The sequence below is a fragment of the Erpetoichthys calabaricus genome, chromosome 2, assembly GCF_900747795.2.
Source record: "Erpetoichthys calabaricus chromosome 2, fErpCal1.3, whole genome shotgun sequence".
Classification (NCBI taxonomy): domain Eukaryota; kingdom Metazoa; phylum Chordata; class Cladistia; order Polypteriformes; family Polypteridae; genus Erpetoichthys; species Erpetoichthys calabaricus.
In genome coordinates, this window is record NC_041395.2 from 186,723,411 (window position 1) to 186,784,358 (window position 60,948).

At 40.2% G+C, this 60,948-nt stretch overlaps 1 protein-coding gene across 1 annotated transcript; it reads left to right on the plus strand.

Annotated features, from left to right (window-relative positions):
* Positions 1 to 18,665: 18,665 nt before the first annotated feature.
* On the plus strand, positions 18,666 to 52,717 carry taldo1 (transaldolase 1). Its single transcript, XM_028794900.2, has 8 exons — positions 18,666 to 18,877; positions 25,702 to 25,825; positions 27,904 to 28,011; positions 35,706 to 35,837; positions 42,980 to 43,155; positions 43,254 to 43,451; positions 47,774 to 47,919; positions 52,452 to 52,717. The coding sequence occupies exons 1-8, from the start codon at positions 18,781 to 18,783 to the stop codon at positions 52,482 to 52,484; spliced, it is 1,014 nt and encodes a 337-aa protein (XP_028650733.1). The 5' UTR covers positions 18,666 to 18,780; the 3' UTR covers positions 52,485 to 52,717.
* The last annotated feature ends 8,231 nt before the right edge of the window (positions 52,718 to 60,948 follow it).

Genomic DNA, 60,948 nt, shown 5'->3' on the forward strand with positions numbered 1-60,948 from the left:
ATACTTAATGAGGTTGGAGAACACATCACCAGGGATCTGTGCCTTTTCCCCTATACGGCATTTCTCCAGGTCCTTGACATTTCAAAGTCCAAATTTGAGTTCTTCAGCTCATCCACAGGTTTTCAATGGGGTTTAGGTCTGGAGACTTGGGTAGACATAGGGAAATCTTTATTTTGAGGTCACTGGACAATTTTTGTGTTGATTTTGAGGTGTGCTCTGGATCATTGTCCTGCTGGAAGATCTAACCATGGCTCAATTTAGGCAGAAAAGCAGCCCCACAACATCAAAGATCTGCCGCAATAATTCACAGTGGGGATAAGGTACTTTTTTGAATGGCTGCAATACTCTGTACAAGAAATCTACCTATGGCACTTGTTGCTAAAAACCTGTATTTTTTCTCAACTACCCATAGTACTTGGTCTCATTGCAATTTCCTGTAATGTCTGGCAAACTGCAAGCACTTATTTTGTTATTTTTCCCAAACAACTTGTGATTATGTAAATAGCATCACAGTTTTGAAGATTTTGTGATGTCATGTCCTTGGAGATATTTTGGCCACTCAGACCTTAATAGAGATACATGTCATCTCCAGAATGATTATCAACTTCTCCAGTTGTTTTAAACATATAGATTATTGCCCTGATAGTGGAAATGGGCATTTGTAATTATTTAGCTATTTTCAAAAAGCTATTTTCTGATTTGTGCAGTTCAACAACCTTTTGTCACATATTATTGCTGTCTTCTTGAGTCTTTACTATTGTAGATAGATAGATAGATAGATAGATAGATAGATAGATAGATAGATAGATAGATAGATAGATAGATAGATAGATAGATAGATAGATAGATAGATAGATAGATAGATACTTTATTAATCCCAATGGGAAATTCACATTCTTCAGCAGCAGCATACTGATACAATAAATAATATTAAATTAAAGAATGATAATAATACAGGTGAAAAAAACAGACAATAACTATGTATAATGTTAAATATTAATGTTTACCCCCCCTGGTGGAATTAAAGAGTCGCATAGTTTGGGGGAGGAACGATCTCCTCAATCTGTCTGTGGAGCAGGACAGTGACAGCAGTCTGTCGCTGAAGCTGCTCTTCTGTCTGGAGATGACATTATTTAGTGGATGCAGTGGATTCTCCATAATTGATAGGAGCCTGCTGAGCGCCCTTCGCTCTGCCGAACCAAGCAATTATAGGCCAGTAAGCTTAATGTGCATCACAGGTAAATTAATGGAAGGAATTATTAGGATTGAGCAACACCAGGCAAGAACAGACAGCATGGGTTCAGAAAAGCGAGGTTGTGTTTTACCAACATGCTGTAATTCTATGAGGAAGCAACAAAAGGATATGATCAAAGTGGAGTATATGACATTATTTACCTGAACTTTTAGAAACCATTTAAAAAGTTGCTACATAAGAGGTTGGGCATCAAACTAAAAGAAATAGAAGTTTAAGGTGTTGTTTGTAGATGGATGCAAAATTGGTTCAGACACAGGAGCGGATATGGTGTGAGGAGCCTTACCAGAATTGGCTGACGTTAATGAGTGGTGTTTCACAGGAATCAGTGCTATGATATATATAAATGATTGGGATAGTAATATCAGTAACAAGCTGGCTAAGTTTGCAGATAATACCAAGCTAGGTGGATTGGCAAATAATCTAGAATCTATTGAATTATTACACAGGGACTTTGACAGCATACAGCATACAGGCCTGGGAAGATTTTTGGCAGATGAAATTTAAGGTAAGTAAATGCTAAATTTTACATGTAGGAAGTAAAAATGTTAGGTTTGAATGCACAGTGGGAGGTCTGAAAATCAAAGCTACACCTCCATGCCAAGCTCCATGCCAACAATAGAGCCTGCCTTCCTCACCAGTTTGTCCAGGCGTGAGGCGTCTTTCCTCTTAATGCTGCCTCCCCAGAACACCACTGCGTAGAAGAGGGCGCTCGCCACAACTGTTTGATAGAACATCTGCAGCATCTTATTGCAGATGTTGAAGGAAGCCAGCCTTCTAAGGAAGTATAACCGGCTTTGTCCTTTCTTGCACAGCGCATCAGTATTGGCAGTCCAGTCTAATTTATCATCCAGCTGCACTCCCAGATATTTATAGGTCTGCACCATCTGCACACAGTCACCTTTGATGATCACTGGGTCTATGAGGGGTCTGGGCCTCCTAAAATCCACCACCAGCTCCTTGGTTTTGCTGGTGTTCAGGTGTAGGTGGTTTGAGTCGGACCATTTAACAAAGTCATTGATTAGGTCCCTATACTCCTCCTCCAGCCCATTCCTGATACAGCCCACGATAGCAGTGTCATCAGCGAACTTTTGCACATGGCAGGACTCCGAGTTGTATTGGAAGTCCGATGCATATAGGCTGAACAGGACCAGAGAAAGTACAGTCCCTTGTGGCGCTCCTGTGTTGCTGACCACAATGTCAGACGTGCAGTTCCCAAGATGCACATACTGAGGTCTGTCTTTAAGATAGTCCACGATCCATGCCACTAGGTATGAATCTAATCCCATCTCTGTCAGCTTGTCCCTAAGGAGCAGAGGTTGGATTGTGTTGAAGGCGCTAGAGAAGTCTAGAAACATAATTCTTACAGCACCACTGTCTCTGTCCAAGTGAGAGAGGGATCGGTGTAGCATATAGATGATGGCATCTTCCGCTCCCACCTTCTCCTGATATGCAAACTGCAGAGGGTCAAGGGCGTGTTGAACCTGTGGCCTAAGGTGGTGAAGCAGCAGCCTCTCCATGGTCTTCATCACATGTGATGTCAGAGCAACAGGCCGAAAGTCATTCAGCTCACTAGGACGTGATACCTTTGGGACTGGGGTGATACAAGATGTTTTCCAAAGCCTCGGGACTCTCCCCTGTTCCAGGCTCAGGTTGAAGATGCGCTGTAGAGGACCCCCCAGCTCCGATGCACAGACCTTCAGCAGTCGTGGCGATACTCCATCTGGACCCGCTGCTTTGCTGGCACGAAGTCTCCTCAGCTCTCTGCTCACTTGCGCTGTTGTTATTATGGGTGGGGATGTTTTTCCTATGCTGGTATCAGCAGAAGGATGTGTGGGAGGGTGCAGTACTCCGAGGTGAGAGTGAGAGTGGGTTAGGGTGGTCAAACCTGTTAAAAAAGTTGTTCATTTGGTTTGCTCTCTTCACGTCTCTCTCAATGGTGGTACCCCGCTTCGAGCTGCAGCCAGTGATGATCTTCATCCCATCCCACACTTCCTTCATGCTGTTATTCTGCAACTTCTGCTCCAGCTTTCTCCTGTACTGCTCCTTCGCCGCCCTGAGTTGGACTCGGAGTTCCTTCTGCACGCGCTTGAGCTCATGCTGATCACCGTCTTTAAAAGCCCTTTTCTTCTGATTCAAAAGGCCCTTGATGTCACTTGTAATCCATGGCTTGTTGTTAGCATAGCAGCGTACTGTTCTTACTGGAACTACAATGTCCATACAGAAGTTGATGTAGTCAGTAGTGCAGTCAACAACTTCCTCAATGTTCTCATTATGAGATCCCTGCAGGATATCCCAGTCTGTAGTTCCAAAAAGTTCTCTCAGAGTATTCTCAGCCTCCGGGGTCCACTTCCTGAATGATCGTGTGGTTACAGGTAGGACTCTAACTTTTGGTTTATAGTGAGGCTGAAGCTGAACCAGGTTATGATCTCCTTTCCCAAGCGCAGGCAGCGGGGTGGCGCTGTATGCGTCTTTAACGTTTGCATACAGTAAATCAATAGTCTTATTTCCCCGGGTGTTACAGTCCACATACTGGGAGAATGCAGGCAATGTTTTGTCCAGCGTCACATGGTTAAAGTCTCCAGCGATTAGCACAAGCGCCTCAGGGTGCTGCGTTTGTAACTTAGCAACAGCGGAATGGATGATGTCACTCGCTGACTCCACGTCTGCCCGAGGAGGAATGTATACAATAACAACAATGACATGTCCAAACTCTCTGGGCAAATAGTAGGGGACGTAAACTTACGGCCAACAGTTCGATATCCCTGCAGCAAGTGGAGATTTTGACGTTAACATGTCCAGAGTGACACCACCGTGTATTAACATAGAGAGCGAGTCCTACTCCTTTGTGCTTACCACAGGTACTTGCATCTCTGTCCGCTCTAACTGTGCTAAACCCGGGTAGCTCCACGTTGGCATCTGGGATGGTGTTATTTAGCCACGTTTCGCAGAAACACAACAAACTGCATTCTCTGTAGGTCCTTACATTTTTCACCAGCGCAGCCAGTTCGTCGATCTTATTTGAGATTGAGTTTACATTCCCCAGAATCACAGAAGGCACCGAAGGCTTGAAACGCCACTTTCTCGCAAGCCGCTTCATTTTTAGCTTAGTGCCGGCTCTGCTGCCACGATACCGCCTTCTTACCTCGTCGGGTAAATATGGAACCACACCGGCACTGGCATTTGTTCTCAGCGCTCGAAGTTGAGTACTTGAATAGGCGAGTCTCGGCGTGTTAAAATCCATGCCCACGTTGTAAAAGTAAATGTAATGGATGACAAAGGGAATTTGGCATGTGTGTCAACTTTTATTTATACCCCAGTGAAAAAGTAAGTCATGGTTGACCGCTTAAGTGTACCTACTCAATCAGATGAAATTAAAACATAAAATACAAATGGGAATATATTTCTTTTAGATATCTTTTAGATATCTATGAGTGTTAATAATTGTGGCAAACACATATTTGAGAAAAATATTTGTTTCTTTTTCTTTTCGGATATTTTACTTTAATTAAAGATTATATTTTTGTTAATATTTTGAAAAAAAGATCAAGAGGATAAAGGGTAAATACTTATTCCACAGCCCATTTTGCAATAATTTACCAAGGGTATCAATATTAGTGGAAGGGTTATGTACATAAATAGTTCAACAGGTATGTTTTGAGATTAAGAGTTTAAATAAATGCCTAGGAGTCTTGACCTTATGCCACTTTGGTTTATAGCTTCATGTTAAGTAATCAGTATCAGTGAGCCTGAGTCACACAGTTAATAGGTTAGTTTGCCTGAAAAGCAACAGTACAATCAGTCAATGAACCTTGAAAGTTGTTTTATATAGAAATCTAGCCTAAATATAGTGGCAGACAGCCGACTTGCCTGCCTATTTGAAGGACCAGGTGAGAAAGTGTGCTCAGGGCATTATCTTCCCTGGAGTGCTAGATGGCAGCCCCCCTGGGTTGCAGCTGTGCCTCAGATTTCCACAGGGCTCCATGGGAATAAAAGTTCAGCACTACCCTGTTGGGTTTCAAGGGTCCTGCCACGGGGTGCTCCAGCGACTGCAGAGCCCTACTTTGTTTGGCTTTCACCTCACTCAGAAGTGCTTCCAGACCACACAAATGGGCCACAGGAAGTACTCCTGGATGCAACATAAAAGAAGCCCGCTGCCCTGACTCAGAAAGCCAGAGTCAGGAGGAAGACAGATGAAGCTTTCTGGAGGAGGAGTAGAGGTGTAAGGAGAGAAGAGTAAGAAAAGGAAAAGAAGATAAAGAACTGTGCTTTATTATCTTTGCTTAGTGCTTCATTTTACTGTGCCGTGCGGAGAACAAAGTACAAGCATTTCTCACTTGAAAATAAAGCCTTTGTGTGGCTAGACTTGAGCCTGTGTCTGTCTGTGTCAGGTTTGGGGAGCTGGCAGGTGGCCACAATATATAATATCATATATATGAATAAACACACTAAATTATAATGAACATACCACATTTAGAGGTCACTAAATTAGACAGTTTTTATATCACCTGATGTCAACAGCATAGTTCCACACTGTAGGTATTCAACATTAGTGCTGTATTTGATGAAATTGGAAAATTCTTGCAATAGTTTGCAACCACTGAAGAATAAACAGTTTCTATTCCTCCTGATCTGTGATGTACTTTGGGATGAGACTTATTCCTCTTTCAGCAGTGTCATTCACCACCATCTTGCATTTCAACAGTTCACAAAATTTATTGAAGTCTGGATCATTTGCCTGCTGGTTTTCTGAGAAACAACGAAGACCTTCTTTGTCTTTTTCCATAAGGACATCAAAGAAGAATGTTGTTCTTTCTGTGGCCAGATCCTCCAACTTCAGCTGTTCAGATTCATTTGTCAGCTTAAGACATCGAGGAATGCCTGGTAATAGTGGCCACTGCAGGCATTGCACCATCGTTTCCTTTGTTTCAGCTGAGACTCTTTCATAAAAAATGCTAAGCCTGTCAAACATTCAGACAAAAACCAGGGGTGCCTTGAAAATACTGCAATTGAATTGCCAACAACAGCCTGGTTTGGATAAGTCTTAAGAACTGATAAATATCTGTTTGGAGTGTAGAAGAAGAATGTTCTCCTCAGCACCATGTATTTTGTGTGTTTAGTAAATTAGAATCTTTATAATAACTATTTTGTAACTTGCCAGTGAGAGACGCTTTGGCTTATGAACTAACAAAAATATGTTATTCCAGGGTTCAGGAGAAATAGTGTCCAGATGAATAAAATGTAAGCTGTTTCTTGTTTTTCCCTTTCTCAGAGTGAATGTTTCAGGGACAAGGTCACAAGGCTGCAGAACTGTACATGTAGTTTATGCAAAGGCGTCTCTCCTGTGCTTAGCTTCCAAAACACAGATAATGCTTAGCTCAACAGACATATTGTTTAACTTTACTGTTTTGATAAGGATGTTCTTTCTGTCTTATTAATCATGAGATGCTGAAGTATAAAAAACCCCTCCTGGCTTTTGATCAGGGTTCAATTGAGCTTTGCGGCAATAAGTTATACTCTTTTGAATCTCTACTTACTGTGACTCCAAATTAATAAACAGGAGAATTTAGAAACTATTATCTGTCTGCTTTTCAGTGTGCCTTTTTCGTCCACAGGAGCTCAGATTGCAAATGATCTTTTGTTCCACCATCTGACATGAACAAGGTTGACAAACAGAGCAAAATCTCTGATAATCTTGGATTTACATGTAGTCATCCTGAACTGTGACTTAAAAAGTGATAATTTCAACTCATAAATGCCTGGACTAGTTGCAGTAGGAGTCCATGTGTTAGTCTTACTAACTGAGAGATTAGTGGATTTGCAGATTCCCCTGATGTGTATTTATTTTGGTATGCTTATGTGTTCATTCTGTGATGGGTTGGTACCCTATCTACGTGTTGTTCCTGCCTTGTACCTGATGTTTACTGAGACAGGCTATAGCTGCCCTGTGACCCTACTCTGAATAAGTGGGTTTGGAAAATCAATAGATGGAGTATTGTACTAAAGATATAATTGTTTTCCACTTTTCTGTTTGAGTAATATTCATATGAGAAATATGCCTGAAACTAATCAAAAACATTTACTTATTTTGTGTATTTTATGGCCTCTGTTAAATGTACACAAACAGGAAGAGCCATCCCGCTCTCTCATCTTGGTCTCTCTGATCCCTACATATTTCCCTACATTTAAGACCAGGATGCCAATACAAAAATCCATCACTGTGTGGCCTATTGATGCTGACCTTATGCTTCAGGACTGTTTTGAATGCACTGACTGGCAGATGTTTAAGGAAGCAGCAAAAGTGGGGAGTTGTGGACCTGGAAGAATATGTGCTAACAGTTACAAGCCATATCAGTAAATGTGTTGAGGATGTTACTATCATCAGGACAATCACCACATATCACAGCCTGAAACCTTGGATGAATGCAGAGGTCCATTCACTATTGAAAGCTCGGAATTCCGTTTTCAGGTCTGGAGATGCAGACACACTTGGATCAGCTAGTAGGAAACTGGTGGTGGGAATAGAAAGGGCAAAAAACAATTACACTCTTAAAGTGCAGGGTAATTTTTTTTTACCAATGACCCCAGGTGCATGTGAAAAGTCATTAAGAGCATCATAGATTATAACAGCAAAGAGGCAAAGTGCCCAACGGACTTGTCTCTACCTGATGCTCTAAATACCTTCTACGCTCATTTTGAGAAATTGAACACTTTTCCCACTGCCAGACTGATGCCTCCATCAGATGAGCTGCCCCTTATCATGTCAGCAGTGGATGTAAGGAGGTTCCTGTTGAAGGTTAATCCCTGTAAAGTTGCAGGTCCGAATAATATCCCAGACAGGGTCTTGAAGGACTGCGCACACCAGCTAGCAGAGGTGCTGACAGATATTTTTAACATCTGACTGTCAGTGGCATCTATACCAACATGCCTTCAAAGACTATCATCCGTGGCTCTCACACCTATAATCTCAAAGTGCTTTGAGAGCCTGGTAATGGCGGAGATAAAAATGACAACAGCGGACCACATTAATATGCTTATATGAAGGACTGCTCCACATCTGATGCTATCTTTTCTGTAATTTATCTGCCGCTCATCTACATGGAGAGAAAGGACTTCTTCGTCAGATTACACTTCTTGGATTTTAGCACTGACTTTAACACCATCATCCCCCAAATGCTGGTGAACAAACTGTCCCTACTTGGATTAAACATAATACTTTGCAACTGGAGTTTGGATGTTCCAACAAACAGACCCCAGTCAGTCAGAATCCATGGCATTACATTTACTACCATTCACCATATCAACACCGGCAGCCACCAGGGGTGCGTTTTGAGCCCCCTACTGTATACTCTTCTGACCTATGACTGCAAATCTCATTATCCAAACAATCACATAGTGAAATTTGCAGATGACACAGTGGTGGTAGGACTTGTCACTCATAATGATGAGTCAGCATACACGATAGATGTGGCTAAACTGGAGGCTTGGTGTAAGGGTAACAACCTTAGCATCAAAGTAAAAAAAAAACTAAGGAAATGATTATGGAATTTTTGTGGACTGGTACTCTCCCTCCTCTCCCCTTTTAGATCAATAGAGAAGAGGTTGAAATTGTCACCTGCTTCAAATACCTGGAGATGCATATTACAAATGACCTCTCCTGGAGCTACAATGCAGCCTGTCTGATACACCAAAGCGTCTCCTTTTTGAGGAGGCTGAAGCAGGCTGGTCTGTACCCCTCTATTCTGACCTCCTTTTACAAATGTGTGGTAGAGAGCATCCTCCCCTCCTATATTGCAGTGTGGTATAGCAGCTGCTCGGCCACAGAGAGGAGAGCACTGCATCAAGTGGTTAAGTCTGCAGAGTGAATCATCAGCAGTAGCCTACCCAGTATCGGTGTCATTTACACCAGCAGGTGCAAAAGTAAAGCCTCCTCCATTATGGAAGACATCACTCATCCTGCACATGAATTGTTTACCCCCCTCCCATCAGGCAGTGGATTGCACACTTATAGGCTAGCACTACCAGATTGAGGAACAGCTTCTTCTTGGATGCTATTAGGCTAATGACTACATCATCACTAAATCTAACTGTACCCTCTGTGTGACTTATAACTCAATATGCATTTTGTTTCAGTAGTCTCATGTACTAATCTATTTGCTGCTACCTTTTTACTTGCTGCTAATTACAGTGCATACTGCAATAATATTTCTTTTAGCTATAGTTATCTTACTTTACTTATATACAAATGTTATTTCATTCTAATTTATTGTGTTTATCTCTGACACCTTTAGATAGATAGGGTACGGAAAGTATTCAGACCCCCTTCAATTTTTCACTCTTTGTTATATTGCAGCCATTTGCTAAAATCATTTAAATTAATTTTTTTCCTCATTAATGTACACACAGCACCCCATATTGACAGACAAAAAAAAGAATTTTTGAAATTGTTGCAGATTTATTAAAAAAGAAAAACTGAAATATTACATGGTCCTAAGTATTCAGACCCTTTGTTCAGTATTTAGTAGAAGCACCCTTTTGAGCTAATACAGCCATGAGTCTTCTTGGGAAAGATGCAACAAGTTTTTCACACCTGGATTTGGGGATCCTCTGCCATTCCTCCTTGCAGATCCTCTCCAGTTCTGTCAGGTTGGATGGTAAACGTTGGTGGACAGCCATTGTTAGGTCTCTCCAGAGATGCTCAATTGGGTTTAAGTCAGGGCTCTGGCTGGGCCATTCAAGAACAGTCACAGAGTTGTTGTGAAGCCACTCCTTCGTTATTTTAGCTGTGTGCTTAGGGTCATTGTCTTGTTGAAAGGTAAACCTTCGGCCCAGTCTGAGGTCCTTAGCACTCTGGAGAAGGTTTTTGTCCAGGATATCCCTGTACTTGGCCGCATTCATCTTTCCCTCGATTGCAACCAGTCGTCCTGTCCCTGCAGCTGAAAAACACCCCCACAGCATGATGCTGCCACCGCCATGCTTCACTGTGGGGACTGTATTGGACAAGTGATGAGCAGTGCCTGGTTGTCTCCACACATACCGCTTAGAATTAAGGCCAAAAAGTTCTATCTTGGTCTCATCCGACCAGAGAATCTTATTTCTCACCATCTCAGAGTCCTTCAGGTGTCTTTTAGCAAACTCCATGCGGGCTGTCATGTGTCTTGCACTGAGGAGAGGCTTCCGACAGGCCACTCTGCCATAAAGCCCTGACTGGTGGTGATGGTTGACTTTCTACAACTTTCTCCCATCTCCTGACTGCATCTCTGGAGCTCAGCCAAAGTGATCTTTGGGTTCTTCTTTACCTCTCTCACCAAGGCTCTTCTCCCCCGGTAGCTCAGCTTGGCCGGACGGCCAGCTCTAGGAAGGGTTCTGGTCGTCCCAAACGTCTTCCATTTAAGGATTATGGAGGCCACTGTGCTCTTGGGAACCTTAAGTGCAGAAGAAATTTTTTTGTAACCTTGGCCACATCTGTGCCTTGCCACAATTCTGTCTCTGAGCTCTTCAGGCAGTTCCTTTGACCTCATGATTCTCATTTGCTCTGACATGCATTGTGAGCTGTAAGGTCTTATATAGACAGGTGTGTGGCTTTCCTAATTAAGTCCAATCAGTATAATCAAACACAGCTGGACTCAAATGAAGGTGATCTCAAGGATGATCAGAAGAAATGGAAAGCACCTGAGTTAAATATATGAGTGTCACAGCAAAGGGTCTGAATACTTAGGACCATGTGATATTTCAGTTTTTCTTTTTTAATAAATCTGCAACAATTTTAAAAATTCTTTTTTTTGTCTGTCAATATGGGGTGCTGTGTGTACATTAATGAGGAAATAATGAGGAATAATAGGCATAAAGAGGAGAACAGAAAGCCGCAGTGGGACAGCTGCATTCTGGTCAAGTTAAAGAGGAAAGGAAGCAACTGACAGAAACCATGGCAAGAGAAAGTTGCAGTACATGACATAAGAGAAAATAACATCTTGAACAAACAATTATGAGACAGAGGTAGTGAAGAAGGGTCAAATTTTGCGAATGTTATGAAGAATAAAATGAGAGGGTTGGGTCAATCAAAAACATGTTAATTGAAAGAGGAAGAGGTAATCCAGGGTCACAATAAATTCCCTTACTGTATCTGATAGCAGAGCATAATGGAGTCAATAACAATACATAAAGAAATACAATATATTGGACATTGAGAGTTTAAGGTTAAGATGATGTTCATTCATCCATGATGAGATAATGGAGAGCCAAGATGAAATATGTGAGATGACAGAAACAAAGGGAAAATGTGTAATATGTGTAGATGTTTTAATAAAAACAGATGTATAGGTGTGTATTATGCAAGCTGGTTGCATGGCAATAAATGATTCATTCATATTAAATTCTTTAATATTAAATAAACTATGCTAAATGAGGTCTGGTTATTATCTGGGCAACCAGTAATGGATAAATAAAAAAGACATGGACTTACAACATTTATATTTACATTTACAACATTTGTGATAAGTTGAAAATGTCTGTTTGAAGTTCTTGGGAAGGAGCTACAGATGTCCAAAACAAATTAACTGCAAAATCAAAAAACTACAGTATTTATAATTTAAAGTTAGGTTGATGCATAAAACTCACATATCCATAATTTAGGATAACTCTAAATGTGCCCAGTATAACTGAGTCTAGTTGTCTGGGTGAAAGCCATTATGTAGGGTAACTTTAAATTGGCTCATTGTAACTGAGTGTTGTTTTGTGAATTATACTGTAGGTACTGTATATAATTGTTTTAATGAATTTCTCAATTCTTAGTAAATTATGGAATGTAAATTTATTTGACTTACCATATTAGAACTGTGTACATTTTATTTACAAAATGTGCAAATAAAAACAAAATAATACATACTAGACATAAAAAATGTTTTATAGGCTGTTAGTAATGATGCTAGCTCAGATGACACAGAGAGATAGAGATAAAATACTTTGAGTATTGTGCACTGTTTATTGTTGAAGGTGCTGCCAGGTATACAGTATACTGTATACATTGTCGCACACATGGCAGATGGTTTACAGGCTCAAACAGTGTTATTTCTCAGCCAGACCATGGGTTGGTGCTATCATCTGATCCTTTCTTCTCTTGGCCCTCTGCAGACCAGCCGAAGACTGTGACACTCAGTGACATCACCACAGCAGGTCCACTCACCTGCCATATCAGTTCATGTTCTGGCCTCCCTGGCTCCACCTCTTCCTCTAATCCACCATATTTAGTGCCAAGATTCATCCTGTTAGTTAATTCAGTTTTGGACTCCACATTGTAAAGACGTGTTTTCTTTATTTTGCTGATTTTTCAGTATATGCAGTGGCCATTCCCTAACATTTTTTCTGTCTGCTGCCTATTTTTTATTACAATATAAATTGTAAGAAAGAGAAAAGATAAGTAAAAAGGGTTGGGCAAGCCGTGCCTTTATACTGTTGAAAACAACAAGATAAAAAACTGACTTTCAAAAAAGGAACAACAAAGTAACATCTTTCCATATACATACTGTAGTTGTATTTTTTGTGGCTGCTGTTCTGTGTCTTTTCTTTTTTGATGCAAGGAAATGCAGTAGGCTTTACCTGATGTTGCCTGCCACAAATGCAAGTAGTGAGTGATCTTTCACCAAGCTTAGTCCTGTGAAAAATAGGCTAATGTCCACAATGGGACAGGAAAGACTGAATCATTTGACTTTGATGTTAATTGAGAGTAATCAGGTTTGAAAACAGGATTTTAGTTATCTGACCAAGAACTTTGCTGCAAAGAAATCCAGAAAAGTACAATTCTGAAAAGCAAGCATATATCTGTTGTCACAATAAGAGACTCCAGACATCGCAAGAAGATTTGGGGCAGTCACCCGTATATTGTAGTCCAGGCTGCAAAAGTTATAAAAATAGCACAGTAGTTTACACTACTGAGTCCAAGACAGAACTGATCACCAGAGGAATGGGAGCAGCTTTTATGGAGAGTTGATCGGAAGTGATGTTGTCCTGGGGCCCGGGACCAGAAGTATCTTCCTCTGGGCTTTGGCACCTGGGGGGATTGACTGGGACCGGTCTGTAGGGAACTGAGAAAGAGAGTCAATGCACCCCTCTGCCCCCTGGTTGGACAATTTGTTATGATTAAATAAGCCCTTCAGCTGCTGCCCACTCGCACATGTGTGACACTCTGTTATTATCCATATTACTAACCGAGAATGCTAAACCGGATGATGGACGCAGGCACATAAACCGGATGATGGACGCAGGCACATCCGGCAATGGGCCGTAGCTGCAAAAAGACGTACTGCGCAGGCGCAAAAAGAGTCCGCGAGAGTCGGCTGAGGAGCCGAGAAAGGCGGACAAAAGAGGGCGAGAGAGGCGGATGAGGGGCCGCGAGAGGCGGACAAGACCACAGAAAAAAGGAGTGAGCACAGGAAAAATGGAGAAATGAGGCGCAAAGAGCACCGAAAAAAGGAAAAGGCACATAAAAAAGTATTCAAACGCAAGCAAAGCACGAAACACATTGCACACGAAACTAGACCCAAAAAAAAAAAAAAAAAAAGAGGCTCGCGCACAACAGCAAGGCACCCCCCCCCCCCCCTACAGGCACCGGACGGGACACACACCAAGAGGGGGATTCAACAAGCCCATGGAACACAAAAAAAAGAACACAAAACCACCCCACAGACCCTACAAGCAAGGGACGGGACACACACAAAGAGGGGGATTCAACAAGACACAGGAACACAAAAAGAAAGAAGACGCTCGCGCAACAACAATCCTCAACCCCCCCCCCCCCACACACACACACACACACATCCATAAGAAGTGACACCCAAAGCCACATATTCTAAAGTGAACGTCAACACCTTCACACTAGACAGCATAGGTGTCAGCATTGGTGGATCTCCTTACAATAAGGCACTATTAACCATTCAACTGCAGAAAAGGAAACATATTAACAGTGACTGCGATCCTCCTTATTACTTATCCATATTTCGCATGCTGAGAAAGAAACAAGTCATGAATACACGGTCATGGGTACAAAACGAAAAGGAAATGATAACAGGAACAAACACGAACACGAAAGAAACAACAAAATAGACGGCTATGCAGCATGGGTGGATCTCATTACAATAAGGCACTATTAACCGTTCAACCGCAGAAAAGGCTCCATATTAACAGTGAGTGCAATACTCCTTATTACTTATCCATATTTCTAAAAGAAAAAATGTCTCGACTCCAAAAACGCAAAGCTCAACTAAAGCTTCTAACTAACGATGTACCTAAAAGTAAAAACTTTATGAACTGCATTAGATCCTACAATAGTTCATTTCCTGTTGCATCTACCGGAGTAAATATCAGGCCACCAAAAGGCAATGGCCCATACTGCTTTCGCATATATGCACAAATACTGCATCGCATTGGAACAGTGCACCCTGAAACAAATCAACAACGAAAATATGCACAAATCTACATCCTAGATCCAGATGACGCAAACTATCAATCAAAGTGCTGCATCGCAACAGGCACGGATTCAAAACGAAACACCTCCCATCTCAGACATACGTTAATGGCAGCGAAGGCTACAACGGGCTTCTCACACAGCACAGGCAAATCGATTACAGCTCCAAAACAACACGTCCCAAATACTACACATGCAACAACGCGCCTCTCAAACGGCACAAGGAAAACATACACCAGGAAAATTCATTCGAATTAATGAATGTCATTTGCAATCATTGTCATTCAGTTCACTTCCCTGAAAAAACAACTGGCAATACAAGTTATACATTTACACGTCGTTGTCAAAAGGATCAAATTAGACTGCCTTCTTTACATTCATATACTGAATATCTACAGAAGCTTATAACTGACGATGTACCTGAAAGTGAAATCTTTATCAACTACATTAGATCCTACAAATCGGTATGCACTATGAACATTAACGGTGGCACTGCACGTGACATCCGTCTTGAAAAAATGTTGTTTATTGATGAATGTTCAATGGCATGAAGTCACTTACTCAACACCATTCATAAACTTCTACAAACGTTTATGAATAATAATATTCGATTTGGAGGAAAGGTACTTTTATGAGGAGGAGATTTTAGACAGTGATTAGCTATTCTTCCAGATGCCATGCACTCAGCTATTGTTCAGTGCACCTTAAAATACGCAGACAATTGGCATTGCTTTCAAAAGATACAGTTAGTAAAAAAGATACGATGTCCAGAACCAGATCATAACAATTGCTTATTACAACTGAGAGATGGTACACTCACCAATACAGATGGACTTCAGCCACATATTATTACAATTCATCAAGCCTTTATCTGCAACGACTTAGTTACAGAGAGATTTGGAACAGCAATCTCATTAGACCAAATGCCCCTTTTAACACAACGCACTATATTATGTCCAAAAAATATTAATGTGGAAAACATAAATACCCAAGTCATTCCATTACTTCCTGGAGAGACACAACTCTTTCTAAGCTCTGACAAACTTGACTCTGATCACAACAATAACCATCTTAAATGACCTTACAAGTTCTGAGCTGGAATTACCTTTTACACTTAAACGGCGTGTACAAAGAAATTTTCAAATAAACCTTTACACTGTGCCACACACTTTATTGTTTGCTTTCTATTTGCATTATCTACACCGTCACACTATTCTATATCTCATTCATACATCACGCTCTTTGTCATTCCCAACACCAGGGGTTGGCGAGCGAAGCGAGCAGGGGGCGGAGCCCCCTAGTTAAACAGAATGGCCTATGCAGTATTTGATATTCCTGCTTTTGTAGGCATTTGCAATTGGGTTCTGTAGTTAGGTTTTCAAAACTTGTTTTGTGATGTTTACTTGGTCACTTGTCATATAATAATAATAATAGTAATAATAATTTATATAGCATTTTTCTCATTACTCAAATTGCTTTGCAAATGTTCAGTAATGTTTAAATAAAGATATAAGCTTTGATAAAGCATACGTTGCCTCTTATAATTTCAGAGAATAAGTACATTTCTTTCTGTTCTTCAGATTTTTGCCATTGATTTCAAAGGTAAAACTCTGTAGTAGTCCTTTACTTTACTCTGTGTGACTCTGAGACCTTGAAGTTGATGTGCATAGTACTCATAATATTTTGTGTAATGTAGGGCCCAAAAAATGCCTGTAGCCCAGGGGCCCAACCCTCCTTATTCCAGTCCTAATAACAGGCACAAAAATGATCCTCCTAAAATTTCTTGTAATGGCAATACAATGTGCTTGCAAAATACAGAAAGAAAAATTTATGAGTGTACCTAAAATCTGCATTATCCCAACATCAAAATACGGATGGAAAATAAGAAAAAGAACACACAAGCTGAAAGGGAAACAGTACTAAAGCAAAAGTTTACCTATGAACTTGCACATAAACAAAATACAGTAATTAAACAATGTTGTTCTTCATAAAGAGAGTCCCTGTTGAGCAGAATACGGCGCACCCTGAAATTTTGATGACCAACCCTAAAGGGCTTCTGTAGGTCATCAAAAATTAATATACATTAGTGATACACAAAAGTAATATAAAACAATATAATAGGAATAATGGGAGTTGGGCAGTTGTATTAAGTCTTGGTGTTCCGAAGTCATGGTCAGTATTGTGTCCTCCTAAATTTGGCCACCCTAGATAACCTATTAGTTGCCTAATGTAAGTTTTAGGAGAATTTGTGCAGTACTGCTTTGCTTTGTTGCAGTTTTGAGCAATATATTCTTTCTGTCCACAGAAATGGACCTGAAAGTGGAAAAAAATACACCACCATGAGCAGACCCAGGATCAGACCTTATTCACAAACCTTCAAAACCATAACTATTGCACACAGGCGGATGCATAAAAAATAAAAATGATTTCGTTCAGTGCTAAATGTAAATAAAGGTTGAAATGATTTCAAATCTTGTTTGTATTTTATATGACCTTTCATTTTGTGAATATGCTGCAAGCATAACGTGCAGTGTCTGGGATACGGATACAGACATGACCATCCATCCATCCATTGTCTCCCGCTTATCCGAGGTCGGGTCGCGGGGGCAGCAGCTTGAGCAGAGATGCCCAGACTTCCCTCTCCCCGGCCACTTCTTCTAGCTCTTCCGGGAGAATCCCAAGGCGTTCCCAGGCCAGTCGAGAGACATAGTCCCTCCAACGTGTCCTGGGTCTTCCCTGGGGCCTCCTCCCGGTTGGACGTGCCCGGAACACCTCACCAGGGAGGCGTCCAGGAGGCATCCTGATCAGATGCCCGAGCCACCTCATCTGACTCCTCTCGATGCGGAGGAGCAGCGGCTCTACTCTGAGCCCCTCCCGGATGACTGAGCTTCTCACCCTATCTTTAAGGGAAAGCCCAGACACCCTGCGGAGGAAACTCATTTCAGCCGCTTGTATTCGCGATCTCGTTCTTTCGGTCACTACCCATAGCTCATGACCATAGGTGAGGGTAGGAACATAGATCGACTGGTAAATTGAGAGCTTCGCCTTGCGGCTCAGCTCCTTTTTCACCACGACAGACCGATGCAGCGCCCGCATTACTGCAGATGCCGCACCGATCCGCCTGTCGATCTCACGCTCCATTCTTCCCTCACTCGTGAACAAGATCCCGAGATACTTGAACTCCTCCACTTGAGGCAGGATCTCGCTACCAACCCTGAGAGGGCACTCCACCCTTTTCCGGCTGAGGACCATGGTCTCGGATTTGGAGGTGCTGATTCTCATCCCAGCCGCTTCACACTCGGCTGCGAACCGATCCAGAGAGAGCTGAAGATCACGGCCTGATGAAGCAAACAGGACAACATCATCTGCAAAAAGCAGTGACCCAATCCTGAGCCCACCAAACCGGACCCCCTCAACGCCCTGGCTGCGCCTAGAAATTCTGTCCATAAAAGTTATGAACAGAATCGGTGACAAAGGGCAGCCCTGGCGGAGTCCAACTCTCACTGGAAACGGGTTCGACTTACTGCCGGCAATGCGGACCAAGCTCTGGCACCGATCGTACAGAAAAAACAACAGAGCTCCTAGGATCATTGGGACACGCAAACCCCTCCACCACGATAAGGTGGCGGTTAAAGGAGGGGACAGACATGACCCCGTATCTTAAAACTATTACGACTGTGAAGATGGTCGTAGTTCTGCACTAGCAAAATCAAAACATTCTGGAGTTCAATGACAGCACACAAATTGCAGTCAATTCGTGAAAGATATGTGATATTAAGAGAGAATAGTGCATGTTTTCTTAATTTGGGATATTTTAATCAGGTCACAGTATTGCCTATAATTTATATCTTTTGGTCCCGCCTTACCACTAACTTCAATGTACTGACCCTTTAACTTCCTTTCCCCTCCCACTGTGCTCACGCGGCTTCTTGGTAGTACGTTGACGCATTTTCAATAACGTGCGTGCGCGTTCTCGTATTGAGATTCTTTTTCCCCCAAGCGTGGAGGCTTCTTTTTTGGCGGGTACGCGCTCTCGTGATATAAAAGCCCCCCTAAAGCTACCCCCGAGATGTCAGTCTCCCCAGTGAAGCGGCAGAGGATGGAATCGGCTTTAGAGCAGCTAAAGCAATATACAGTAGTTGTTGCTGATACAGGTGATTTCAACGGTAAGTTGGGGTTTTAAGGTCGCTGTGAGATCATGAGTCAGTGAGGGGTATCATTTGTGCCTCTGTCAGTTCTGGCATCAAATTATGTTTCATGGGGTTATAGGGGGCTCTTCACGTGCTTTGGAAAGAGTCGGCCAGTGTGAGTGAGGCCTTATGTTTTTGACCTTGTAAAATTTGTGTTTATGGAAAGTCGTCTAGCTGCTAATTGTATATACATAGCAGAGTATGAAGTTTTACCAAAATCTTTAATTCTTTTAATTTTATGAGATCTTTTTGTGCCCATCGTATTTAAATGCTTCGGGTGTAGTTTCCAATACGTGAGGAGAAATAGCTAAACGGTTAACCGCTACCTGTGGAGTACTGTGGCAGGTAGTCTTGATTTTTTATGGAAAATGTCATATCTTCTGCAAGAGTTACACTCGTATTTTTCTCAAGGAAGTTAAACTTTTTTTAGCTGCAAGCTTCAGTTTGTGGAAGCGAAACTATCCGTTCATACTTCAGTGATGCTTTAATCGGGATGTGTTGTTCGTAATTTTTTTTTATTTTCTTCATCGAATTTGAGGTGATTGAATGTGTGATTTAATATCCTTCGTTATAATCAATCTGTGCCATTGCTGTGCAAATCCTGTTTGGAAACTTATTGATCTAGTGGGCGTTCGATAATTTTGCCGGCGCCGTTACACCAATTATGCAATTCCTAGATGTGCCTGTTGCAGTCTGGTCATCGCAGCTCTTTGTCTTTTATGGCAGGAAGCTTGGCGTGAAGTTCCAATAGGATTAAATATGTACAGTAGTCAATTACAGTTACAAGGATTATAGTTCTTTACTGTTGGCATTAAATTGTAAACCTGCTGGCTCGTTGTGGGGGCAGCTTTTACATCCTCATGCATGTGGTTTGCGTAACTTGTCATGCTTCCTTATAAAAGATCTATTGTAGTCACTGTAGTATTAAACGTGTTTTGGTGTGGTTTTTTTTTTTTTTTTTTCCCTCTAATGCCCGGTATGAGGCCGTGGTGATTTTATTTCACGGAATAAACTTTGCGCTATCATATGTAAACATTGAGGAGTGATAACATATGAGAGGCAGTCTTTAGATTCTTGACATTTTGCAAAGTAATGTTCTATTGAATAGAAGGCTAGTGATTCGCAATCTAATCAAGAGCTGGCCTTGTACAAAGTTGAGTTGTCATGCTTCTCATTGCATAATGGGAACTACAGCAAACTCCCTTGGGTGACGTGAGTAGACTAGGCCAGTGTAGCAATCAGACCTATTCCCCATAGTTTATGAGCTTGTGTGTGTGTTCTGTACTGGCCAACAAATGTGTAAATCTTACACATATGTAAACTTTTAGGTTAGGAGCACACCCTGATACAGCGCATTGCCACACCCACTACATGACAAACCAACTCAGGATCCCAGATTAGGACCCGAGAGCAGCCATGCAAAGGGTGACACCCCAGCACCACACTAATTCAATGTGAGCTTTGGACAGAAAAAATATGTAATAGATTTTTTTTTTTTTTCTCTAAGATTATAATTTAGTATATTGGCTTAATGTAGTACACTGTACCTCAGTTAAGTTGGACTTGTTGATTGTGTTATAAAATTGTCTCATGGGGTACAAACTGGATGATATTTTTTTATTACATTTTACAAATCTGATTTCAATTTATTGACTAAAATGTATACTCTTGTCTAGTTAACTCAATTTTTTTTTTCTTTTAAAGTTACACAGCTTAATAAAAGTTTGACTTTTGACAAGAATGGCCATGTATACTCTTTCATTAATTTTTAACGCCAAAGGCACAATGAAGATGGAAGACACCCTTTTATAGTGGCATGTCTTTTGCGTTTAAAGGTCTGCTTTTGTTTCTGTGTATCTGGCATAATCTATATGGTGTGCTTTTAAGAGTTGCAGAATTTACTAGAGAATTTTACATAATTTCTGTGTATAATTCCAGTCGACTTATTTACTTCATTTACTGCCTAGTGTGGGGAGCCAATTTTGCTTACTTGAGTAGTATTTTAGACAAGTTCTATGAACAATTTGACTAAATCATTTTTCCTTAATGGAGAAACCTTTCTAAATCCCTTGCATTTCTACTGTATTCTCACCAAAGTTTATAATTGCACGCTATTCAAATCAGACTTGTATATAAATTGTAATTTTAAAAATAGTATGGCTTTTTATATTAAAACAAATTGACTTGTTTAAGTAAGGAATAAGGCTTTTCAGAAAAAAATGTTAGCCTGATTCCTCAAGAGAACTGCTAGATTAAGCTAGACATATATTTCTCCCTAGTGTAATCCTAACAAATTGAAGAAATATACTAGTGATATCATCCCACAAATCCACAGTTGTGCACAGTAGCCTGAGTAGTTTTATCAGAGGCAGTGTCATACTTCACGGGGGTTGTATATAACTCCTTATCTTGTCAGTAGGGACGTCAGGAATTAGTTCCCCAATGTGCTCGATTTTTTTAGCATATGGCTTTTTTAGATTTTATAAAAAAAAAAAAAAAAAAAAGTTTGCCCCTTTATGCTGTATTTTATTAAAGCAACAGTAGCCATGTTAAAGGGCAGTAGTGCAGTGTTTTTGTTTTGATGCATTTAATAGTATTCTCTCAATTACCCGATGTTTGCATACAGGCCAGCATGTTAGTCATCCACCAGCTGCATTCTGTGAGTCACTGAGAGCATAATTCAGTTTGTGAAAATACAGTAGTTACGGAAAGTATTCAGACCCCCTTCAATTTTTCACTCTTTGTCATATTGCAGCCATTTGCTAAAATCATTTAAATTAATTTTTTCCCTCATTAATGTACACACAGCACCCCATATTGACAGACAAAAAAAAGAATTTTTGAAATTGTTGCAGATTTATTAAAAAAGAAAAACTGAAATATCACATGGTCCTAAGTATTCAGACCCTTTGCTGTGACACTCATATATTTAACTCGGGTGCTTTCCATTTCTTCTGATCATCCTTGAGATCACCTTCATTTGAGTCCAACTGTGTTTGATTATACTGATTGGACTTGATTAGGAAAGCCACACACCTGTCTATATAAGACCTTACAGCTCACAATGCATGTCCGAGCAAATGAGAATCATGAGGTCAAAGGAACTGCCTGAAGAGCTCAGAGACAGAATTGTGGCAAGGCACAGATGTGGCCAAGGTTACAAAAAAATTTCTGCTGCACTTAAGGTTCCCAAGAGCACAGTGGCCTCCATAATCCTTAAATGGAAGACGTTTGGGACGACCAGAACCCTTCCTAGAGCTGGCCGTCCGGCCAAGCTGAGCTACCGGGGGAGAAGAGCCTTGGTGAGAGGTAAAGAAGAACCCAAAGATCACTTTGGCTGAGCTCCAGAGATGCAGTCATGAGATGGGAGAAAGTTGTAGAAAGTCAACCATCACTGCAGCCCTCCACCAGTCAGGGCTTTATGGCAGAGTGGCCTGTCAGAAGCCTCTCCTCAGTGCAAGACACATGACAGCCCGCATGGAGTTTGCTAAAAGACACCTGAAGGACTCAGATGGTGAGAAATAAGATTCTCTGGTCTGATGAGACCAAGATAGAACTTTTTGGCCTTAATTCTAAGCGGTATGTGTGGAGACAACCAGGCACTGCTCATCACTTGTTCAATACAGTCCCCACAGTGAAGCATGGCGGTGGCCGCATCATGCTGTGGGGGTGTTTTTCAGCTGCAGGGACAGGACGACTGGTTGCAATCGAGGGAAAGATGAATGCGGCCAAGTACAGGGATATCCTGGACAAAAACCTTCTCCAGAGTGCAAGGACCTCAGACTGGGCCGAAGGTTTACCTTCCAACAAGACAATGACCCTAAGCACACAGCTAAAATAATGGAGTGGCTTCACAACAACTCTGTGACTGTTCTTGAATGGCCCAGCCAGAGCCCTGACTTAAACCCAATTGAGCATCTCTGGAGAGACCTAAAAATGGCTGTCCACCAACGTTTACCATCCAACCTGACAGAACTGGAGAGGATCTGCAAGGAGGAATGGCAGAGGATCCCCAAATCCAGGTGTGAAAAACTTGTTGCATCTTTCCCAAGAAGACTCGTGGCTGTATTAGCTCAAAAGGGTGCTTCTACTAAATACTGAGCAAAGGGTCTGAATACTTAGGACCATGTGATATTTCAGTTTTTCTTTTTTAATAAATCTGCAACAATTTTAAAAATTCTTTTTTTTGTCTGTCAATATGGGGTGCTGTGTGTACATTAATGAGGAAAAAAAATAATTTAAATGATTTTAGCAAATGGCTGCAATATAATAGAGTGAAAAATTGAAGGGGGTCTGAATACTTTCCGTACCCACTGTATCTCTCAATTGCTAGGTGCTTGACCATAACCTCAGTGGTGTCTTCCATGTGCCTGTGTAAGGTAACAATGCAGGTACACTTTTTTTTTTTTTATTATTATTATTATAAGTACAGCAAGTTCTCATTGTGCATGTCATCGGAGCATATGAAATAAGAACCAGCGAGGAAGTGCTCCATAACTACTTTTACTTCGGTCTGTCAGAAGTAGTGTGTGTGTGGTGTGTGTTTTTTCTTTAATAAATTGATTTGGCTAAGTTGTGCAAATTTGAGAGGATTAACATTCATTTTTATAATTAAACTCCAGACTTTTCGCAGTAAACCTCATCAGTTAGTGTAGTTTTTAAACATTTCCTGGTTTTCATCCTTAAATTGGCTAAACATTTGAGCTGTATTTTATTTACATCTTCAGTCACTAGTTTAATATTAAAATTATAGGCTCATGGTAGCATTGCTGGCAATTGTTGAATTTTAACTAGTGGGGTGGGTGAAAAATCGACATAACACATTCATTCATACAAGTACCTACAAATGGGGAGTTGGGGGATGCATTTAGGAGTACAATAAGTGCAGTTTCTCCCAGTAGTAGAAAACTAGCATATTCACATTTACCCTAAAACTGTACTGTTCACTTATCTTGCTTTCTATTAGAAAGCTAAGCACCTATGATTTATTTTGTGCTTGAGCATAAGAAAACAGTATATTAAGTCTCCTAGCCTATGGTCTTCCCCTGTACAAACTGGCAATCGACATACAATTTGACAGAGATGGGTTAAGTGCTATAGATTTTCAGTGTGGTGGTGTAGCAAGAGAGATCAGCATCCTCTAGTTGATGACCCCAAACTCTGTTCTATTTAAATATATACAGTAGAATCCTCCTTTTAGCAGAGCTGAAAACATAAGTTCAAGACCATATGTTAACATTATGTACACCCTTAGTCCCGAGATAAAATACTATTTAATGCAGATCCTTTATTCATAAGATACCTAAATTGGGGAATTTAGTCCTGAGCAGTCCGTTTTAAACATAGACTGCAGATGTATTTTAGTATAATGTACCTCATTTTAGAGATAATCTGTTACTATTCTGTGTCCTGTGGTGGCTCATCTTGCTACTGCATCTTAAATTTAAATCCTGAGCTTGAACTAGATTTGGAGGCAACGTAAGCCCTCAAATTCATCATTGACTGGACCTGTATTTATAACTTCACAGTTTCTGCAACACCATTAACACAATGTTTAGAACAACTGTTTTGTGTTTAGTAGTAGTTGGTGCTATGAATGCTCTGATCAGGGTGCTTTTGTTTGTTCCAGATTTCATGTTACTTGATTGGCTGATTCTGTGGTGGGACTCTCCCATCACTTTAAAAAAAGATTTTACACTAAGTTCCTGCATAACCAAATGCATAAAAGCCTTCGGTCCTATAGTGACCATAAAAATACTGAAATCTCCTTTTAAAATATATAAATATACTATATACAAAATATTTTTCCATAACACATGGTGTAAAGATAATAAAATGCTTCTATATACAAGCTCTGATATTGTTTTTCTGTAATGTATGTATCTGAGAGAGCTTAATTAAAAGTAGTTTTCATCATTTTCTTAAATGTTTTACATAATCAATTGATATTGGTAAAATGGTAAATACACATGAACTTGTAGGTTTTAATCATTTAATTCCACTACAGCTTTTTTGCTGTTCAAATACCCATTTACTGTATTTATACAGGTGTTTTTGGTGTGTGGATTTTATTTATTTTTTTTATATATAAATATCACGTTCATATAATATGATTTATCAAGAAGATACAAGGCTAACAGGTTTAGAAGTACTGTAAAAGACACATTTTGCTGTTAAGCTAACAAGCTTACTAAGCAGCAACTTCAAATTCTTTTTTTCCAATTAAGAATGTATGCTGTTGCTTTTAACACCAGCTCACTTGTCCAAACTGAAAGGTGTCTGCTTTTAAGTAAAGCGTAAAATTTATGTCTGAATAAATGGCAAGAAAAGCTACTTTGACTAATGGCATAGGACGTCTTTTCCAGTTTGTTTTTCTCCGTTTTACTCTTTAACATAAAGGCTAAGATTCCTATCATCTGTCACTCTTTGGTAAAACAAGTCTTGACCTACTGTTTTCTTTACAGGAAGTTCACTGCAAAAAGACTCGCCCTGGCTCAACTACATATTACCTCGTGTAAAGGAACAGTGCAGTCTTAGAAAAGCAGGGGATAAAAATTTTGTGATCGGTAAATTGGCCAGTTTACAACAGACTATTGAGCGGAGTATCTCTAATTAGTGCTGCTGCTTAATTTGTAGCCTAAGCCAGCCTAGATTTTTGTAATTTCTATCCAAGTCTGGAGGTGTTGTATCTGCTGTCTAGGATAAATACCATCAACCTACAAAAGATTAATTACTAGGAAATACAATGGGGGGGGGGGGGGGGGGACTGTGTGGCTATAATTTTTTTAATTTTGTTTCAGCCATTGAAGAGTACAAACCTCAGGATGCAACTACAAACCCTTCCTTGATCCTGGCAGCTGCCCGTATGCCAGAATACCAACATCTTTTGGAAGAAGCGATTCAGTATGGCAAGGGTCTTGGCGGGTAAGTTTCAGCTGGTAATTGACAAGAACAAGAAATAGATTTGGATGCAATGCCAGTTTTTTGTGAATAATGACGTTGAAATGGTGCTGTTAACCTTTTTTTTTCCTCTCCCCTCCAAAATATCAATAGAATACTGTATTCACACACTGCTCCCCATGCAGAGCTGCAACCTTGCTGCTTCTGACCCTCTATGCTGCCTTTCACAATTGGCTTTCAACTTTCAATATAAAACACATCTGCAGTTCAGGCATCACATTAGCCAACTTAAGGTTCAAATGATCTCAATAATAAGTGTGTGTTCAAATATTTGAAAGTAGCTTAATTATTCTTCGTGAGGTGTGTGTATTTATATTTGAACAATGTGCATTGTGCACATCCCTTCATATTGATGCTCTTTTGCTCATTTGCAGGTCTGCAAATAGTGAAGTGCTCAAACAATTGCTCACTGAACGCAACACTTCAAAATATGGCCCTTCATAAAACCAGGAATCTCGGTGCATATAAACCAATATAAATGATCATTGGAATAGAATTTTATGACATATTGGTGCCTTGTTTGATTTAGTGGAGCCATGTTAGGGCCTGTTTATCTTTGTTGCATATGTTTGCTAATGGCTTCTCATTTTGATGTGTTGCACCCTTCATGCCAAATGCCATCATGCCTGTCAGGGAAAGTGCATGTGCTGCTACTTTTCTCTTGTTTGCTCCTGAAATGTATGTTCTTAGTTTATAGGTGTATTTTATGTGTTGCCGTTAACTCTTCATTTCACTAACAATTCAGTTGTAGCGTTACGAATTTTGACACTTCCCAGTAGGGATGCTCCGATCAGATCTTGAAATCGGCGATTGCCATTGACCTTGCATGTGACTTGATCAGCTGATTTTTTTATAAATCCTCTTACAAAATGTTTTACACTAAGCTCCTGCAAAACCAGATGCACAAAAGTCTTTAATAAAGTGTAAACCTTGGCATCTGTATAATTTAAACTATAGACCACAAGTTTTAAGTGTTTTGTTTTTTTTTTTTTTTTTTTTTTTTTTTTTAACAAAATGAATTTTCTGTAGGTTTGAGTGACCACAAAAACCAAAAATTCTTTAAAATGCATACTTTAACTGATAACATATGTACAAAAATATTTATCCGTAATGCATATGGCATAAAATGCTTGTCATAATTACAAGCTGTCATAATTTTTTTTTTTCCTGTAATGTACTTATCTGAAATAAAGTTTTATTTAAAGTATTTTTCACCATTTCTCCATCCATTATCCTTCCTGCTATATCCTAACTACAGGGTCACGGGGTTTGGGGAGGGGGACCAGGGGATTTGTCTACTGGAGCCAATCCCACCCAACACTGGGCGCAAGGCAGGTAACAAACCCTGGGCAGGGCGCCAGCCCACCGCAGCCATTTCTCTAACATAGTAAAATACTATCAGAATGTTAATATATATGCCCTTATGGGTTTTTATCCATAATTGCACAACAGCTTTTTTGCTGTTAAAATATACATTTACTATATTCAAGTGTGTTTTTAGTGTACCAGCTACACATTTGTAATTAAGTTGTCAATAAATGTGGATTACCATTTTAATAATGCATTACTGGTTTCTTGCCAAAACTTGTACTATATGACACACACATATAATAAACTTTTTTTTTTTTTTTTTTTTTTTTTAAAGCCATCGCAAATTTATCAAATGTTCATAAGATCTTTATCAAGAAGATGTGAGGCTAACAAGGTTATAAAGTTTACAAGTAAGAGACGCATTGTGCTATTAAGCCAGGAAGCCTGTTTTACTAAGTAGCAAATTTTAAATTTAATCTTTTTTGTAAATGAAAATATGAACTACTTTACTTAACATAAGCTCACGGTCCCAACTAAGAGAAACTGCCTTGTATATGAAGATTTGTACAGGACACTACCTTTATTTCCAGGATTTGGCACATTTTTAAAGCTTGTACTCAAAGGTTATTTAAATGTGCGGCATAATGGTTTGGTTGAAGTGGTAATGAATGTAATATTCATTTTGAGTTATTTAATTTTTGTTTTCTACCATTTGGAAACTCTATCCTAAGGGCTGAAGATGAGCAGGTCACAAATGTCATGGAAAAACTGTTTGTGAATTTTGGGCTGGAAATTCTGAAAAAGATCCCAGGCAGAGTCTCCACGGAGGTTGATGCTAGGTAAGTTATGAAGCTTTAATTTTTGGTTTTCATAATTTCCATTGGAATCCTTTAGTAGTGATGTGAAGATGTTTGTCCATTGAGCATTGTTTCCCCTTTTTACCTCCCCCAGTGGATGTGCTGCATAATTGTTACAGTAAAGACTAATATAAAGTGGAAACCTGGACTCTCTGCAAGTACCACAGTGTAACAAGGGTCCCATTATATCAAGGCAACCATACTCCTGTCTCTGTATCCCAAGGTAAATTGTCCAAGTCTAAGCTTTTAATAAAGCTATCAAAACAGTTTAGGAAGTAATTTAATTGCCAACTGTCATGGAAACCACGTTTTGAATAACCTCACTTTTCCAAAATAAAATGGGATCCATAGAAAAGTGCTCTAGATTGATCTTTTGCCTTCAGCAGTGCACATACTACCTGCTGCTCTTTGGTACCTAAACAAAAGCATTTCTTTCAAGTGAATTGTGGTAAAATCTTAGAGGGTTTTTTTTTTTTTTTTTTTTTTATAGACCACAAATGGCATGCTTCTAGAACATTTTCTTCCCTGCAGCTAGCTCTGATGCTTACTTACCTGTCCATACATATAGTATATCACTGTCTTTCATGTCAAGTCTTAAATATAAATACAATAGACAAACCTGTATTTTGATCTTTTACAAAATAAAGGAACAATTGTAATCATTTGAAAAATGAAATTTACATTTTGAGTATCACTTGTTTAAAAAAAAAAAAAAAATAAGCCTGTATGCAGACTTATGCTTGGGCACTCTTGCTTCAAACTGACAATTTGTCTGCCTTTATTTATATGGATTTATCAAAATGTCCACTTAGGGAGGAATTTGGGCATTGCTGACCAAACATCAGCAGTTGTGACACTTAACAAATTAGAGTTCCACTTTAGTTTTTAGCATTGAAGTGGAAGTGAATTTTACAATTGTCATAAATTAAGACTGTGACTGCTTTTGTATACTTGTCTGTGAAAGAGCAAGCTGTTCTTGAGTTGGCTGTCCTTGATTACTTGCTGATGACCTAGTAAGCACACAACAAAAACCTTGGTCGTAAACAGCTGTATAATTTTAAGATGTACTTGCATGGAAAAGGAATTCTTGTCCATAGAGTGACTTGCTTATCCAGACTTGGCTTTCTTTTTAAATTCTCATTATACCACATCCATTTATTTTCACATTTGTCTAATCAAGACAATTGGATTAATCTAATCTGCACTGGAGGCGACATGGCGGCAGCTCGCAGCGCCCTCTCCGGACCGAAATAGTACTTTTATGTAGTATTTGTCATTTTTGTTTTTCCGCTCTTCAGTAGTACTTGGACATCAGAACAACTGGTGTCCGTGTATATCAACGTGACACGCTTCTCTGCTACCGATATTCATATTAAAACATAGAATGATCTACGGGACAAGCTGTGCGACCTCGGTCTACTCTGAGAACCAGACCTTCAGTCCCTGGCATCGCCTGATGCCAATGGCCGAGGGAGAGGCACACGGAAGTGGTGCACAAGGAAACAAACGCGGGAAGCAAGCGGGAGTCCATGCTAGGCTAAAAGCTAACCCTAGCCAGCCGGCGCTCCCGTCTACATTACTTTCTAATGTCTGCTCCCTGGAGAATAAATTGGACTGCATCTGACTCCAGCAAACTACCCAGCACAAGTTCAGAGACTGTAGTGTCTTAGTTTTCACAGAGACATGGTTCCGCGACAAGTGTTCCGGACGCCACCATTCAGCTAGATGAGCTAGCTGCTTTTTCGAGCCGACCGAAGTGCTACTCTGTGCGGTAAGACTCGCGGTGGTGGACTGTGTTTTATATCAACACGGAATGGTGCAGTAACTCGGTGCTTGTTTCTAGCTACTGCGCACACCGCTAGTGGAGTTTGATTGTTAAATGTAGACCTTTTTATTTGCCTCTGGAATTCACCACCATCCACATAATTGGAGTTTACATATCCCCCAGTGCTAATAGTAAGGAAGCGCTCTGGGAACTATACAGTGCCATCACAGACATACAGAACACACACCCAGATGGACTGGTTATTGTCACTGGAGATTTCAATCATGTGAATCTCAAGTCAGTGCTCCCTAAATTCCATCAGTTTATGGACTTTGCAACGAGAGGAACGAATACGCAGGATCTTATTTATACAAACATCCCTAAAGCGTATTGGGTGGAACCCCGCCCCCACTTCGGAAACTCCGATCACATCTGTCATGTTAATTCCAGCATTCCAGCTCATCAGACGCACCAAACCGGTTCTGAAGCAGGTGAGAACCTGGCCAGCAGAAGCCATCGTTGCTCAAGACTGTTTTGAGTGCATTGACTGGGACATGTTTAGAGAGGCTGCAACCAACAGATTGTATTGACTTGGAGTACACGTCATCAGTTACCAGCTACATCAATAAGTGCATTGATGATGTCACTGTCTCCAAGTATATCACTGCACGCCCCAACCAGAAACCGTGGATTACAGAGGAAGTGCTACTGGGGACCTGGGACTCTGCCTTCAGGGAAGGTGATGAAATCGCCCTGAGAACTGCGAGGGCCAAACTATCCCACACCATCAGAGCAGCAAAGCGTGCACACGCTCAGAGAATCCATGGACTTTTCCTACATGACAAAGACGCACAGAGCATGTGGAAAGGCATCCAGGCTATCGCAAATTACAGGACAACGCCACCCACCTGTGACAGGGATACCTCCTATGCACGGTTTGAAGCACAGAACAACGTAGTGATGAGGAAGACCACCTTCTCCTAGTGACCAGGCATTAAATCTGACTGTGGCCGATGTGAGAAATACTCTACAAAGAGTCGACCCATGGAAGGCTGCAGGACCAGACAATATTCTTGGCAGGGTACTAAGGGAATGTGCAGACCAGCTGGCAGACGTTTTTACTGACATCTTTAACATCTCCCTGAGCAACGCCATCGTCCCAACCTGCTTCAAAAACCGCACTATAGTTCCGTGCCAAAAAAATCACAAGTGTCCAATCTCAATGACTACCGTCCTGTTGCACTCACACCCATTATCATGAAGTGCTTTGAGAAGCTTGTCATGAGGCACATCAAAAACCTGCTGCCCCCCTCACTGGATCCCCTGCAGTTTGCTTACCGCTGGAACCGTTCAACAGATGATGCAATAGCCACCACTCTCCATCTGGCTCTCACTCATCTGGACAATAAGGACACATACATTCGAATGCTGTTTATTGACTTCAGCTCAGCATTCAACACAATCATTCCTCAGCAGCTGACGGAAAAGCTGAGCCTGCTGGGACTGAACACCTCCCTCTGTAACTGGATTCTGGACTTCCTGACTGAGAGATCTGTCAGGATTGGAAATATCTCCAGAACCACCACAGTGAGCACTTACTGTTCACACTGCTGACTCATGACTGCAGCAACGCACAGCTCTAATCGCATCATAAAATTCGCCGATGACATGACTGGTGGGTCTCCTCTGCAACGAGTCAGCATACAGAGAGGAGGTGCAGCGGTTAACAGACTGGTGTAAAACCAATAACCTGTCTGAATGTAGACAAAACAAAGGAGATTGACTTTAAGAAGACTGAGTGACCATCTGCCACTGAACATTGATGGCTCAACTGTGGAGGTCGTCAATAGTACCAAATTCCTGGGTGTCCACCTGGCAGAGAACCTCACCTGGTCCCACAACACCAGCTCTTTAGCCAAGAAAGCCCAGCAGCGGCTCTACTTCCTGCGTAGGCTGAGGGAAGCCCATCTTCCACCAGCTACTTTAACAACATTCTACAGAGGAACTATAGAGAGCATCCTGAGCAACTGCATTACTGTCTGGTTTGGAAATTGCATTGTCGGGGATCGCAAAGCCCTACAACAGATAGTGAAGACCGCTGGGAAGATCATCGGTGTCTTTTTCCCTCCATCAAGGACATTTACACTACACGCTGCATGCGCAAAGCCACCAGCATTGAGAATGATCCAATTGGGGGGGGGTGTTTGGAGTACTGAAGCATTTGGGCCCTCACCACCAGAATGTGTAACAGTTTCTTCCCCCAAACAGTCAGACTCCTGAACACTCATGGACCGGTCTGATATCTGATATGTGTTCTGTTCTGCAGTGCTGCACATGTTTGCACATTTGACTCGCATGCACCATGTTGTGTCGTGGATTCTTTGTTATCCTGTGTTTTTTGAAGGACCATGGTTCTGGAGGAACGTTGTTTCATTTCACTGTATGCTATATTACTGTACAGTGGAACCTCTGTTCACAACCATAATTCATTCCAAAACTCTGGTCGTGAACCGAAGCAATTTCCCCCATAGGATTGTATGTAAATACATTTAATCCGTTCCAGACCATACGAACTGTATGTAAATATATATATATATTAAGTTTTTAAGCACAAATATAGTTGATTAAACCATAGAATGCACAGCGTAATAATAAACTAAATGTAAAAACATTGAACAACACTGAGAAAACCTTGAACAACAGAAAACTAACATTGTAAGAGTTCATGCTATACTGTAGCCTTATGACCCTTTCGCTCCAAATACTCTTCGGGGGGGGGGGGTGAAAGGAACATTTGACCAAATCCGAACTTTATTTAAAAGCCAACCATAAGCAACCAAGAAAGTAACATTGCAGGAGTTCATGCTCATAGCCTTACAACCCAATCGCTGTGTAAACTTTTTTTTTTTTTTTTTTAAATGAGTTTTAAGCACAGGGAAAAAAATGAACATTTGAAAAATCAGAAATTTAATAAACCACCAAGAAAAGTAACATTGCAACAATTCACGCTACGAACCGAAAAATGAACATTTGAAAAATCCGTAATACAAAAACTAACCATAAACCACCATGAAAACTAACCTTGCATGAGTCGAGCTCTGGCATGAAGTGAGGAGGAACTGGGTGGAGAACAATCCGGTCTCGTCGCAGTTGAAGACTTGTTGCGGGATGTAGCCTTCGTCCTCCACTAATTTTGTGAAATTTTTCACGAATTCTTTCTCCGCTTCAGTGTTGGAACTAGCAGCCTTTCCATGCCTTACCACACTATGAATGCCACTTCTCTTGCGAAACTTTTCAAACCATCCTCTACTGGCTTTAAATTCCTCACTTTCGCCACTCGTAGAAGGATAGTTTTGCAGCAAATCGCCATGAATCTTCCTGGCTTTCTCGCATAATGTCACCTCGCTTACGCTATCCCCTGCAAGTTGCTTCTCGTTCAGCCACACTAGCAAGTTTTTCCACCTCTTCCAGCACTTGAGGCCTCTGCCTGGTTAACGCTGTAACTCCTTTTGCAACATCAGCTGCTTTAATAGATTCTTTCTGCTTTAGAATAGTCCATCGTAGATTTTGACTTCTTGTACTCGGTGGCAAGATCAGTAACACGAACGCCATGCTCATACTTTTCAATAATTTCTTTCTTTACTTCGATTCCAATTTTATGCAAAACTTTCTTGTCACCACTCTTCACTTGCTTAGAAGCCATGGTTAACTGCAAAAGCACACAAAATACTGTAGAGCACAAAGAGTTCATAGGTAAAGCACGCACGTCTGACTGAGAACAATGAACAGGGAGAGGCTGAACACGTGCTTAAATACAGTAATCGGTGTGTACAAATCGGAAGGGAAATGAAATGGAGCAGAAAGAGTTCACAGCAAAAGCACGCACACACGTCTGACCGAGAACAATGTGACACGGGCGGAAATCATCTGCGCGCACAAACCGAAAGGGAAACTAGCTTGTTCGTATACCGAGGCAAAAGTTTGGCAAACTTTTTGGTCGTAAACCAATTTGTATGTGTGCCAAGACGTTCGTGAACCGAGGTTCCACTGTATATGGATGAAATGACAAATATTCTTGAATCTTAAAGTACAACATATCACCAATCTATGCTACAAATGCTCACATGTAGACATGTAATCTCATTTCTAAGTGGTTTCGTTCGGAGTAGCCAGACCACCTAATGTGCGTGTATTTGAGAGAACTGACCGCAGTATTTCCAGATTTTTTTTTTTTTTTTTTTTTCTGTTTGACGCTTGTACAGTTATGGTGGAGAATTTCTTAGAATTTTAATGTTACTTAACACATTCAGTTTGTAATGATAGCTAAGATTTTTAATCTTGTGATTTGAAGAATGGAGATAACAAAAGTTTCTGATAGAATGAGTGTCTGTAGACAAAGATTTTTAATTGTAAACCCTACTCAAATGCACTCTGCATCGTTACTAGGCGGGAAGAGCAGCCGCTCCCCAATACTCAGATTCTACAGCATTTACTTTTTAAAAAATTGGTTCAAGTGCCCCTGTGGCAAATTGAGCCTTGATAAAACGTGTGTATTAAATGAACATGTGGAGAATGGGTGAAGTGGTGTTCTGATTTGCAGAACAATTTTACTTGTACTGAAACTAGCTTAATGTTGGTTCCGTACAAGGTGTGGCATGGTGGTTGGTGTGTGGTGTTGGGTTTTTATTTTATTTATTTATTTATTTATTTATTTATTTTATTATATATGTTTAACATTTTTGATACTGTGTGCTCTGGACCACTGTTGGTATCTATAGATGTCCATTCTATTAGAGTTTATCTCCATTCTTTCTGAAAATGAGGTTAAACTTTTCAGCCAACTGTTCCAAAAAAAAAGTGTATGTAATATGTTTTCTTTTTAAGTAGCATAAGCCAAAGTGAATTATATAATTTTAGGTTAACAAATTTACTGAAGTGATCCTTTTCAGTCAAATTTTTGCATTCAATTTCCTTTAGTAATAACAAAGTTGTTTTTTGTGTGGGGGTTCTTTTTTTTTGGTTTTCCATGTGAGGAAACATTTTACATTTCTTGCCAAATTTGACCAAATTGCTTATGTATCATTTTACTAAGACTTTAAAACATTTTGGTAGGATTCCTAACTAGGGAATGAGAAATTCCCTCTTATGCCAATGGCTAGCGATCTTCAAGCTGCACAACAAGTCAACAGAACTCCTAAAATGGGGAATGCTTGGTATCCATCCTACTACAGTTTTATTTCTAGGTTACGTTATGAATGGTTTTTGTTCTTCCATTAACTTGTGAAATTTTAATAGATACCAGAAACTGATGTAGGGAGGAGCCAGTATAGAGAAAAGTGTTAAGCAAATCTTAAATTTTAGAGATACAAAATCTCCTAATACTAGATTGTCTTACGTTGTCATTAGGGCAATGCTCATAATTGGGTTGTTAATAATTTTGGTTACTGGAAATCTAGAAACATTACAATCCATCACAGTGTGCTTGACACTCTGTAGGAAATTAATAGTCCAGTGATATTTTAGGTTTGACAGGTTACACTGATACTAAAGAACATGTACACTAACAGGCTAAGGTGATTTAGCCAGTTTACCTTTGAATTTAAAACCCAAACAGTCTTTTCAATATTGTGCAATGCAAATAATTGGGAAGTCTATCTTCAGTTGCATCCAGTGCTACCATGATAGATTCTGGAAGTCTACAGCAATGGGAAGAATCATCATTTTGGTGTTTCTGGTTCTATCTTAACCTTGGGCCGATGCAGGGGATGTGCAATTCCAGAATTCATCATGCATTTCTTTTTGAAAATTCACATAATACAGTATTTGTATTTTTAATTGTGAGACACATACTGTCTTAAGGCTTTCAAGCAGTACACTTCAGTCATTTGATTCTTTCTTTCACATATTTCAGACTCTCTTTTGACAAGGACGAAATGATCCTAAGAGCTTGCCGGCTAATTCAACTTTACAAAGATGCAGGAATTGACAAGGCGCGAATTCTGATCAAGCTGTCATCCACTTGGGAGGGCATTCAGGCTGGCAAGTAAGTAAATCCAATACCTTTTCTTAAATAGACAAAAAAAAACTTATTGCCAGGGTTTGCACCTGAAATTTTCATAATACAGCTGGCCTGCATTATAATGCCTCTGGTTAATCAGGTGTGTGGTAAAGTCCTTGATAGGGGGCCATGGCGATACAGATTTAAATTTAAAATTAAAAAAAAAAAAAAAATGGTTCAGCCAATTTCCTTGTTAGTGCTCAGAGGTCTGTGATTGTGGCACCTGCACCCATGTAAGTATAAATGGAGCCAAAGCAGGAAGGATGGTGATAAACAGAAATGGAGAAAACTGAGACAATCTGAGGTTGAAATAAGTGAAAGGAAGAATTGTCTGAATTATGGCGAAGGCCACAGGGCTGCTGTGGTGAGGAACCAGGTGATCCAGAAGAAAAGCACATGGCCAGTGCTTGAAGGTAGCAGAGTTTGGGGAGCATAACAGGAGCAGGAGCAACCCTCTATTCCAGATGTCTCCCAGCCAGAGGCCAAAGAACACTGGCAGGAGATTAGAGCAGGTGTGTGTGGTGTTTCGTTTAAATACGCAAACCAGTGGCTAATATTGGCACAGTGTGGTGTAGCATTTAAGGCTTTGGACCTTAGACTTTAAAGTCTTGAGTTTTATTTTGGTTCAAATACTGTTACTGACATTGTGACTTTTGAACAAGTCACATCACCTGTCTTTGCACCAATTAGGTGACTGGAGCTGCTTACTGTTGAATATGGACAATTTTTATACCATGAGTAAAACATTCCTGCCATAGGTGTGTGGGTGTGGGTGTGGTGTGTGGTGTGGTGTGGTGGGTTTATTTATTTTATTTTATTTTTTTTCCCCCCTCCTCTCGAATTGGATTTTGTGTTTGAATTGTAATGGATAATCCATTACATATCCTTTTAAACTGTGCAATGTTCCCTTTGTGTTCTGGCCAGCTGTTATTGCACATTTCAGCCTTTGGCACTTCACACCAGGAGGTCGACGCAGCAGAATGGATAACTAATGAGAGCCAGTACAGTGATCCCTCACTATATCACACTTCGACTTTCGCGGCTTCACTCTATCACAATTTTTTCTCATACACGCTTACGTCACTACGCTTGCGCTTTCTGAGAACTTTTATCTAAGCCCCATGATAGCTCCTAAATGTGCTGCTTTTTCTAAGCCTTCTGACAATGAAACTAAGCGCCAGATGTTTACCATCCAGGAGAAGGTGAAATTCTTGGATACGATACCCTACAAAAGCCTCATCACGCATATGAAAAGACAGTGCCAGCAACTGCCTATCAAGATGTTCAGTCGCACACCCAGACACCCACTGCCTACTCCTAGTACTCCTTCAGCGGAAGAAAACGACGCACCTGCTGAAGATACTGCACCACCTTGTCATGCTTGGGTCACAGATTTGCGCAGAGACACAGGAGGTTGTGGAAAAAAAAGAACTTTATTCAAAGCACTGCAAACAAACATTTGTCTCTTTTCAAAAGTTTAAACGTGGTCCATGACAAGTCAGATGACAGTTCCGCCAGGAGCAGAGAATCTCAGAGAGAGAGAGAGAGAGAGAGAGAGAGAAACAAAACAAATTCCAAAGCTGAGAGGTGCTGCACAATACTTTTAAGTAAGCGGAGTACCGCGTGAGAGGTTTATCGCGCATTATAGCGCAAGTAAGAAGGGTAAGGAGCAATGTGAAGGTAGACTGTCGGCTGTTTCGGGGGTTTTCCCAGGGGCATCTGTCCTCTGAGGGTGCGATCAGCGCTCCAGCTTACAACCTGAAGACTCTCCTACTGAGCTTGTGCCTTCATAGGTTAGTGGTTGTGTGTAAGAACTGTGTGTGTGTGTAATTTAAATGTACAGTGCAATAATAATATTTGTAACGTCTGTCTTATTTTCTCTTATTTTATCTAATATATTGGGTAATACAAGTGTAATGGTGACTAAAGGGTGTTATTTCATGTCTAGAGGGCTCTAATAATGTTAAAAAAAAAAAAAAAACGTATTTAGAAGGTCGTAAACAGGTTTTCTATACTCTAACTGCGAAAATATTTGATTTATAAATAAAGAATCCTACTTCACGAAAATTCATTTATCACGGTAGAGTCTGGAACGGATTAACCATGATAAACAAGGGTTCACTGTACACATCTAACAGTGCCAATAGTCCACAGCAAAAAAGCACTTGCTAACCATTGTTTTGCATTTGACCCTCAAACTTTCTTTCCATTTTAGAACATGATAATGTTGTGGCGTTTCCTCCCACCCCCCAGTAGTAATCCACCCTGTCTTCAGTCATCCATCCACCCTGTTGGTTAGTAGCACTATTTGCTTATCCAGTCCAATTATTTCTGCTGTGTCGTTCATTTGCACAAAGCACACTCGGCACAAATACTGAAGAAAGAATTACCCAACATGTAACTTTAACATTGTCAAATTTCACTTACATATGTCAGGACTTAAGATTTTGGGGGATTTACTTTTTCTGTTGTCGGGGGAGAGGTTGATATATCAATGTCCTTTCTTAGCAGATACCAACCAGACTAGATCTACCATCTGTTTCCTTTTAGGGGGCAATATAGCTCCCTAGTTGGAATAAGTTCTTTTGTAATTGCGGCGTTTTTAAATAACCGAAAACTAGATATATTAAAAGGCAATATCCCTCACATAGTAATACGGCGGTAAAAATCACATAAGAGAAAATAGCTTTGCTTTCTTTACTGATGATTTACGCGGCATTACAGACGAGGAAGCCAAATGGCATGACAGTACCAAGGTGGGATCTTGATCTATACAGTCTGCCATTTTTCGTCACTGCTGGAAGGGTTTTCAGGATTGATGACGATATCACCCACCCATTCATTCGTCCGTAGGCTTCAAAATGTTTGGCTGATGTCCAAGTCTTTTATACTGGTTTCTCCACGTGCAGGCCCCCACGTTGGCAAATAGTCCATTTCCAAACAAGGAAAGAAGATTTTGTGCTGACTGATATACAGAGGACAAAATAGTATACATCTATGTTTAGGCTGAATATACATTCCTCCAGCTGGCTTTGTCTATCTTGTCCTATGCTTGGCCCAGCAATTCTAAATGCTGAGCCCCTTTGTACATGCATAGCTGAGCCAGATTTAGTACAAAGAAAAGAAAAACAGATTTAAAATGTCTGCACAGGGACAGTAACATTAAACTCAATATAACAAACTTCTTATAACTCCATCCTGCTAAATTTCAGTTTTTAACTAAATAGGAAGAAGCTTTTTTTTTTTTTTTTTTTTTTTTTTTTGGAAAGACTTTTCACATAATCTACTTTTGCGTTTCATATATAGATACAGATGTGTGTAATGTTTGACTGTACACATACAGAATACTTAATCTGTTTGAGCCATGTATACATCTAGATATTTCTTCAAGGTACATTGCTAGAAAAGTGGTGGGGGGGTGATGGAAATTACCAGTGAAGTGAAATGGTTTGACTCTTGTTATAGGTAACCTTATTCAATATTTCTTTTTGTGAAGAAAACTTTTCTTTTTTTATTCTACTTTCACATACATAATAGATGCTTGTTAGTCTATGTATTTTTCCCATTATAAAACCTGTTTTGTTTAAAATTTTAATTCTGCTAAATAAGTCATAGCATTACCCATGTTTCAGAGGTAATCTGGTGCAGAACACTGGTAGGGTGGATTTGTTGGATGGTGTTGTTGGTTATGATGTAAAACAACTTTGGAGTTGTATTTCTTATCTCTTCATATTGAGTCCCATTACTTTTTTAAATCCAGATGACAATGAAGAATTATAGATAATAAAATTTAGTTTTTTAAAACTTCCAGGACATGAAATCCATTTAATCAACATTAAATTCTAAACCAAAATTTTTGGCAGCATTGAGCAGATTGACTTTAAGTAGTGAGCAATTATGAACTAAACCATGTTTGCTTGAATAAAATAAGTCCTAAATAGTTTCAGAAAAACAAATTCAAGGCGAAGAAAATGATTGTATACTAAAGTTATACTGATGGAACAAATATCCATCCATTGGAAACTCAAATCTACACTGGTATCCTATAGAAATTTCATTCATGCATGAAAAATGGCCGTCCCTACTATACTACAGTATCACCTAGTGCAAGATTACATGTGCTTTCTTTTTAATGAGAGAATGATTGATTGTGTGTGTGTGGGGTGTTTTTTTAAATGCCTCCAGTCAATAAGACAAGATCATGGGAAAGGACTAGGAAAAAGACCAGGGGCCTCATGTATAAACGGTGCGTACGCACAGAAATGTTGCGTACGAACGTTTCCACGCTCAAATCGCAATGTATAAAACCTAAACTTGGCGTAAAGCCACGCACATTTCCAAGGTAACTCATACCTTAGCGTACACAATTTATCCGCCCGGTTTTGCAGACTGGCGGCACCCAGCGTCAAAGCAGTGCTACTGTTCCTGTGTGATCACCCTTTCTTTCTTAGATCCACATTCCTGGCGCGGCTTTATAAATACACTGAAATTAACTGCATATTGTTTATTAGTGTAATGCATCTGATTGTAATTAACCTGTAGCAATAAAATGGTCCAGGGAATAGCCATAGTATTCCAAATACCATAACTGCTTTAGTGTTGTAACACTCACAACCCTTAACGGGAGCAGCTGAAAGAAGAAGATGCAGTAACAGCAGATCATCTTTTTCCATATTACTCTCACTGCACCACTCGGAGTATTTATATCACTGTATCTGAGTGGGAAATCGCAGCAGCAGCTGATCGGAAAGAGAATTATCGGTATACAGCATGAAGCAGACGCTGCCTGAGCCACAGCAAAACGCTTTAGAGACTTCCCTGTACGGACTTCGCGGTTTAGAAACAGTTTCATCCCATGAACTATAAACGCACTAAATCAGTCCATCAAGTGCTCCTTGTAGAACTGTTTGGACTTATAAGTACAATCACCTCACTGTAAACTTAGGATACAGTTATAATATTGCACAACCTGCGCCACTTTATAAAGCACGTATTTACATATGATGGCAGTATTCATTTTTAAGATGAAATGCAGCAAAATATGTTGATTATATTATACAGATAAAACTTTAACTTCATTTAAATCTGTATTGTTAATAATTAAACATGTGAGGACACGGTGCCGCAGCGCTACCTAGTTCAGTAATTGTTCCTGCATTGTATTCTTGCTGGTGCTGACGCAACACTGGAAAGATAGACGGATATAATAATTAAACAAATACTATGAAGGTATTTCAATGTTCCTTAACAGTTTTGAAGAATCGGCGTTCTAAGCTTACAGATGGCTTCACGTCTATTACATAGCTGATTGTGTGGCGATTGGGTTTTTGGAGAAAGAAAAGTAAGGACAGGAATTGGAGGTTCGTACGTTTGAAAGAGACAGTACTGCTGTGATAAATTATTTTATTGAAGGTCGCGCATGGCGCAGCAAGCCTCTTGCGTGAGACATGAACAAGAACTGCGCCACCGTGTTCCCATGTTTAATAACATGCTTTCATTCCTATCATCATGAAAAAGATATCGCGTATACATCTCAGTATTTTAATTATTCAGAGAGCTGTAATTTCACGAATATAATGGATTCTGTGTTCTGTCGGAGAACGAAAGCCCGTTTAAAAAGCAGGTAGTGATTCACACACAGAGCACATAGAAGATCAAATACAGAACAAAGCATTTAACATGCCACTTTAGTTACAATGGGATTTGAGAAACTAGTAAATTAAACGATTTTAAGATGAAGTTTATGATGTTCTACTTTAATGGCAAAATAAACTACATGATTAAAGTGGAAATTTCGAGATTAAAGTTGACATTTCGTGCTTTTTTCCCCACTGTGTGCCTTTTTTTTTTTTTGTGTGTCTGTACCCTAATAAGCTTTCATATGACACTCAGATGGTGGGCTACGACTCGCCTTTTCACGGCGTCTTTGATAAGTGATTTCTTTTTTATTTCGGCACTGTGCGACTTTGTGAACTTGAGCCTTCGAGTTTCTCCACTCTGTCATTCGATCAACTTCCTTTTGTTGATTATACCACAGTTTAAACCAACAAATAATACGTTTTTCCTTTGCCTCCACTTGGTATTCTCTGAAATTCTTATTTCCCCCCGTGTTTTTCCCATTGTCTTTTCACAGAAGGCTATTTATATTGATTTGCATATTCAAAGAGGCGTAATTCTGGGAGGAGTTGGGGCGGAACAGAAGGCGTGTGCACGTACGTTACTTTTCACGCTGATCGGGATTTATGTAGTGGAAGAACGTGAAAGTTTGCGTACGTACAGATTCCTGCATCTGGATTTTTCTGTGCGTATGCACATTCCCACTTTTGTGCTTACGCCATGTTATAGTGTGAGTTCTACGCAAGACGTTGTACATGAGGCCCCAGATATGCCAACTAATAGGATAGTTCACAAGAAGAAAAACAACCACTTAATGATAGTATGTATGGTATAATAGGTTCTTAGCCTTTGCGTGTTTTTAAGGTTTGCTGATTGTGTCTTGAGTAACACACTTTGTCAGTTTTGAGTAGCCAGATGCAATACTGTATGGGAGAAGTGGGTAAAGCCTTGTGAAGCTGCAATTGAGATCCTGAGATGAATAGATTGGATGCAGATCAAAAAATGTGCCTGATGCCAAGGAATTTTGTGGTGTTTAGAATTATGCATGGTGTCTGAATTACAGACTGGTTTTTTTTTTTTTTGTCATTGGTTGCATGTACTCAATTCTGCATGTTAGTGAAGGTTTGTTATTTGAATTTCAGATGGAGAATTGTAAATTTTAGGGTTTCCCCACCATAATTTCTGTAAGCTTACAATATCACTTTTTTGAAACCGTTAAGATACAGTGGGGCAAAATTTTTTTGCCCCACTGTATGACAGGTATTTAACTCCTATGGATCCTTGCCCTTAACTAGCTTATTTCAATCCCACCACCAGGTTGTCTGGTAAGTGATTTGACACGTATTGAATTATGAAACCTCTTTCTTTCATTAAGTGAAATTGATTACATAGGCCTATGTTGATGTGGAATTGTTCATTAAAAGGATTCGCTGAATGACATTTAGTTGTTCAACTGTACTTTTAAACAGTATGCTGTTGTACACTTTAATTTTATCTAAATTTTCATTTAGGGAGCTGGAGGAGAAACATGGAATCCACTGTAACATGACACTACTCTTCTCATTTGCCCAAGCAGTGGCCTGTGCTGATGCTCATGTTACACTCATCTCTCCCTTTGTGGGGCGCATTCTGGACTGGTATAAAGAGAATACTGAAAAAAAATCCTTTGAACCCTCTGAAGATCCAGGTGAGGTCAGCTGCAAATGACAATACAAATTGGCATAAAATTCAAGTTGCAATTTGAGAACTTTTTTTTTTCTTTTCTCTCCTCCCACCTCTCTAAAGGCGTTCAGAGTGTGACAAAAATATACAATTATTACAAGAAGTTTGACTACAAGACAGTGGTAATGGGTGCCTCTTTCCGCAATGCTGGTGAAATCAAAGCATTGGCTGGATGTGATTATCTTACAATTTCCCCAGCTCTGCTGTCTGAGCTGAGTAAGGACTCCAGCAAGATCAAACCCACCTTGAGTGTAAAAGAGGGTATGCAATTTGATTTCTCATTCATTTTTTTTTTTTTTTTTTAAGTAAATTTCAATGGGTCTTTTTTTATCCCTTGTTTCTCACTGCTGGTTGAAATAAAAGATTCCCATCCTTTTATCCTCCTTGCCTCTTACTATAAATTGCTCTGATGACTAACTTATTTTTTGCGTCCTTGCTGGGCTGAAACCATAAATGCAACTTTATTTCAAGGTTTAGTGTGAAATCTTATGAAACCACATTTATAAACTGAATCTGTTTTAGTAAGCTAAATGAAACAGTTTTTGTGGTGTACCCTCTTTGACAAAACAATTTGTCTAAGTTTGGTTAACTAATGTACATGCAAACTTTTGTGAAACCAATATACATTAATTCATGAAATTAAAAAAAGTGGAGTGGTGTCTGTGGGTGGGGAGATGTTAAGGGGACCAACAAAACCACACAGGGAGAACTCTATCCCATTCTTTTCTCTATGATTCACTAATGTATAATGTAGCTTTCACTATAAGTGGTGGTAACCTTAACAATATTTCAAATTCCTTACTGTTGGCTGAACCATTTTGGTGTGATAACACTTTTTTTGTTTTTGTCACATTTGTGATAGCCTCCCAACCAGATTCCAACCCAGTTTCTCAGTTTTTATTTTATTTTTTAATTTAAGGTCAATCTCTAATGAGTCTTAACACCAGTAGTGTGCTCATCACATTCATGTCAAAGCAATCTCTCCCTTTCTTAAAGGTAACACTGAGAAATAACTTTGCCATTAACTCACTATTACAAAAGGTGTGACCTATTTTGAAACCCATGGTCTGTTCATGGCCATGCACAGTAAAAATTGTGATGCCATCCTGCAACAGTACCACAAGACTGCCCGTGTGCTAAACTGAATGGATCAATGTGCCTGAATCTGTCTCGGAGACCAGGATAAGCCATTCAACACTATTAGTGACGGGGGCTGGTGCTAGCACTTGTTTCTCACAAATGACATTCCACTATGTGTGGGTCATAATCTCACACTTGGGTCCTTGCCCTTTGTACACACCACACTTTGCTACTTCAAATTGGATGAGTTAGTAAGGTTCCCCAGATTGGCCCTACTGTGTTCACTTGTGGCCTCTGGTGAGCACGAAGAAAATGATCAAAATTGACTTTTTAAAGGTAATAAGGTAATGTATTTGCATCCTATGAACAATTATGCTTCAAATTTACCTGCCCATCAACAGAATTGTTTCACTACTTTCAAATCGGAAACTTTGCCCAATTGTGTTCATCTCCCACCCAGGTCTATTCTAGAAGAAATATTGATCAGTCTTTTAGATTTAGACAACATCTCTATAATATATAAAAGCATTTTAAATTTTCTTCCTTTTAAAGATCCCAGGGTATGGTTGGGAAATGATCTTCTACTTATTATTTCAGAGAGTGTAAGGCAGCCATGCATAGAATATTTTAGCTCCATATGTGCAGAGTATTCAGTCATTCAACTTAATTTATCAAGCAGATTTTATCTTGTTTAAAATTGTCAAATGTATCAAGGCCAAGATTCAACCCGTGAATGTTGTAGTCTAGCTTCTACCTCACTGATACACTTTCTGGGTGTACTAACAACCCACTAACAGCTGTGTTTTGGTGTACTCCTGAATGGTCTTAAATGGCAGAAGCACAAATGGATTGCCTATACCACACTACTAGCATTCAGACTTCTCTTATTCAACAGGAACTATTCCAGCCCCCCTGTTCAAAGTCCGTGGGTAAATGATATTCTATACTATTTGAAATCGGGGGTGAGTTTGTAAATTCTCTAAACTTAGAACTTCTTTAAAATATGCCAAGATCTAATTAATATTAATAAAATTTTAGAATAAGCTTTTATGTCGGGAGAGAAGATAATCTTCTGTTTTTAGAGATTTGCTGTTGGCTCACCTCTCTGCCTTTAGCAGGGGTTGAATTTTAGTTTTAGCAAATTTGACTGTATTGTACTTAATGCTTTCCTTGTTGTAAAAAGGAGTTTTGATTTGTATGGAATGTTTTCTTCAAATCTTAAAGCAAGTCTTAACAGGGTTTCTGTTGGTGAAGCTGCTGAAGGATTGTTACCAAAGGTGTGAGTAGAGGGCACATGGTTCTACCTTGGCTGGCATTCTGTCCAACCACCCCACACCCAACCCCTTAAGTCTTTAACATGTGAGCCAAAACAGTCATGTTTCTTCCTCCATTTTTGGCCACAGGGATTGGTACATCTGTCTGCTTCAGCAACCTGGGTTAATGACTTGCAGGGCATCTGTTACGTCTCAACATTCTGATAATCCATATATTGTCAGTGTGTGATGCTATTTTGTAATACATTTTATTACATTTAAACAATGGCAGTGATGCCTAGTGCTAATGAAATTGTTTTCACAAGTGCAAAGACATTGTGATGTGTTTGGTTAACTTGTGTTTCTGGTAACCGTGTGTATTGAAAGGATCTACCAGGGCCTAACCGTTCTCCATATGATCAATACTTATTTAATATTCATAGTTTCCATTTCCACTGGGATTTTCAGGGACACAACCTCCATGAATAACCAGAATTGAATGTATTTGGAGCTCTAATTGGGTGTAAAATATTCATGACCTGCATTGATCCTTTGGTGTGAGTAGCTTTTTGCTCCAGTTGAAGAGTAACTGCTCTATAAAGTGAATGTAAACGGCATGGTAAAATGGAGGTTTCTGTCCCCAAGTGGGAAAGATTTGGCTTTTTACAGAAGCTCTTTAAATAAATAAGTAAATGCATAAATAGGTAGATATGTAAATAAATATACATGTGCACACACCAGACTGACTATAAAGGAAAAAATTAAACAATCTGACTTGGCTGTTACAGTGAGGCATTATTCAGACTTATTGCTGTCTGTATAAAAGAGCCCCAGTAGTGGGGGGTGTCTGTGTGGGTTTTGTTTTGGGGGATGTGTGTGTGTGGTGTGTTTAAACTCCCACATGCAGAAAACCTTAAGTTAGAAGTTTTTACCTGCTGCTTCTGTACACAATCACTTTTAGCCTTTTAAGGATGTTTGTGTGTGGTTATTGTTGTCTGGGAAACCAGATTAAGAGTGGTAGATTTCTCTGTGAATAAATCCTATTATGTGGCCATGCAAACCCTTAACCAGGTTACTGTTAAGTGTGGGGTGTTTTGTATTTGCTTTGCGCACAATTTTAGCAGCCATGGATAGAAGCATTCACAGAGTACATTTTCAGAGGCAAATGTTCAGGTGTTCGCATTATTCCTTCTCCTGGCTAAAACTCTTACTTCAAAAATCACAAAATTTTATATTTAGCTGAACATGCTATGCTAAGCTCAGCAACACAATCTTGAGAACAGTTTTGTAGTCGGATTGCTTTTTAAAATACCAGTACAGATAGGTTTATTACCTGATGATAATACAAAGAACTTTTAAATTGACCAAAAACATTAATAAAACGTTTATCACTGGAATCACTTATTTTTGATTTTCTCAGTAGCCGATTGACTTTCTTTTGTATTTTAATGATGTTTGAGCATTTTGCTAAGGGAGATTGCTTGTCTAAATGTGGAATTTTAAGAAACCAATATTTCTGCCTTAATGTGTGCGTGTGTGTACATATAAACACAGAATGTGACAACTTTCTTCAGCATACCCCATTGAGTGCTTTAGAGAAGCGGAACAAGATCAGCAGAAGAATAATTCACTGTATAGTGCTGGAGAGGTGTGTTTTTAATATCAATTGTAAATTTTAATGTAGGAAAAGATCATTCCTAAAGTACATTGAGAAGTGTGTATTTGGTGTGGTGGGGTGTTTAATCTCCCAATCCCCCCTCCCCCCCATACTAATGCTGTTTAAAGTAGCTACTTACAATTATGGAATAATGGGTGGGGGAGATGAGATGACAAATTGGTAAAATGTTAGTGTCTCTGGAGTACCATAATGTGTTTTGTACTTCTGCTGGATGTAATGTCATTAATATTTAATCTCCACTAAACCAATGTGTTTTCCTCTGTTAGTCTTTTGCTTGTTTTTCAACAATGTGATTTGTAATAGAAAAGGGATTCCTGACTTGTAGCACAGTTGGCCTTCTGAACAAACTTGTTGTGTGCAATTTGCGTATAAGAAACCTTTTTCCATATTAGTTTGGTCCCCCACCACAATACTCATTAAATGAAGCCTTTTCACATAGAATTTTTTTTTTTTTTTTGCTTTTTCAATTAGCCAAGGTTTTTTGTGTTGGTGTTTTTAATAACTGAAACTACTTTATGCAGTCAAGGAGGAATTTTACTTTTTAAATGATTTTCCACATTTACTTTCCTTAGCCAAGGCCAGTGATCTGCAGAAGGTACAGTTAGATGAAAAGAAGTTCCGCTGGCTACATAATGAGGATCGTATGGCTGTGGAAAAGCTTTCTGATGGTATCCGTAAATTTGCTGCTGATGCCATAAAGCTAGAGTCCATGATTAAGGTGAGTGGCCTTTTTACATATAAAACATTATGTACAGTGATCCCTCCTCCATCTCAGGGGGTTGCGTTCCAGAGCCACCCGCGAAATAAGAAAATCCGCGAAGTAGAAACCATATGTTTATATGGTTATTTTTATATTGTCATGCTTGGGTCACAGATTTGCGCAGAAACACAGGAGGTTGTAGAGAGACAGGAACGTTATTCAAACGCTGCAAACAAACATTTGTCTCTTTTTCAAAAGTTTAAACTGTGCTCCATGACAAGACAGAGATGACAGTTCAGTCTCACAATTGAAAGAATGCAAACATATCTTCCTCTTCAAAGGAGCAAACAAATCAATAGGGCTGTTTGGTTTTTAAGTATGCGAAGCACCGCGGCACAAAGCTGTTGAAGGCGGCAGCTCACACCCCCTCCATCAGGAGCAGAGAGAGAGAGAGACAGATAAAAAAATCAATACGTGCCCTTCGCGCTTTTAAGTATGCGAAGCAACGTGCAGCATGTCACTTCACGAAGCAGCTGCACAGAAGGTAGCCAACGTGAAGATAATCTTTCAGCATTTTTAGACGAGCGTCCGTATCGTCTAGGTGTGCGAACAGCCCCCCTGCTCAATCCCCCTACGTCAGGATCAGAAAAAGTCGGCGCGAGAGAGAGAGAAAAGTAAGCTGGGTAGCTTCTCAGCCATCTGCCAATAGCGTCCCTTGTATGAAATCAACTGGGCAAACCAACTGAGGAAGCATGTACCAGAAATTAAAAGACCCATTGTCCACAGAAATCCGCGAACCAGCAAAAAATCCGCGATATATATTTAAATATGCTTACATATAAAATCCGCGAGGGATCACTGTATATCTAAACCTACAAATGCTGTCTATCTGTTAAAGCTGAAGACTACAATTTAGAGCATGTGTTCGAGCTTGCACACAAAGAACATTGTTGGAATTTAACCAGGCTTTAAATAAAACAAACTCCTTAAAACACCATCCTACTGAACATGTATTCCGTTCTGAATCAGTCTAATTCATCAATTTGTAGCAGTATGTAATTTGGTCATGCTGAAAGCCACTTTTGATTTGTTTTTGTCTGTTTTAAAGTACTATAGTGTCAAGGTACAATTTTTTTTGTTTTGTTTTGGTTAAGGACTAAAGTGCTCACAATTGGGCCAGTACACACTTCTGTGCCAGCTTAATTTAAAAAAAAAAATAAAAAAAAAAAAAATTTGCATGGTATTTTACCAGGTCAAAGAGGTCCAGATGTATGCAGGAGATATTGGCAATATTTTTTCCATCTCAAAATGTTTAAATTATGTACATTAGAGAGTAATGACCTTGGCACGAATGACACCAATTTTATCACCTAAGAGATACAAAGGTTTTTTTTTTTTTTTTTTTTAAATCTGGTTTTGCACCCATCTACACACTACACCTTACACTTCCACATCCCTTGGTTTTGTTAGCAAACCTTGTATGGTTGGATCTTATCAAGCTTTCTAAAATTTTAACATAAATATCTTGTGCATTTTAGCAGTCTAAAGCAGGGTTTTTCAAACCTTTTTAGACCAGGAACTCCTTTTAAGGGAGAAAAATTGCGGACCCCCATTGAGGTAAACTCCAAATAAATCATTTTTTGTCACAAAATACATAACTTTTCAAAATAAAAGTTTCTGATTATTTACACTTAGAGCTGAACTACTCAATATTTGTATGGTGTACCTGGTGAATTACTGAGAAGAGCATGCTTATTTCTGACTGCACAGTTCCTCAGTTCTGGGAGTGAAGGAAAATAGGCAGACCCTGAGATCATCCTCCACTTGCAAGCATGCCCTGTACTTTGTTTTGATAAGTCAGTGCTGAGAAAAGTAACTATCAGTAAAAAGAAACCGTATTTGCATGATCTTCACAGTATGTTCAGGGTACTCTTATGTGGGTAGAACAAAAGTCTCCATGAGACACCTGCTGGAATCCGAACTTTTTCAATGTCCTGTCACAGGTATGCACAGTTCTTGCTTTACCATTAAGACCACTTTTACTTGTTGCAGTTATTGCAAATAAGTCATGTACCCAGTCCCAGACATCACCTCATAGTGTTTGCTTAGTGTAGTTGATGAGATGTTGCCACGGATATGCTGTTTTCATAAAGAAACTGTCTGCAACAATGTTTAGGTAGATGGTTTATGTCGAAGTAACATCCACATGAATGCCAGGACCCAGGGTTTCCCAGCATTACATTACACTGCCTCCACTTGCTTGCCGCCTTCCCATAATCCATCCTGCTGCCATATCTTCTCCAGGTAAAGGCTGCATATGCATGTGTAAGTCCACATGAACTGAAATAAAATCTGATTCATCAGACCAGCCTGTAACCTTCCTTTGCTCCATAGTCTAGTTCTGACACTCCTTTGCCTATTGTAGGCACTTTGTGGTAGACAGGTGTCCGCATTGGCACTCTGACCAGTTTCCAGCTACGTGGCTCCATACACAGAAAGCTGTGACTCGCTGTGTGAACAAGTTTTTCAGCAATTTTTGTCTGAACCTACAGAAGAGCTACTTTAGCACAGGCTAGCCTTCACTTGCCACACGCATAAATGAGCCTTGTGCGCCCATGGCCTTGATGTTGGTTCAGATTGTCATTCCATTGAGTACTTTTGGTAGGTACTAACCACTGCATACTAGCAACATCCCACAAGACCTGCCTTTCTGAAGATGTGCTGACCTATAGTTTTATAGCTATAACAATTTGGTCCATGTCAAAATTGCTCAAATTGCCCATATTTTTCCCTGCTTCCAACACAGCACCTTAAAGAACTGGCTGTTCACTTTCTGCTTAATATTCCACCTCTTGACAGGTGCCATGTAAGACTGTTACTTGCTTCACCTGTTAGTGGTTTTAATGTGGTATATATTCCAAGTTCAAATTTGAGATTCAATCCATAATGAATGTTGACCAATGAACAAGCATCTTGTGTTTTAATGGTGGATGGTGGATTTACACATCTGGTGTTTCTAAGTCTGCTTTTCCACTAATTTGTACTATTCTATTTATACTAAAAAAAAATAATTAAACAACCAGTCTGTTTAAATTTTTCTATTGTCTAATGTGATTTTAGTGCTTATTTTTGGCACTTTTTTTTTTTTTTTTAAATAAAGACTGAGCTGATGACAAGTACAAATACCTAGGAAAAGACATCACAGATAAGACTACCAGGGAGTAGTATCGTTTAATCCCTACTTTCAGCGATAATGTTCTATTGCTGTACATAAAGTAAATGTTAAATTTGTTCTTGGCTGGTAAAGGAAAATAAACAAGCAGTTAATAGAAGGGGCAAACTTTCTTTAAATAATATTACATGGTTGGAAAGTCTTACAAATGTCAGTCATGGACTGGTTTTGAAAAACTTCATCTTGTCATTTGATACTCAACTTCTTTGAAGCGCCAAGTAAATCTTGTGGAACGGGCCCTGGACACAGACAGGTAGACATGGTAAATTCACCACCACACGTTTATTTACAGTTCTATTTACAAATGTCAATAAGTGCACACACAACAAACCCCCAAGACTTCCCCAAAGTCCAGGCCTCTCACACTCTCTACCTTTCTTCTCTTCAGGTCGCCTCCACTCCTCTCCACCAAGCTCTGTCCTTCTACTCACCCAACTCCAGCCCTCAATGAAGGGAGGCAGCCCCTTTTATTATCCCCCGGGTATGCTCCGGTAATCTTCCACCGACACACCCCAGTGTGGCAGAAGTGCAGGCTGTATCCCCGGAAGCACTCCAGGTGTCCCGGCTCCTCTTTCCCCAAGCCCAAATCGACCCACCAACCATCCCCATCCGCCCCCCAAACCCCCCCCCCCCCCCCCCCCCCCCCCCGGCACTTACTGGTGTGGCGGAAGTGCTGAGGTCCAGGGCTGCCAAGGCATCTGGGCACCCCCTGGCGGTGACCACGGGCCCCTACAGAGTTGAGCTTCAAGGCTCTTCACCCGTGGCCCCCAAAGCAACCAAGGAGGTCGCCCCGTCATAGTCTGGAGGAGGCGCGAGCCCTCCTCCTGGGCATCCCAGCTGGATACCACCCCCAGCCACATGCCACAATCTATAAAACCTTTTGTGTGGGAGGGGGACAGTAAAGATTATCAGAATTTGTGAAATATGTATTTGCTTACAAGCAGCTAAATTTCACTTTTTTTTAACTGCTACTCTTAAGAATGAAATGAAGCCTTTGCAAATAGACTATTTTATATAAGTAAACTAATAAGCAAATGGAGCTGCTTGCTCAAATCCTAAATTCAAGGTCTAAAAAATTAAAAATCGAATGATTCAAAGGAGCAATAGTCTGAGATTTGGACTCCACAGAAATCTTTTGCGGTGCAGTAGATGAATGAATGATTCAGATCTAGATGGTTGCTATCCAGCATGATAGCAACAACTTTTTAATAGGATTTCTGGAGTTAACTAATTTTGAATTGCTGTTTTGGGAGAAAATGGATATTTAACCGTTCTGTTAACTTTTTTTTTTTTTTTTTTTTTTTTCCTTAAAATCCAGGAAAAGATGTTCAGCGCCAACAATGGAAACTGAGTGAGGATGGATGCTCCCTAACCATCTCATTGCATCAGATGAAACTAATGGACCAAAGGGAATAAATCTGCAGGATCCATTTCTCTTATAGCTGTGTGCTACTCAGAATTACTGTGGAATTTTCCTTGTGTGCACTCTTTTTACTTCAGTATCTGAAACTAGTGACAAGCACTTTAACTCAAGTTGTATTTGGACCAGTACTAAATTAATAAACCAGTGTTTTTTCATTTTAAGTGTAAGACTGTTTTTCCTCTTCTCTATGAAGTAAAACTTCTTTTAAATGTTACCAGTAAATAACAGATAGCAAGGTTGAGTGGAGTTACTGATAAAAGTAAAGCAAAATATTCACGTGTATCACATTTCTGGTCAGCTGGTACTGAATGTTGTTTTTTTTTTTTTTTTTTTTTTTTTTTTTTTAGGGAAAGGAAAACAGATGAGATCCCAACAAAACTGAAGTTGGTATCTGATCACTTTAGAGATCTGTGTTATGTGTGTATGAGAGTGTACATCACCTTTTGCCAAAGGAAACTTTGAAACAATTGCAGTCTGTCTAATTTTATAAAATTGTGTAAGCCACGGGTGTCTTACTCCAGTTCTAGGGGGCCGTAATGGCTGCAGGTTTTCATTTTAACCATCTTCTTAATTAGTGACCAGTTTTTGCTGCTAATTAACTTTTGCCTTAATTTTAATTAACTTGACTCAGACCACTTTGTTTCATTTTTTTTCTTAATTAGCAGCCAAATAGTGAGGCACAAAACAAGCCACCGCATAACCAGCTCACCTGTGCCCATCACACAACATCTGAACATAAAGAAAGGTGATGGTTGTCTCCGTAAGGTTGATCTCTCAGCTAACCAAAACATTTTGATGGTGTTCTCAGAAAAAACAGAATCAACAGTTTTGTAAATGTCTGCTGTGGCATAATAAGAGCAGCAACAAGCCATGGAATTTAAATAATGGGTTTAGTTAACATCAAGAATCTGCTTCGAATTAAAGTGATTGGAGTGAAACTGGCTGGAGTTTGAAGCCCCTGTTTAGCTGGTCATCTGTTTCATGTCTCATTTCTGTTTGGCTGTCATTTAATAAAGAAAAGAATCAATTCAGAGGACTGAATCCTTAAAAATGGCTATTAAAATGAAAGGAAAAAGTTAATTAGCAGTGAAAACTGGTCACTGATCAGGAAAAAGGGGAGAATGAAAACCTGCAGCCCTCCAGGCCCAGAGTTCGACATTGCTGGTGTAAACAAATGGTAGACCTCCATTCTTTTTTTCTGATCCACGTATAATCCGTTGTGACAGTGTAGTTGACCTTACTTAGTGTAGTTTGCGGTTTGATGTTGACACCTAGGAGGACTGGACAGAGCATCATTACTATTCAACACTAGCTTTGAACAAACCCCTGCAGTGTTCACCATGAGTTTGGCAAAAACAGAAGTATTTGGGAACTTGCTGACCTCTGCAAAATACTTTAAAGTCCATGGGGAAGGAGAAACTTGAGATTTGAGTGGATTATAATGGTGCAGTGGTCTTAAGTGTCCCAGGGGACCAGTGGGAGTGTTGGATTGGCTCATTCCTTGGCTGGCAGATCTTTGCACATCAATCTGTGCAGATACTTCACACTATTTTTCTTCCATCAAAGCGATAGGAACACCTTGTAAATTTGTAATCCTTTTACTATTACACAGTATGTTTTTATAAAGGCTTCTTTAAGGTTTGTTTTGAATCTTCGTTGTGCCATGTTGCAGATGGCACATGCATTCAGCCATATTAGCCAAGCAGCAAAGAGCGAGTGCACAAAAGTTAATTTCAAGAGATTATTGGGCCACACCTCGTGAAGAGTAAAAGGTCTATTTTCTTAGTAATAATGTGAATGTCTTGCTTGTGTAAAGCTCAAGCATTCTTAAAAGCCATATCTACCTCTGGAGTAGATTGCTTATGAAAGGGTACATGTTAGGTTACTGTTACTTGAGAACTTTGTTCAATTTAATAAATCTGTGTATACTTAATATTAGCTTAATCAAGTGCGTACTTTATTGAAGTATAAGGGAAAATCATTATTGTTTAAATCAACATTGCAGTTATTTCTGAACTATTCTTCAGTCATTTAATGAAGTCCTTTTATGTAGAATAATTTTATAGTCCGAGCACTGATGCTAGATAAGGCTGTTTTGTAATTCACTGTAGTCGTGGATTGGTTCACTAAACTGACCAGGATATTGATCAAATTGTGGACATTACTCCCTTGTCACATACCCTTAATGTGTCTGGCAGCTTGGCTAATTGCAAAAATATTGTTCGGATTAATTTCAAATAGACAACGTTTACCTTAACCATTGTGTCTGGGAGGACCTGGTACTTTGCCTGATTGGGTGTTGTCCATCCCTTATATAAAACCTCTGTCCCAGAATAGATTTGAATTGTCAAAGAATGTAAGACAATGCTTGGCGCAAAATGTCCAGGAGTTTGGACAAAAAGTTGACTGAAGGCATTATCTGATCTTCAGAGCACAGGGAATAGTCCAGAGATGACTTATCTGTGCAGCGGAGTCCCAGGTACCCTATTGAGTGATGTGGAGCAGCAATCTAAAGTCCTCTTTCAGCACCTCTGATTAGTGACTGCAAAAGTAACTTGCTCTCAGGTGAAAAACTATAGTGCAATATCTATGCTTTTGTGTCCTTTTCAATGCCTGTTCATAGCCCTCAAAAGTCTTCTGATCAGTAAATGTACAGTTTATATTTTATACAATGAAGTCTCACCAAAATGACTACAGCGCTTTGTCTGGCAGCTGACCGAGATGAGAGCCTCAAAATGTTTGCTTAAATACAATATGGGCACTTGAGGTGAAGGCATTTATTTTCATTGGTGCTCCCACACTCCATCTTAAGCATGAATATAAACTGATGATTGCCGGCTTCAGGGGCTGCCATGGGGTAGATGTGTCTGTCAAGCAATTGCTAGAGGGAGAGACTGACGTCCTGCTACAATATGCTATAGCTTAACTATGGGCTTTCAGATATCTGTTGCTCTTGTTCCTTCAGTGTTAGAGAACAGCAGTTGTGAGTTTCAATTGTAGAACTTTTCAGTAGGGTCTTTCTAATGACAAAATGGCACTAAGATGAGCACTTAAAATTCATGCATGCGCCAAGCAAGATGGCAGCCAATTGCAGCAGCACTGAACACAGTTTACTCTCTCCATCCAAAGGCAAGTTAATTTCCTTGTTTTGTTTTCAAAAAGTATGTGAGTCTTGGTCTGTTTCTCAGATGTGATTTTTCTATTTAAATATAAGAAATGACCAGACTTTTTGTCAGATTAATTGCACTGAAGCCATGAGGGCCCCACTTCCGTACCTTGTGGCAGAGAGTCGGGACTCCCCTTTGACACTAGAGGCGGGGGAGCAGCCACGGGATCCACACCACGTCCCCCAGAACACTTGGTGGCAGCCCCCTGGGTTGCATCGGGGCCACAGGCATGGGACTTCGTAGCTCATCCCTGTTGGGTTCCATGGCTACCGCCAGGGGAAGCTGCAAGGAGTTAACGAGCCCTTCTGGGCTGTGATGCAGCCTAATTAGGCTAATTACCACCTGAAGCACTTCCTGGTGGGCTATAAGAAGAACCTGCAGCCACTACTCGAGGCACTAGAGTTGGAGTGTGGATTGGGTTTTGGGTAGTGATGGGTGGAGTGAAGCCTCACGAAGCATCAACACGTTTGAAGCAATTGTGTCGGAAATCGTATCGAATCTTCGAAGCATTTGACACTTACCTCTCTAGGGACACCTCCTGGCCATTTTCATTAACGTTACACAAACTTATGATCCACTTCAGTGACGTCTGTTACAATTCTTATTGCTTTTATTTTTTCGCAGCTACAGACTGACAACGAAGAGAAGGGTTCGTCAGCAGCTTCTAGTGTCTGATGTCTAAAAAATATAAATATAACTAACGCCGACAGGCAGAATGCACTATACGATAGCAAGAGTTAAAGAAAATAAGACGCCTCACTCATGGATTCCCGACTCTTTCAATTAGTATTTACTTTTGCACTGTATCATTATAATCGCTCCTGTTATTAGTATTATAATTAACCCTCATCTTTTCTTGAGATCACATTTAATGGTATCCGTCAATAAGGGCGCGCACAAAAAGGTGACCTTCAAAAGGGCGACCTCAATTGGGCGTGGCGAATAAAAGCACACATAAATAAAAGCGATCTTCAAATGGGCGACCTTAATTGAGCGCCGAATAAAGGCGCGCGTAAATAAAGACGAGCTTCAAAAGGACGACCTCAATTGAGAGCGCCGAATAAATGCGCGCATAAATAAAGGAGTGCTTCAAAAGGGTGATGTCAATTGGGTGCAGCGAATAAAGGCAAACGCAACAAAATTATTACAGAAAACTTATTAGATAAAGGCAATGATTGAACGTATAAAAAGGTGAAAGCAAGAATATTAAAACATCCAATTAATTAATGCATGAACTTCTAACGAACTACTTCTAAAGCTCTCTATATTTTGTTGTTTTCAAAATTACAGAAAATTAGATTAAGGCAATGACTGAACATATTTCGTTGTTTTCAAAATTACAGAATATTAGATTAAGGCAATGACTGAATGTATAAAAAGGTGAAAGCAAGTTACACTTGAAGCTGTAGATTATGTACAATGCCACGTAGATATTCGCGATGCGGTCTATTAGCATAATCAAGGACAATTAATTTAATTCGCTCCGAAGTGTCTCTGTAGGTCTTCCTTGGCTTTGGAATAGGCTGACCTGCGCGTGCATTTATTCGGCACTCAATTGAGGTCGCCCTTTTGAAGGTCGCCTTTTTGTGCGCACCCTTATTGAATAGAACCACATTTAATAGCCTTAAATGTTTTCTTTGGTCTGACTGAATTAAAACGGAGCAGACAGAAAATAAAGGTTTATCCCTGTACTTTGCCATGATATAGGTAAGCACATTTGAGAAAGAAAAGGTGAAATCCTTAAATCACAGATGTTATTATTCGATCAAGTATTAAAATATTTCATTTATTAATACTTTACAATATTTTTTGGAGCTCAAAAGTAACGAGTTCGCTACGAAGAAAAGACGCCGTCAGTGGCTCAATTAAGGTGGTTGCTTTTCAAATTCTGAGCGTAGTGCTAGCCCGAGTAAGATCTGAACTAAAGACTCGTCATAATTAATAATAATTTAAAAAAAAAAATATCGAGTGAAATCTTTATAACCAATTTGAACTAAATAATTTTGAGAGATACTGTGGAAGGATCACATAAGATATCTGTTCGGGAATCATCCCCACTTAGAATCGCCATCAAAATGCGATGACTAATTGCGTAAGGCTGCTCACGTATTTACATTAATTCATCTTCTATTCATCGCCATTTGACGTCCATGAACCCATCCATTGAATAAGGTGATAACAAACCCACTGTAGTAGATCAGGTTGAATTTGCTCTGCTGCACCAAACATTCAAAGGTGTCAATCCGGAGCACATCAGAGAGGCTGAGAGACACGGCGCAGATCAGTCACCGGCACACCAACACACCGACACACACGGGACACTCCAAGGTGAGCAATGCGTGTATCAAGTGAGCACGTATCAAGGTCGGCATTAAAGATCCTCTTGAGTGCTGAGGCAACAACAAAAAGCAGCAGGATAAACACATCTGGACCTGCTGCCGAAAAAGCATTTGCTTTTAACAGCAGCGTCCCTCCCTCGTGAACACATCTTCAAGGTCCGGACAGGTGATCAGTAAAAAGTTGTCGTAGTCACAGCACAGTGCAATAATAAAACATTTCCTAAAACATATAGTTGTCCAGTCTGTATCATTCCTAAGCAATCTTCCAGTTATAGAGGCGCAATCCCAGTTACTAACACATTTACCATGTAGCTCTCACCCCCCCCCACCCCCAACACTCAAAGTAAGAACACATTCCACCTTATTAATTTAATATTTAAAAATTTAAACCGCTAAACCCGCCATCAACAACTACAATAACAGTTGAAATCGTCACTCAAATATATTTTTTGTTATAGACATAAAACGAGATGCCCCTTTCCATTTGATTTATCTTTACTAGGGTTCTCACCTTGCTTGCTCTCACTCCACGTTGGAATTTGCTGTTAAATGGAAAAGAAAAAAAAGAAAAACAAACTCTTTTGGGTCACAATTCACAATGGGTGGACGTAGGACCCGAACCCACGCAAGCCTTATTTTGGAGCAGCAACGCTACCGCTGCACCACTACTGTTTTCAGCAGGGTGTATGTATGTATGTATGTATGTATGTATGTATGTATATATGTATGTATGTATGTATGTATGTATGTATGTATGTATGTAACAAAGACAAAAACAATTATATATAGATGTATACTATATGACATACGTTCAGTGTTGCATGAAAACGTTGCATGAGGCGAAGAATGGATATTTATGAGAGTACTATAGTGAGAGATGTGTCGTCACCCGTATTACTAAAGCTCTTCTTTGCAGCATTATGCGTTCTACAAGTCGGCATTTGTATGATGTATAATTTATAATTTTATTTTTTGCCACAAAGTATTATCGGGCACAATCATTTAACATGTATGGAACATCCACAAACATTCATTTCAATGGGAATTCTGTCGAGTTTTTGAACTCTGTTGATGCCATATGTACTTCAAACGGGAGCTCGATTCAAAGCACTAAGCAGACATGCACACTGGAATCGTCAAGCTTGGTTAGAAGCACTGAGCAGACATGCGTACTGAGATTGCATCATGACGGGGCTTCGAAGCCTCGAGCAGACATGCGTAGTACTGAGATTGCATCATGACAGGGCTTCGAAGCTTTGAGCAGACATGCGTAGTACTGAGATTGCATCATGACAGGGCTTCAATGCCTGAACATGCGCACTGGGTTAACTGAGGCTTGGAAGCCTCGAGCAGATTCTTAGCCTCGAACATGCGCACTGGGTTAACAGAGGCTTCGAAGCCTCGAGCAGACATGCGTAGTACTGAGATTTCGTCATGACGGGGCTCCGAAGCCTCAGACATGCGTAGTACTGAGATCATGACGGGGCTCCGAAGCCTCAGACATGCATAGTACTGAGATTGCGTCATGACGGGCTTCGAACGGGGCTTCGAAGCCTCAGACATGCATAGTACTGAGATCATGACGGGGCTCCGAAGCCTCAGACATGCATAGTACTGAGATCATGACAGGGCTCCGAAGCCTCAGACATGCGTAGTACTGAGATCATGATGGGGCTGCGAAGCCTCAGACATGCGTAGTACTGAGATTGGATTATGACAGGGCTTGGAAGCCTCAAGCAGACATGGTCACTGGCTACTGAATCTTTGTGAAGCCTCAGCACAGTCAAAGGCATTGACCTCTATATTTTGAGTCTATCTGACACTTAACTCTCTAGTTATATTTTGTAATTCGTATTGACATGCCCCAAAGGTATCACGTCCTAGTGAGCTGAACGACTTCCGGCCTGTCGCTCTGACGTCACATGTGATGAAGACCATGGAGAGGGTGCTGCTTCACCACCTGAGGCCACAGGTCCAACATGCCCTTGACTCTCTGCAGTTCGCATACCAGGAGAAGGTGGGAGCGGAGGATGCCATCATCTATATGCTACACCGATCACTCTCCCACTTGGACAGAGGCAGTGGTGCTCTAAGAATTATGTTTCTAGATTTCTCTAGTGCCTTCAACACCATCCGACCTCTGCTCCTTAGGGACAAGCCGACAGAGATGGGAGTAGATTCATACCTAGTGGCATGGATCATGGACTGTCTTACAAACAAACCTCAGTATGTGCATCTCGGGAACTGCAGGTCTGACATTGTTGTCAGCAACACAGGAGCGCCACAGGGGACTGTATTTTCTCCGGTCCTGTTCAGCCTATATACGTCGGACTTCCAATACAACTCGGAGTCCTGCCACGTGCAAAAGTTCACTGACGACACTGCTATCGTGGGCTGCATCAGGAGTGGGCAGGAGGAGGAGTATAGGAACCTCATCAAGGACTTTGTTAAATGGTGCTGGTGGTGGATTTTAGGAGGCCCAGACCCCTCATGGACCCCGTGATCATCAGAGGTGACTGCGTGCAGATTGTGCAGACCTATAAATACCTGGGAGTGCAGCTGGATGATAAATTGGACTGGATTGCTAATACTGATTCTCTGTGCAAGAGAGGACAGAGACGGCTATACTTCCTTAGAAGACTGGCGTCCTTCAACATCTGCAATAAGATGCTGCAGATGTTCTATCAGACGTTTGTGGCGAGTGCCCTCTTCTATGCGGTGGTGTGCTGGGGAGGCAGCATTAAGAAGAAGGACTCCTCACGCCTGGACAAACAAGTGAGGAAGGCAGGCTCTATTGTAGGCATGGAGCTGGACAGTTTGACATCTGTGGTGGAGCGACGGGCGCTCAGCAGGCTCCTATCAATTATGGAGAATCCACTGCATCCA

Coding starts and splice junctions, on each gene's coding strand:
- taldo1 (XM_028794900.2), top strand. CDS start 18,781: ATGTCAGTCTCCCCAGTGAAGCGGCAGAGGATGGAATCGGCTTTAGAG. Junction 35,838..42,979: donor GAGGGCATTCAGGCTGGCAA/GTAAGTAAATCC, acceptor ATTTTCATTTAG/GGAGCTGGAGGAGAAACATG. Junction 43,452..47,773: donor CACCTTGAGTGTAAAAGAGG/GTATGCAATTTG, acceptor TACTTTCCTTAG/CCAAGGCCAGTGATCTGCAG.